This window comes from Magallana gigas, chromosome 8, assembly GCF_963853765.1.
Source record: "Magallana gigas chromosome 8, xbMagGiga1.1, whole genome shotgun sequence".
Classification (NCBI taxonomy): domain Eukaryota; kingdom Metazoa; phylum Mollusca; class Bivalvia; order Ostreida; family Ostreidae; genus Magallana; species Magallana gigas.
Genome location: NC_088860.1, coordinates 48,571,584 through 48,643,672, shown reverse-complemented (window position 1 = coordinate 48,643,672; position 72,089 = coordinate 48,571,584). Strand labels below are relative to the sequence as shown.

The window sequence follows — 72,089 nt, the reverse complement described above, 5'->3', positions numbered from 1 at the left end:
CCCCCAATCTTTTGATTTTCATAAAAAGTCATGGTTTGAAATGTTTTACCTAATTTTATGAAACATGTGGCAATTTCCTTGAGAAATTTCTCACACATATTTGAAAACAATCATCAATGATTCTAAAATTTGATCTTTATTTGTTTATTGTATGATTTGTACCATTTTAATTAACAAATAGACAGCTGTCCTGCTTGTAATTTCTTGTTTTCATGAAAAAAGTAAGCTAACCATCATATTTAGTGAATGTCTAATCTATTCTGATTTCTAGTCTCCTTCTAACCATGCTAAAACAGTAAGTTACAACCTACAAGTTAGACATCTGCCATAAATTAGAATTAAATTCAAACACACTCAGGTAGCTGAAGACAGAGTTGATTTCAATGAAAAATGTTCAAATTTGACATGTTTTTCTACTTTTTTTCTGCATATATACCTTAGAAAGGTAGAAATAGGTTGTTTCTTGTTCATTTCAAAAGTAATTATCATAGCAGATGTTATTTCAAAGTCAAATGTACATTTACATATCCTACATGTAATCTTAATGCAGACAATTAAATAGAGGGGGGGGGGGATTTTTCAATTATGTAAACACATCTAAATATCTTTATGAAATAAAAAATAAAGGAAACATAATTGCATACTTTTATTGAAAAACAAATTTTCACAGCAATTATGAATTTCTTTAAACAGCCTTAATTTTGTTTTCATAATTTCTTATCAAACACAAACCACAACATGGCATGATGCTTTCTTCAAGTTCCATTATTGTTCATGCATTATTGGATTTAATTTGAATTACCGGTAAAAAGTCTGTAAAACACAAGGAATATGCATGTGGATAGAGGTGACAGGTTAATCTCAGGAGGTGACCCACAAGAATCAACAGGTACCGGTAAAAGCCATGTGGTAACAAGAGTCTGTTTTGAGCTGAAATAAAAAAAAAAATAATTAGCTGTGTTTACATACATGTACTAGTAATAGCTGTGTTTACATTAACATATGCATAGCATTTCTGTAAAAAATATACTACACTGACCATGCAGTGTAATAAGTATGACATATCCCAATACATGATATAACATTTAGGCAGTACAAGATCAAAAATTTGCATATCAAGTCATAATATAATATTAAAAAATTTTCATAGGTATAAACACTTATCAAATTGAGAGAGAGAGAGAGAGAGTTTGAGAGAGAGAGAGTTTATTACGGTACCGTACTTGTAGTGCAACAGTCAATATTTCAATTCGTAAATTACAAACGAATATTACCCACCGAACAGCGTCAAAGTACATGTACTGTATTAGCTTCTGGTATACCATTTTTTATCAATTCTACTGTGTTTTTTTTTTTTTGGCAAATAAATTTAGCGAGGTTTTTTGTTTATTTTCTTATAAATTACATGTTTTAAAAACAATACTATGTGTAATAAGCATAAAACATGTATGAGTAAACTTAATGAAGAATTTTTAATAGATTATTTTTCACAGAATGTGTTACATTACATGTATGTCAATCTTTATAAAACTAGCGTATATTTCGTGCGCCATAAATTGCAAGTTTTTTGTAAATATCATTTACTTGCATGATAGGTATATATGGTCTAACCAAAATTTTCTTCATAAAGCTACAGCTGTATGTACCACATATATGTTTTGTCACAAGTATACATTTAAAAAAAAAATACCCAAATTCCAACAGTTGAAATAAACTCAACTCATTCTCTGATAAGTTCATTGTGTTTTGTGCGTGCATATCTTATTTGTCTGCTGCAACAGCAGCCAATCAGCGGTAAGCTGAATCCACAAAAAGAAAGTTTGTGTTTTAGGAGCGGGTAAATTGTTTATGCGACACTGTCAAGAAAACCACACCAAATAATAACAAGAAACATAAATATTCACTTAAATGTATTGTGTTGTAAAGTAAAGGTTTTTAACACTTATTGCATCTTGCAAAACATGTGATGACCCTTAATCATCTGTCATATATCTGATATACATGTATATGTAAAAGATGGGAGAAATAACGATGGAACAAACTGGGATTCGAACCTGGCCCTCTGAATCTCTAGTCAAGTGCTCTACCAACTGAGCTACATGTATCTGGCACCGGTATTCAAACCAGTCTGACCGTCACATTCCTCCCCCCTTAAATGATCTTCACCCTCGAAGATCACCCCTGGCAGGATCGAGTTAACCTGTTAGTTCCAGGGGTTGGTCACAACACCAATATTGTAACAGGATGGGAGAAATAATGAGGGACCAAACCGGGATTTGAACCTGGGCCCCCTGAATCTCTAGTCAGGTGCTCTACCAACTGAGCTATCTGGCACTGGTATTAAAACCGGTCTGATCGTCACATATATAAAGAATTATTTTAAACAATGATGTTCAATAAAAAATAACACTCGTTACCTTCAGTTTTTGTCTGTAATTAATCAATATTGGCATGCGATCAGTTCTTGCCGAGTACCATTTCTCACCAGTGCATTGTTACTTCATTTTATCAACACATAAAATTACATACGAAAATATGATGTAACAGTGCACCAGCGAGAAATGGTCCTCGGCAAGAACTGCTCGCACGCCAGTACTGCCAGTAGTCAGATTAAAAAAAGAGAATAAAAAATTACATTTAAAACATTAACAAAGACAATTTAAGTACACATCATAACTGCTAAACAAGAAAAATTATGTGAACTGGTAGAATGGTACGCATAGTTCTAACTTGTAACCTACATGTAGAAGTACATGTACCGGGTACCCGTTGGTCTGCTAAACCTCTCTAATGATACAATGATCGGCATCATAAAGATATTAAAGTCATGTTTTAACTCTGAAGTCTGAAGTATACAATTTCATTTACTTGAAGTTATGTCTACAGGGTATTCATGACTACATTTGGAGTCTTCTGCACAAGAATATATGATATGTTTCTAATTAGACCCTGCCTGCTTTGAATTTTGAGTTGAAAATTCACAATCTGTTATTTTTTTGAATAGATAAATTCAGTTACCCTTTCCAGTCCCCCATGAACCTCGAGCGAGTCTAAACATCCATGAAACATGTAAAAATTACACGTTAGTAAACAAACACCCACATCATAACAAAAACATCTAACAGTGTGCACGTACTTACATGTACATCTATACTATATACTAAATTTTAACCAGTTAACAAGATTCTTTAAAAGGAGTAAAAGCCTCACCTTCTTCAGTAACATCCACATAAATCACACACTTTAATGTCCATCTTTTCTCCTTTATTACTCGTAGCTTATCAACGGCTGATCGTCGACAGAAGTGTGGCTGTCAGAATTTCCTCGTAAACGATTCACACGAGAAAAATATCCTCCTTAAACAAATATGTAGTATTGTTCCCTGTGCATGTTCATATGTTTCACAGTAAATTGAAAATGCATGTATACACCGAAAGAATACACAACTTCTCTTCTGCATTACGGCTCTCTCTTTTCTACAATGCCGTTCGTTACTGTTTACATTCGGCGCGCGCGCGGGGGTTACATACAGGGGCGCCCCGACAAATAGTTGCACATAGAACGTTTAAATAATGTGTGTTCATTGAATTCATAAAAGATATAGGCTAGATGAAAAAAATGAAATTGAATCACAACAATTTATCTAAGACGCAACACAACGTAATGCAGTAAATGCCTGGGCCTTAAAGTGGCATTTGTTCGCTTGTGTGTCTATGTAGACATATTAACTCGTTCATGTACGATTCTCACATATTTGTTTTATGAAATTTGAAAAAAATATAGCACAGAACTTGTTTAATTTGATACCAAATGACATTATTTAATATATTAACAATAACTGAATTCATTTTTTTTCATTAAATGATAATGATTTTTGCTATCAGAAAAATACGTGTATGAGCTGCTGACCCCTAGTTATAGGGGCCAGCCCTTTTTTCTTAATTTTAAATGAAAGCTCTCGTTATTTTTAACAACTTTTGCTCTATATGTATTAACAAAATATTTTTAGTTTAAAGGTTATTATACAAAAAACAACAAAATTTCAGACCCCCCAAAACCATTTACTTTACCGGCAAATAGCTTAAAAACTAAAAAACATTTTGCCAAACTTTTCATGCCAGCAAAACTATAAAATGTTACCAACAATTCTGCTAAATTTCATGCAACTATCTTTTGTAGTTCCCAAGATTAACTCTGGACAAAAGACCCCCCAATTTTCAATTAAAGGGCAATAACTCATAACCGGAAGTGAATTTTAAAAATTTGAAAAAAACGTCTCGAGATATTAACATTGTCTACATACCCTAAAAGTTTCATCACAATCAGACAACAAATGTACGAGATATGGCCTACACAAAATTTGCGGATAAAAAAAAAAATAATAATAAGAAACAGTAGAATAACAGAAGGGTTTTCCGTTGAAAAACGGAAAACCCTAAAAAGAAACAATAGAATATAAGAGGGTCTTCCGTTGGAAACGGAAGATCCTAACAATAGAATAACAAGAGGGTCTTCCGTTGGAAACGGAAGACCCTAATAATAATAAAAAGAAACAATAGAATAACAAGAGGGTCTTCCGTTGGAAACGGAAGACCCTAATAAAAAGAAACCGAAGAATAACAAGAGGGTCTTCCGTTGGAAACGGAAGACCCTAATTATGTATGTGTGTATATAGTTTACTTTTATTACTTCTTAGAATATCCTGTTTAGAGTAGCTCTCTCTCTCTTTCTCTCTCTCTCTCTCTCTCTCTCTCTCTCTCTCTCTCTCTCTCTCTCTCTCTCTCTCTCTCTCTCTCTCTCCTGCGTGAACAAAGTGTTGGGTTGAACTAGACGTGCATACTAGCTCCACAGTAACGAACAACTACTCATAACATGACAAGCCACCAATTACAATCTAGCAGCTTTATCGTTTAGTGGCAAATAATGTGTACCTTCCTGTATCCATTTGAAACGAGTTCTATAACAGAACTCCAGCAGCTGGGTGAACTTTTCGTTTGGGAAACACAAGTATCCATAATCATTGGTACAGTTGATGGCAGACGACCTCTCGTTCCACTCTGTCTGATTTCTAGGACAGAATTCTGTTGAGTATACTGGAAACTTGTAGCCATCTAGCTCTTTCTGGAATAAATATATGTCCATTGTATTCACTATTTATATACTAAATGATACCTAATATTTTACATTATAATAAATACGTAGCATTAACTTCATATATTAACAGATTAACCTTTATATTACTTGAGTACCTGACATTCTATGTGCTAAAGGTGTAATTATTCAAAAAAAAATTGTTTTCCTTTCTTGAAGTAATAAAATTAATCAAAAGAGACCTTTAGATTTGATACACGTAAATGATTACTGAGTATGCTTTTCGTTCCACCTCTTTGGGAAAAAAAATGCTGCATTATGTTTTATAACTTAATTAAAAATGGATGATACCTATAACATATTTTAGCGGGCCCTTTTTTCAAGGTATAATACTGGTAATTGACCAATCAGAATAATCCAGTCTATACTTAGAACCTCTTTGTCTATGGAGGCACATCGACGTTATCTTTTCATTTTTTTTAAAATGTCAATTCAAAACAACCTGTGTTGAGTGTGACAGACATCTCTTTACCTGACCAAGGTTTATTTTTTCTGCTCTTGACTTATTTAAAGTACAGTTTTATACAGTTACATTTCGTTAATTAAAATGAAAAATAGAGATACGTATTTATTTAATATTCGGACAATAGCAAAGTAATGTCCCTCGAGACAACAGCTATTTCCCTGGGATTTGCCTTGAGAGTAATTGTAAAATTAAATTCCAAATAGTCAGAAACAAAACAGGTGTACAAGTATGTGCACATTATATAAATAGTGCCTTTTTGGGAGGGTAACAGTTGAAATTGACACCCCGAGAAAACCATTGTTAACCGACGCCAATTTCAACTGTTATCCCCCCAAACAGGCACTATTTATTTTATCGTACTGAATGTCTTAATCTTAGAGAAATTTTAACTGCTTTTATATAGAAATGAAATGAATTGTACGGCGAACCATACGCGCATTATTTACGCGGATATAACAATTCGTTGTGTTACTTGTTGCCAAGTGTGTTGCTAACTCTGAGGGTAATAGAACGGATTATCAACTGCGTCTAAACCAATCAGATTTCAGTATTTAACATGAAAGTATAATAAACATAAATATATACCTTTTTCAATAATGCTGCGTGTTTTAATTTTTGTGATCGGCTTCGGCCGATCACTGTTGTGTCCATATGAGGCATCCGGCAAATGCTTCCACGTTCCGTTTGCAGTCAGAAGTAGTTCTTATAAAAACTTGAAGTTTGGTTTTGTATTTATATAACATTTTACTCGGTTTTATTTCAATTCATTTACCTTAAGAGATGCAAACATGCATAAAATACAGTTCGACCTGTTAATTCAAGACTGCACATTTTGTCTCACGCGTATGAATTTCGATCGAAAGATTCGTTCAGTAATGCAGTTGACCTCGATGAACTGACCTCAATCATAAGAAGATGCTCCATGAACTGACCTCGATCTATTGATGTTGCATAAAAGTAGCCAGGAAGACGGCTTGATTATAAACAAGGTTACGTTATAATGCGACCTCAATAGCAAGTTATAATGGCATTCAATGTTTTTCAGTCGCATTTAATTATTTTAATACAACTCTTTCTTTGTATATGTGTTAATGCTCTTTGGAGAGCCCTACTCAGTATTCTGAAGAAGCAGAAGAAGAAGAAGAAGAAGAAGAAGATACATTAACATTTAATAATCACGTTTAAAAAATAAAACTAGACAAGGAGTTTACGCACGGCTTTCCCCAAATTTATTTCAAAATTAAATTTGTTGACGGTTTATAATGATGAAATTATGGTGTACAGATTCAAAATATTCTATATTTTGTAAAAATACAGTACTTTTTAAATTATTTTACATCAAACTGATCATGTTGTTTGCTTCTAGCTATCAATATATCATTATTGCCGATCATTCCTTTAAAAGGAATACTTGTATCACCTGCAACGACGCAATATTATGGACGTTAAATAGGGGACAAGCGAACGTGATATGATTCATTATCATATGAAAGTATCAAGTCAAACTTACAAAAGCACCTTTATCATTAGTCTTTGTTGAGTTTTCTGAACACTTTACGTAAAGAAAATGTTTATACTTACACACTCATATAGAAGGAGACAAAAGGACAGGAATGCTCCTAGTAAAACAGACAACAATCGTATGTGTCCATAAAGCGCCATGGTGTGCGTTTTACCACATACACATTTACTCCAAAAACATAACCTTAGTGCGACTTTTCTGGAACCAGTAAGGCCATCTAAATCAACAAACGGCACTGAATTAATTACTGAATGATTATTTCTTTGCACTGATCAATGTTCTACTAATTGTCCACGAATCACCAAAAGGTTTGTAACATTCCGTTTTATTAAGAAAAACCACTTTCGGTTTCGAACCTCTTTACCCCGGTCCTTATTTGCGCCTTTCAAACAAAAAAAAAGTAAATTTCCTATGTATATGATATATTTCAAACTTTTATTCAATCTGTACAGTAACATAAATCGATTTTTTTTTATTTGCTGCAACAATGAAACTGTAATTAGAAAGGAGCTAGTGGGGAACTACTTCTTGTTCTCATATGGGCAGGGTAGAATAAAATATGTGACCCAGTTTGCACGGTGTAATGTCATTTAGTATGTGTATGTTCACGATTTAGCTTAAGCACAAATTTTCTTATTTAAATATTTTTGATAATAACAATGATATATCTTTTCGTCTATTGCTTAACCAAAATTCAAATGTTGGGATAAAAGCAAGATAATAAAGTTGGGATAGAAACAGGTGTATAAAACTTCCAGTTAAAGTTAAATTAATTATGACCTAAACAATACTGTTATCATTGAAAAGTAAAACAATTTAATTTGTCGTTAGAGGGAAGTTGTGTTTATACGATTGAAATCTTATGAATTTTGCGATAACATATATACTTAGTAAACAATATCGAGTTGATAGCAACGCCATTTGCATATAAGCGTGTAACCTGAAGCTAGCTGGTATTCATACGCTCTGTGTAGACCGGTTAAAGAGCCTTAAAATGTATGAATGAATGACAGTGGGGAGCTAGGCAACAATTGTAATTATGTTTTATTTGTTCGAATAAACTTGTATATATATAATATGTGGTTGTTCACTGTGACGTATGTTTCCATAAACCACGTGTAGAGTGGTTGAAAATATAAACATTGGGTTGCAAAATAAAATCATAGCCATGTTTGATGCTTGTGGTGTGCAATACTATGTTTTTAAAAAAAATAATGGGTGAATGTTTTGCATAAAAACTTAGTATATTGAGCCATTTTCAAGGAACATTCTGCATAAAATACTATAGTCTCTTTCACTATTGATGTTATTACTAGGTCAGGCGCGGATCGAAAATTAATTCCTAGGGGGGATCTCTACTACGCATGTTAAGATCAATTCTATGTAAGAATTAATGATTTATAAAAGGGTCTGGCCACGCATAGTCACCAATTTTTCTTATATTTCATACATGGACACACCTAGGTGTAAAACGCAAAAAAACCACTAAAAGTTGGTTGCTGGGGGTAACCGTTGCCATGGTAATCTATGCTAAAGATGGGAAAATAGGAAAACTTACCTACTTTGAAGCCACATTAGAAGGTTTTGCCAACTAAAGTAAACTATCAAGGACATAAAACAGTCTTTGTCCTATTTTAAATTATTTAAATATATAAGAAAATTGATGGAGAAACCAATACTTTTAAAATGTTACCATGGAAACCGTTACGAATTTTTGAAATCAGTTTTTTGCGATTTTTTAATAAGCCCAAATGGGAAGCTGTTAAATTTTTACATCCATATCATAATGTCCATGCAATATATATTTTATCATGAAAATTGACATCCGTTGCTATGGCAACAAGGCCAAAAATTAAGAAAAACTGAGAAATTGAAGATTATTTTAATATGCTTTCATTCTTGATTTTAGAATTTATTTGTAATTGTTTTAGTTGGAACTTGTAAAAATAAATCTAAATTTTTATTATACACCACGAAAACCTTCGTTATGCAACAGAGAAGTGTTGTTGCTATGGAAAATTAAGTTGCGTAAAAAATTACACAGAAATTCTTACTTTTTGAAAAGTCCGTAGCAACGGCAGTTATTTTTAGAAAATTTCAGATTTTTTTCAAGTGTCATTCAAGTAAGGGACATACTTCATTTTTTCTCACCATTTAATTTTATATATTTATTCATTATAAGTGAATAATATCCATTTAAAGATGTCTAAAAATATTATAATTTTCCTTATTTTTAAGCTTGTTACCATAGCAACGGTTCTCAATTTTCATATCTAAAATTTTAATTGCACAATCATAATAGTGTTTATCAAAAAATCAAAGATTTGCACTTTTTATTCAAATTAGATGAAGAAAACAGATTTTAAAATTTCTGTTTAGTAACCATGGAAACGCTCTAAAAATATGCGTTTCATCATGAATTTTTTTCTTTCTTTTGAAAAATGACAACTATTTTTAATAATATATTCTACCCTGGAAAGTCCAAGATTTGCACATTACTCACAATATGTTCTCAAATAAGCATTAAAATGCCATTTTCACATCTTTACCCTCTGTTTCCATGGCAACGGGATCACATAGCAACAAACTAATGGTGTTAGGCTTTTTTACTCACCAAAGTCTATCAAATTGTCAAGTATGAAGAAAATCCGTGACTATGCGTGGCCACCGAATTTTGATTCTTACATAGAATTGATCTTAATTGTTGCAACAGCAGAAAAAAAATCTATTTTTTGTATTGTCACATTTATTTCTAGAACACATTTTATCCACCAATTAATGAAAATAAAGTGTAAAATCAATATACTTCTAGAATTTATATTTGACAACAAGTACCTAGATTCTATAAAATAAACACAAGGCACGATTTTTACTGCGAAACTGAAAGGGTCAAATAAAACCACGTGTTCTAAAATTTGAATGACAATAACATTCGCAGGGGTGAAAAAGTCGGAAACCATTCAACTGTACAATGTATGTGCTGCTGCGTGTTTTAATTTTATCACCCGCAACGACGCAGGATTATGGACTACAATGTTAGCTTTTTAAGAAACTAATAAAGTCAGCCAGCGGCATTTAAATTTTAGGGTAAACGTGACTACACAATCTATTCAAATACTAGATAAATAGTTTTCAGAACAACAACTACATGCGGGTGCACATCTAGTTTGCAGCCTTGTTTTTATGGCTGTACATGTAGGTGAGGAGTTAAGCGTGTAGCGGTGTACATGCAATGTATGAATGCACACCTTCTTATTACTTAAAGTTGTAATTTTGTAGACACAGCTCTCTAGCTTATTTTCATGGTCTGGTGGCAAACTACTTCCAATATATTTACTTTTCAATCTCACTAAGAGAGTTGGGAAGATATACGCGGACTCCGGACAGTGGCTGCAGACGACTCCCAGCTTCGTGGATAAAATGAAAATCACGTACAGTTTCAAGGATACGTAAATTCGTGGCCAATGACCCTATCAATACAAACTGTTAATAGATATTGCACTTCAATGAACACTTCATTTCGTGGATCAACTTAATAACGAAATCCACGAAAATTGGTGTTCAACGAATATTGATGAAAACACAGTAACTTAATATAGTCAGCCCGCGAGCTGACTAATAAACAGGGGACATGTGCACGCTATTACATAAAAGTATCAAGCCAAACATACTAATGCACCTTTATCATTAGTCTTTGTTGAGTTTTCTGAACACTTTACGTAAAGAAAATCTTTATACTTACACACTCATATAGAGGGAGACAGGAATGTTCCTAGTAAAACAGACAACAATCGTATGTGTCCATAAAGCGCCATGGTGTGCGTTTTACCACATACGCATTTACTCCAAAAACATAACCTTAGTGCGACTTTTCTGGAACCAGTAAGGCCATCTAAATCAACAAACGGCACTGAATTACTGAATTACTTAGGAAAAACCACTTTCGGTTCCGAACCTCTTTACCCCGGCCCTTTATTTGCGCATTTCAAACAAAAATTAGTTAATTTCCTATATAGATGATGTATTTCAAACTTTTATTCAATCTGTACAGTAACATAAATCGATTTTTTTTATTTGCTGCAACAATGAAACCGTAATTAGAAAGGAGCTAGTGGGGAACTACTTCTTGTTCTCAAATGGGCAGGGTAGTATAAAATATGTGACCCAGTTTGCGCGGTGTAGTGTTATTAAGTATGCACGGTGTAATGTCATTAAAATAGTATGTGCATGTTCACGGTTTAGCTTAAGCACAAATTTTCTTATTTAAATATTTTTTTGATAATAACAATGATTTATCTTTTCACCTATTATGTTTAATTTTGATATTCTTAATAGATTGAATGAAAAATTGTAATTATATTTCAAATTATGTTTGTCTAAAGGTGACCTGACCTTTAGATTATTAAACTGGTAGGGGGAGTCTCTGGACACTTATACTGATTTCCCCTACACATATCTACCAGAAAAATATTTTGCTGTTACATGTATTAGCTATATTTATGTACAAATCTAAATATTATGCGTATAGTTGAAAATTTAATTGTAAATGAATGCCATTGTGAAAAATATAACTATAAAGGTGACCAGACCTTTAAATTATAAAACTGGTAGGGGGATTCTTTGGACACTAATACTGTTATTCCCCCTACGCATCTAACAGAGAAATATACTGGTACATAAACCTGCTAAATACTTATGTACAAATCTAAATATATGTTTGATATCTATATATTTTTAATGTAACAACATGGTTATTTTTTTCCCTTCAAATCTTTGCTGTATTAATGACATACTTAGCATGAAACATTTCATGTGCGGAAATTTACTTGTAAATGAATATTTTCCTCCTTTTTTTCTTGTAAAATTGTAATACAAAAAAAAAAATTCCAAAATGTATGTTGTACTAAGCCTCTGCACAGGCCCACTACCTTCTGTTTTGTTGCATATTTATGATTGAATAAATGTGTGGAAACAAAAAAAAAAACAAACAAAAAAAATCTTTTCACCCATTGCTTAACCAAAATTCAAATGTTGGGATAAAAGCAAGATAATAAAGTTGGGATAGAAACAGGTGTATAAAACTTCTAGCTTATAAACGCTTCTGTGTAGTCACTCAAGTTAAATTGATTATGACCTAAACACTACTGTTATCATTACGTTTAGTTTACGTTGATGAAATTAAGTTTTAGCGTTCAATTTTAAACGATGGCAATTTAATAAAATAAAAGGAGGTGGATATTTTTTATTCATTCAATAAATTAATGATTTGGTTTCTGATATAGCCCATTGTTTTTAATTAAAAAGATATCGTTTTCAAAGTAAGTAATTTCCTGCATACATATTCACAAAGAAAAGCAGATCAAAATTGGTAAAACAGTTGACTGGTAAGCATGTCCTATGTTGATCAAATCAATTTCACAAGTTTTCCTTTGTGTGTAAATTGTTGAACTTCGTATGCATATCACCTTGATTGGTTTTTTCCATACTTTAGTTTAAACAATATTGATTTAGTTATTAGCATCATACATATTATAATAACAGTACATAGGAGATTGAGAAACACGCCAAAAGGCTCATGTTAATCTCGCTCTCATAAATACTTTGACCTGGTTCCAAAAATAATGTACTTTGCAAATATGAATTTCGAAAAGTGCGTATTTTTGAAGCACCATTTCACATTTTTCAATTATAAAGATCAGTTAGAATTTTTCCTCCATGGAGTACTGTACCAAGAATTGTACAGAGATTCCGAAGTAAATGCGCAAAAGGCGGGAAAGAGTATACTTGATATGAACCTGAACATGTCCAGCAATGCATGTGTCTTTAACTAATTAACAATTTTTAATTGTCAATGAGTCCATGACTACCGTAAAGTAAATTGAGACATGCCATCGGATTAAAAGAAGAATTTGGTAGCTTTACTTACATGTTATTAAATCAATATATTCAAATATATAATTTTAGTTAATTTGAAAACAACTTTTCCTCACGACACATGTTTTATTCTTGGTTGTCATTCATAAATAACACACTTACGGACATTAAGGGACATTTTCTTTGATTTGCAATATGTAAGGTTTGGTTTTTGGGGTGTTTTTTATTTATTTTTTTTTTGGTTTTTTGTAGTTGTTTTTCTTTGGTAGTGTCTTATTTCAATTTTTTATCTTATGAGAAATTAAGTAATAAATTGAATGAATAATGTTAAGACTACGAGCACTTCAATGAAAAGTAATTTTAATTTATGCAAAATCGAATCACAAGATGTGTTGATTTTTTTTTAATAAATTAGAAAATAGATATACTTCAATACATCTTGATGATAACTGATACGCCAAGGTCCCGTTCATTCAATGGTTGTCTCGATGCTGTACACTACAGCTTTCAGAGGTGCGATGAAGGGGGGAGGAGGTTTACCAGATCAAGTCCCAACCCTGACGCACTCATCTATCCGGCGTCTGTCTGTATAGCATCACAATGAATGTTCATTTCCTATCACTAATAGTTTTAGTGTTGCACTTTCCATTGCTCTTCTCGCTTCTCCCACGTGTGTGCCATTTTCGTCCCCCCCCCCCCGCCCAGACTTTCACGGACTTGCCGTCCCTAAGTGCCGGTTACTCCGACAACCGCAAGGTCCTTCACATGGATTGTCCTACGCCGTCTATAGACTTTACCAACCCCACAAAGTTTTGTACACAGTCAGTAACAAACTTAATAAGTAATATTATCAGTTCATACATTAATTAGAATTGTCTTTCATTGTATTGACAATTAAACAAGTTTTTGAAATATTGTTTTCTTAAGTGATCGAAGTTATGAGAGTTCTGAATAATAACAAATTTAACAAAGTTAAAGAGCTGTTAGTGCAACAGAGAGATTCCGCATTCAAGAAATTTGAATTAAATATTTTTTTCTCTCAGTTCTTCACTTGCACATTGAAATTTACTCTAGATTTGTTCATTTAGTATGGCTGAACAAAATTTATTTTATTTTGTACTGAATTTAGATACATTATTGTTGCATAATATTGATAGCATTTATAGATTAAATGAATTTGAATGTTTTATACTATAATTTAATAAGTATCTTAAAAACTTAGTTGATACCTGTAACCTAATCTTTTAATATGGAATAATCTAATAGTGTAAGGGTGTGGTCAGAGAGAGAGAGAGAGAGAGAGAGAGAGAGAGAGAGAGAGAGAGAGAGAGAGAGAGAGAGAGAGAGAGAGAGTCGTTCTGTTTAATCAATAGGTACCTTCTTAAAATTCTGCGAGACACATTCATTTCAGTAGATTATACTATTTTTTGGTTTTTTTTTTCATTTAAGTGAAAAATACACATACCCTTTTGATAAACATAATAATTGAAAAAATTGTTCAGGTCTCTATATTGGCCATGGTATGCATTCATCGGTAACTTAACCACGTGATTAATAAAACTGATAGTTATAATCTTGATGTATCAGATGACTATTGAGCAGAAGGTAACAATCGTTATTGTTTTCAGGTTGTCTCCCTTCAAATGCTCAAGTCACCAAAGTATACTATCTACTACTATATGTAACTCTCCTCTATAAGTAATCTGTCCATAGAAATATCAGCAAATCTTTGATGCATTCATTTGAATTCTCCAACCATCAGTAGTATAATGTTGACCTTTTCACTTTAGGTAATTTTTTTTTAATTCTCTTTTGAAAAGCAACGACTTGACCTTCATTACTTGCATATCCTCTCTTTGAAAGATTAATTTCTTTGTTAAAAACAAATTGGTATTGCAAATAAGATACCAGTATGTGTATATGTACTCTATAAACTGAATTGTTCCAATGTCAAAGCAACCGAACACAATTAGTGTTGTCTCCCTTTATATGTAACACTCTGTAACGTGTGTGTACTCTATACACTGAATTATTCCAATGTTATCTCCAAAGCAATTAGTTACTATTTTCGGGTTGTCTCCCTTTATATGTAACAATCTGTGTTCCGTTAACAACGTATCGTACTATCTCCTATTTATACGATTTCCACCGACTAGAAATCTGACTATAGTCTGTCCCGAGTTTTTTTTCCCGCACATTTCCCTAAATAAATCGATATTTATGAAAACACCAGGGTTAAAACTACATTTTTTCACTAGAAGAGAAAAATCCCAAGACATCTGCCATAAAACTGTTTCACAAAGTCAAACGTATTAACTATACGATACAAAAATAAAACCTTACGGGGAATTAACATTGGAGAAAATGGCTGCCACTTCGGCCGGGGCCAGTTATTATTTAGATATGTTCGTGGCTTTACGTGTTGTTACGTTGATGACGTATATTTCCGTTGCGCACGTTGCCGTTGTAACGCTTACTTTCGGAATATCTCTGTAATAGCCGTAATTTTTAACGCATCCGTACCGAGGATAACTCATACGATATTGTCTGCTCTTTCGTCTTTTACAATTCACACTAACTTAAGGAAGACCAGATGCCTAATACCAAAGGTGCAAAGGCTGTATAGTCCATGGAGGTATAATTGCTTATGATTTTATATCGTTGATTATACAAATACAACACAAGTTTGCAATGACTTCATTGTTTCCATAGGCTAGAGCCCGACTTTTATAATAAACTATATTTTTTTTTATACTTTAAGCCTGGCAAGAATTATACTATTTATATTATATAAATGTATCTTATATATGTATCTCTAAACTTACCTTTTGAATGCATCTTTGACACTAAAATTCCTTACATCCCAATAAACACAATGTAATCAAAGCAGACGAAATTGTCTGGAAGATAATTCACAAAACATCATATATTATCACTACTTTCTGAATCACATGTGCAATAACATCACAGATTTAATTCCACCTCAAAAGGGCACAGTTTTCTATATGCTGTCTGCTTAAACTGATGTGATGTCACAAGAAATGGCCGTGACCTTTTCAACTATAAATAAACGGGTGCCATATCATATTAGACCCAGGTTAATTGTATCCGCATTCATGCACAGAATACAGTGAAGTCACGAATTGCAAATTTTATATATAGCTGGTAATATCATGAGCCATTCACAACTTGCAATAATTCATAATCTATTCAAATATAATAAAAAGATGTCTGTACTTTTGGGGTTTTTTTTTTTTTATTTTTTTTTTATTTATTTTTTTTTGGGGGGGGGGGTACTGAATGGACAAAGTATATTTATTTAACATGTACTTAGATGTTTGATAATAAACAATATGAGCTATTCACAACTTAATGATTTATTAAACAATAAGATTTAAAATGTATGTCAAGTTGTGAATGGACAAAATTAATATTTGTTTTGATGTCTGATGATAAAACAATATGAGCTATTCACAACTCCACTTGATTACAAACATATTTTTTCATCAATGTAAAGTTGTGAATGGACAAACACTCCTATATGTTGTTTACCTCTGTATTTAATATTAATAGAATGTAAATTCAAAAGGCTCAATTGCATTAATGGTCACCTGAAGAATGAAATGACAATTCAATAATTTGTCATATATAGGATCTCTCATAATTTGCAATGGTATATGATTATATCCAAAGAGTTGTGTTTTCTATCCCCTCGCCTTACAACAAGTTGGAGAAAAATCATATACTATCACAAATCATATGAGAGATTCTTTTTATCATGTTTTAACCCTAATATTTTCTGTTAACATTTTCATTGTGAGCCGCACAACACATTTATTATAAGACGCAAATTTATGCATGAAAAAAAAAATCATTGTTGAATAATAAACAAGCAACTCATTTTCTAACATATTTGTATCAATTTATGAAAAAATGAAACAACATTAATTGCGCCACATCCATAACTCTACACTTTTCAAATAAATGTTTTTGTAAAAATTTTATTCTATGTCAATCATCCGCCTGAAGCTACGTAATATTTATTTATGACGTCACATGGTGTTAGAACACACAGTGGAATAAAAAAAAATTACATGAGTGATATCCACCGTATATTGAGCTAAACATGTGATAACTATAAATATATCATATACACTTAAGTAAAATGAAAAAGATAGTCCTAAAAAATGAAATACCTTAAGGGCTTAGATGATAGATTTGTTCATGCCTGACTGTATTATGATCACCCTATATTATCAAAAGAATGATTCCTCAATATTATTATTACTTATAGTTACATATATTTTGATTTTCAGCAATTGTATGATTAATTATTCACAGGGCGAAAAACCGTCTTTAAGCAAGTCCTTAAAGGTGGCTTAAAGGTGACTTAAAGGAGCTTAAAGGCTATACAACCTTTAAGCCGCCTTTAAGTCACCTTTAAGCAAGTGCTTATAGGTCCTTAATGTCCAAACTTCTTTAAGCTACCTTTAAGCCACCTTTAAGCCACCTTTAAGCATCTTTAAGTGGCATTTACGCTCTCTTTACACTGCCTTTACACTGTCTTTAAGTGGCCTTTAAGTCAATATTGATCAAGCTGAACAATAAAAACATATATATTAAATGCAAAAGCTCTTTTATAGAGATGGGAGGGGGTCATCCGAGTGATAATATAATTTCCAAGGAAGGGGGGGAGGGGGGGTGTTCCAGGCGGTTTTAATCGTCGCTCCATTAAACACAGATCGCTATCATCATCACCGCTCTGATGGACACAGATTGCCGTTATAAAATTCTTTATAATTTTTTGGGGGGGTTCAAAATTATTGTAGGTATGAGCGCAGTCTCTGTATCTTAATATGTGCATAAAACTAATTAAAGTATGTTTGTTTCCTATTATAAATTAATCGGTGAAAAAAAAATCTCTCTCTCTCTCTCTTTCTCTCTCTCTCTCTCTCAGTTCATCCGGTTATTAAACAAAATAAAGATATTGAACCAAAAATGCATGATTTAATTTGTTAACCGGTTTAAGGTTTGTATTTTTTTTTCAATTTTCATTATTTCTAACTCTAGATCTGCTAGATACATGTTAAAGATGAAATGACTCTCAACTGCCTTTGTTATATCGGGCAGGATATTACTGCTTTGTTTGTCTAGACATAGTTTTGTTCGTTTGTGTATATCTAATTAGAGTCTATTGTTTGTCCAACTTAAGAAAACCCCTGGAACTAACACAGAATATACAAGATATACACAGCAGTTGTGTCGTGTGCCCAGGTGCATGTTTGTGTATATCTAATTAAAGTCTATTGTTTGTCCAACTTAAGAAAACCCCTGGAACTAACACAGAATATACAAGATATACACAACAGGTGTGTCGTGTGCCCAGGTGCACGTCAGGGTTTCTAAAGGCGTTGAATCTTAGTATGTACGAGTATACGATAAGTCTATTGAATAAAAGTTAATTTACATTTGTAATTCATTTTCAAAGTATTATTTCCTAGCTCTGGGTTTCAAAGATGTTACGTCTACAAATTAACGATACATGTATGTAAGAGTAAAATCTTGAGGCTAATTAATTAATGTACCGGTGATCATAAATAGGGGTTGATTATTTAAATATATGTATAAGGGTAAATATGTCAAATATACCCGGCCTGGCACATCATACAATTGTATGTACAAGTCATTTGCAATTGCCACATGCAGTAAATACGTCACCGGTAATTGGTAATTTTGTTTGTTATAGAATTGATAGTTTAAAAATCATGTACATGTACATGTACATACAATTACATGTAAATATTTAAACATATTGGAACGGCGCCGCGATCATGAAAACCGGGAAATTGCGGGAAACTGAACAAATACCCTAATAGTATCAATGCATTTAATAAAAGAAATGATTTCATTTTCTTTCTTACATTTTTATAGCTATAAATTAGATGAACGTATATCTACTCGGTTTAAATTTATTAACTAAGAAAGCCTACTATAGTGAACCTAACGGTTTCCATTTAGGTATACTATATTTTTGTTCACTGAAGACCAAGTTCCGTATTTCATTCTAAATACATGCATGCATGTAATTTATAAATTAGATATAATTGATTGTTACAAACTGAATGGTTTGTCAAAATCTTTTCAAGTAAATACATTCAATACAGTGATTCAATATCCACTGATATATAGGATATAAAAACGCTCATTTATATATAAGTTGCCGTGGCGCAGAGGATGTGTGGTGATGCTAGTAAACTAAGGGTCCCGGGTTCAATTCTCGGTGTGGCCGGTTTTTTTTTTGGTTTTTTTTTCATTTTTCTTTCTAGAACAAAAACCGTTTTAATACCTTTTCTTTCATAAAGTTAATACATTTTGTTGAAAATTAAGCACAATATTGAATTAAATTTTTTTTAATGGCTTAAAGGTGGCTTAAAGGTAGCTTAAAGGTGGCTTAAAGGTGGCTTAAAGAAGTTTGGACATTAAGGACCTATAAGTTGTCCTTAAAGGTGGCTTAAAGGTGGCTTAAAGATAGTCTTTAAGCTGCCTTTAAGCCATCTTTACGCTTTCTTTAAGCCACCTTTAAGCAATACTTATAGCTTAAAGGTAGCTTAAAGGTGGCTTAAAGATCGTCTTTAAGCTACCTTTAAACACCTTTAAGCTATCTTTAAGGAGGACTTAAAGATGGTCATTCATCCTGTGATTAAAATAATCATTGATGAAATGTATATGGAATAAGCCCTACATTTACAGTGACCTTAAAATATTGATTTTAAATTAGATTTTTGTATTGATTGACATTCATTTATTCCATAAGTCAACGGAATTTTCAGTTTAATGAGTTAAACTTGATCAGATGTACTTGTCTTGCAAATGTTTCAGCTATATATGAGATTAAACAGTTGCATAAAATTAAAAACAAATGTCTTCTCCAGGTTGTAGACCTTTTAACAAAGATTAATAAACAGTTCTCCATAGAAAGTCAGGAGGGAAGGGTAAAATACCTGCAAAATCCTCTGAAGAGATTATCAGTTGCTACAGGTAACAATGATTTTGTTTCGAATAGACAAATTTATTTTTGTAATAAAAATATCTAACATTAAAGTAAAGTACTTATAATTTTGCAAATTATTTTGCATCTATATAGATCAACTGTATTTTGGTACACGGTACTAATGAATATATATCTACCATGATTACTGAAATCTATTTTTACATATTTAGGAATATCTGAGAAAACATTGAAGGGGAAAGTGGACCCTGATCCCGTTGAAATGGTGTGGAAGACATGCAAGTTCTAGCTCCAAAGAAGAAACGTGGTCCCAGTAGAAAGCTTGATGACTTCGATGAAGACTTGAAGAAGAGGACCATTCATGATATGCAGTTGCAGGACCAGTACGTTTCCCTTCGTCGACTGTCAGATGTTCTAGTAGAAAGGGGAGTCATGATCACTAAGACACCACTGGGGAGACTCGTGAAGGATCTTGGGTTCAAGTAAGCACTTTGCCATCATGCAAAGATGAAGATTCACATGCTCTCTGTAAAACAAAAGATTTAATTACATTAGTGATAAAAGAAGCAGATTTGCAAGTGACTCAGGTGATCTAAAACATAACATCGGGCTGTTGAAGCTTAGCAAAATTTACATGTACACTTGCAAATATTTATCTTGAACTTTATAAAGAGCAAAATGTTCTTCTTTGTCATGACATCATGTCAAGAAGGTATGTTATAATATATAATATGGATAAATTTCCAGGATAACAAGAGGCTCATGGGCCACATCACTCACCTGAGCAGCAATAAGCATGATAATACATGTATCAGCTATATGGAGTCATAATACAAAATATCTGGACAATATATTATAATACATGTAGATCCTGTTTAAATAAAAATCCATTTTCCCATTAGATATTTTTATGTTTATAATTAATTCCCTATTCTAACAGGATGATGATTTGATAGTCATATCACATGTTAAGGATCAGAGTTCTCAACAAGATCCTTGACAATTGTTAATACATGGGATATAAACCTACATCAAACTCTGCACCCCTTGTGAGGCCAAAGAATTGTTCACAACCTTGAACCTACACTACCTGAAGATGCTTCTAACTAAGTTTCAGCTTTCCTGGCTGATTAGTTTCTGAGAAGAAGATTTTTAAATATTTACTCTATATATTCCTATGCAAAAATTCGACCCCCAATTGTGGCCCGACCCTACCCATGGGGGTCATGATTTTCACAATTTTGAATCTATACTACCCTGAGAATGCTTTCACATAAGTTTCAGCTTTCCTTGCCAAATGGTTCTTGAGAAGAAGATTTTTGAAAATTTCTCAAAATTTTGCAATAATTCCCAATTATCTCCCTTTGAAAAAGGGCGTGGTCCTTAATTTTCTCAACTTTGAATCCTCATTGCCTATGGGTGCTTTGTGCCAAGTTTGGTTGAAATTAGCCCAGTGGTTCTGGAGAAGACGTTGAAGTTGAAATTGTGAAAAGTTTACAGATGGACAGACTGACAGACAGAGGGAGGACAGACAAAATGTGATCAGAAAAGCTCACTTGAGCTTTCAGCTCAGGTGAGCTAATTAAAAGCTAGTAAAATTAGAAATTACATGTACAACCAAATTTCTTTTAGATGTATGGTAAAATATGGAATGCACCTATAGTATTAAAATTGTCTGTTTTTATCTTCAGATTCTACAAAGCAGGTTCCAACCAACGTTACATCGGGGAGAGGAATGACATAGTAAGTATGCGACATACTTACCTGAGGTCCATTAGGAAGTTTAGAGAGGAGGGTCGTCCTATTTTGTATTTGGATGAGACTTGGTTGAACACCAATCATGTAGCGAGGGGTGATTGGGTGGACTGTCCAAGGACATCTACCTCTGCCTTTGAGTCACATCGTGGAGGTCATGGGCGTTTTGTCCCATCTGGGAAAGGTTCTCGTCTGATAATTGTGGATGCAGGTTCTTCGGCTGTGGGCATGATCCCGGGATCTGCTCTCATTTTCGAGTCGAACACAGGCAACCAGGATTATTACGATGAGATGAACTCGGAAAACTTCACGAAGTGGTTCACTGAGCAGTTGCTCCCTAACCTACCAGCCAATTCAGTCATCGTGATGGATAATGCTTCCTATCACAGTCATCTGGATCCTGAGTCTAGGTGTCCAACTTCCTCGGCACCGAAGGCTGAGATCCAGTCTTGGCTTGATAGAAAGGGTATCCATTACAATCCGCGAATGATCAAGGCTGAATTGGTCACATTGGTGAAGCAGCATAAGCCTCGCCCTATCATTGTGAGCTTAATCCTATTGAGTTGGTCTGGGCTGAATTAAAAAGTTTCGTCGCCAGGAGCAATGCCACATTTAAGAAAGAGAAAGTGAAGGAACTCTTTATTCAGGCTAGATCAACTTATGGGGTTGAGAAGTGGCGTAAGGTGGAGAGTCACGTGATAAGAGAGGTCGAAGAAAAACTGTGGAAACTCGACGGAGTCCAGGATGAGGAGGTTGCTCCTGTGGTCATAGACTTGACGGACTCGGATGACAGTGACAGTGACATGGACACAGATTCTGGTGATGACAAAATGACTCTGACTCTGACGAATCCATGGGCTTCGTTGAGGAGTCTGACGATGAAGTCATTTGTTGCATATGTAGTGATTACAATGCTCCTGGAAAGTCTCGAAAGATTGTTTGGGTTGAGTGTGAAGTGTGTAAGAGGTGGAGTCACCGCGTATGTACCAAGCCCTCTCTAAAGTCAGGTAAGTGTGTCCAATGTTGGAACGCTTTGTATGGATTGAACACCGTTCCTTCATGAGCCTCCCCATGGTGCCTGGAGAACTGTTTCCCTTTAAAGGTAAAAGAAAGAAAACTAATCACTGATTTTCACATAAGTTTCATATATAAAAATGTTTTTTTTAAATGATATTCTACACTATACATGTAGTCCGATTTGTGGAAATTTGTGGAAAAAACACCTCTGAAAATGTCTTAAAGTATATTTTAGGTAATGTATCATATCTTTTGTCATTTTAACAACAACAACACATCCTTTGAAATATTTAAAATGTTTTGTCAAGTTAAATTAATCCATATAGGAATCCATAAATTCCACAAAGTATTGACCTGAATACAGCGTACTCCACTTATAATGAAATCGCTTATTTTGAAATTCTGCTTATTTTGAAATAGAAATAAATCCCCAGTTTTTGCCTCGCATTTTCCTTGCATTGATTTAACGGATATACTGAAATCGGCTATTTTGAAACATCGCTCATATTGAAGCCACTGATCGGTCCCCATAGGTGATAATTAGTTGTTTTTATAACGGTTATGTTGAAGTACTCCCTGGCGGCTGTCATCACGGTTGGTGACAGTAATTATGCCAGATTGATATACAAAGGTGTGAATTGATAAGTTCTCATCATGTGTTTTTATACTTCTTTTAAAAAGTAAAGTTTATTCACGGTTGAATTTTTTGTTTTTATGCATACGGATATATTGAGGCTAGAGGTAATATGGAAACTCCACGGAAAAGAAAAAACCTTATCTTCGGACACTAAATACGAACTAGTTATGGCTATTGATAAAAGGACAAAGCCTGAATACGAAATTGCTAAGGATTTTGAGATTATCGCGAGTACACTTACGATGATATACAAGCAGTGTACAGCAGTATTTGAAGCATTTGAGTCTGGTGATTTTTCTCTAAAACGTAAGACAATGCGATCAGAGATTATGATGAGGTCTAAGATAGTAACAAAATGAAACTTACAAAACTTAGGGATATAATTTTAATCAAACTTTCAAGGACTAATATCCATGTAATCTGATCACTGTAAGAGATAAATGATGACCAAATAATTTGTTCGGGTTTGGTTATCTATGCTTACATCCAAATTGAGCTTTCAAATAATGGCGGCTTCACGTCAGTCAATTTCGCTTACATTGAAATACGGATATATTGAAATAATTTGCATGGTCCCCTGAATTTCAATACTTTCGGAGTAGGCTGTATATGTATATTTCATTAACAGTTGATAACAATTTTGTAGAAGTTTGGTATCAGTGATTAGTTTCATTTCTGAATACACGGGACTGCTACATATAACTTAGCATCTTTAATAGTTTTATGAAGGTCAATACCAATATCCAGTTTCTGAAGATGAAGAGGATGAGATAAACTCATGGGATTTTAAAAGAAATTAAGTTTATATCAATTAATCTGATTACCAAAATAACATTTCTTTGAGTTCTTAAATATATTTTACAGATTTCCCTTTAAGTGATTTATACCTTGATTTATCAATTTAGAATATTTTGATGATTTTCAACGGTGGGAGACATGCCAGTCTCTAACTGTGAAATCATCTTATTCTTTTTCATTCATTTCAATGATTGTATTATACATAAAGATGGTAAGTTATAAAAAGCAGTCCAATTACTGAACTAGTATACCTGACTTTTGATGAGTGGTGAAACTTTTACTATTCTTCTGCTGCATATTATGAATGGCTTCGCCAGCAGGCCTTTATTTATAGTATCAATCTTTCAACTGTGATCAACTTCTTCTTTGGAACCAGGACTTCCATTATTATAGTACCTGTATAAAAAAATGAATGTTATTCAAATTCAATCACAATTATGTATTAATAGCTTCCACCCCACTTCTTTGATTAATTATGTTGTTTAATATGAATTAAATTTATGAAATTTTAATTTATGGATTGTAAATTTCAATTTGATTGGTTGCTTACTTTGCTATTACAAGTGGCATCTTTGTTGTTTACTTTGAAATTATAAATTTCAATTTGATTACATGTAATAACTGTGATACAGCACATCTGTGATTGGTTGCTTACTTTACTATTACAAGTGGCATCTTTGTTGTTTAATTTGAAATTATGAATTTCAATTTGATTACATGTAATAACTGTGATACAGCACATCTGTGATTGGTTGCTTACTTTACTATTACAAGTGGCATCTTTGTTGTTTAATTTGAAATTATGAATTTCAATTTGATTACATGTAATAACTGTGATACAGCACATCTGTGATTGGTTGCTTACTTTACTATTACAAGTGGCATCTTTGTTGTTTAATTTGAAATTATAAATTTCAATTTTATTACATGAAATAACTGTGATACAGCACATCTGTGATTGGTTGCTTACTTTACTATTACAAGTGGCATCTTTGTTGTTTAATTTGAAAATTATAAATTTCAATTTTATTACATGTAATAACTGTGATACAGCACATCTGTGATTGGTTGCTTACTTTACTATTACAAGTGGCATCTTTGTTGTTTAATTTGAAATTATAAATTTCAATTTGATTTCATGTAATGACTGTGATACAGCACATCTGTGATTGGTTGCTAACTTTTCAAACACAAGTGACATCTTTGTTGTTTATTTTGAAAATTATAAATTTCAATTTTATTACATGTTATAACTGTGATACAGCACATCTGTGATTGGTTGCTTACTTTACTAATACAAGTGGCATCTTTGTTGTTAAATTTGAAATTATGAATTTCAATTTGATTACATGTAATAACTGTGATACAGCACATCTGTGATTGGTTGCTTACTTTACTATTACAAGTGGCATCTTTGTTGTTTAATTTGAAATTATGAATTTCAATGTTTGATTACATGTGTAAATAACTGTGATACAGCAAATCTGTGATTGGTTGCTTACTTTACTATTACAAGTGGCATCTTTGTTGTTTAATTTGAAATTATAAATTTCAATTTGATTTCATGTAATGACTGTGATACAGCACATCTGTGATTGGTTGCTAACTTTTCAAACACAAGTGACATCTTTGTTGTTTAATTTGAAATTATAAATTTCAATTTTATTACATGAAATAACTGTGATACAGCACATCTGTGATTGGTTGCTTACTTTACTATTACAAGTGGCATCTTTGTTGTTTAATTTGAAATTATGAATTTCAATTTGATTACATGTAATAACTGTGATACAGCACATCTGTGATTGGTTGCTTACTTTACTATTACAAGTGGCATCTTTGTTGTTTAATTTGAAATTATGAATTTCAATTTGATTTCATGTAATAACTGTGATACAGCACATCTGTGATTGGTTGCTTACTTTACTATTACAAGTGGCATCTTTGTTGTTTAATTTGAAATTATGAATTTCAATTTGATTACATTAATAACTGTGATACAGCACATCTGTGATTGGTTGCTTACTTTACCATTACAAGTGGCATCTTTGTTGTTTAATTTGAAACTATAAATTTCAATTTTATTACATGAAATAACTGTGATACAGCACATCTGTGATTGGTTGCTTACTTTACTATTACAAGTGGCATCTTTGTTGTTTAATTTGAAATTATAAATTTCAATTTGATTACATGTAATAACTGTGATACAGCACATCTGTGATTGGTTGCTTACTTTACTATTACAAGTGGCATCTTTGTTGTTTAATTTGAAATTATAAATTTCAATTTGATTTCATGTAATAACTGTGATACAGCACATCTGTGATTGGTTGCTAACTTTTCAAACACAAGTGACATCTTTGTTGTTTATTTTGAAAATTATAAATTTCAATTTTATTACATGTTATAACTGTGATACAGCAAATCTGTGATTGGTTGCTTACTTTACTAATACAAGTGGCATCTTTGTTGTTAAATTTGAAATTATAAATTTTAATTTGATTACATGTTATAACTGTGATACAGCACATCTGTGATTGGTTGCTTACTTTACTATTACAAGTGGCATCTTTGTTGTTTAATTTGAAATTATGAATTTCAATGTTTGATTACATGTGTAAATAACTGTGATACAGCAAATCTGTGATTGGTTGCTTACTTTACTATTACAAGTGGCATCTTTGTTGTTTAATTTGAAATTATAAATTTCAATGTTTGATTACATGTGTAAATAACTGTGATACAGCAAATCTGTGATTGGTTGCTTACTTTACTATTACAAGTGGCATCTTTGTTGTTTAAATTGAAATTATAAATTTCAATGTTTGATTAAATGTGTAAATAACTGTGATACAGCAAATCTGTGATTGGTTGCTTACTTTACTATTACAAGTGGCATCTTTGTTGTTTAATTTGAAATTATAAATTTCAATGTTTGATTACATGTGTAAATAACTGTGATACAGCAAATCTGTGATTGGTTGCTTACTTTACTATTACAAGTGGCATCTTTGTTGTTTAATTTGAAATTATAAATTTCAATGTTTGATTACATGTGTAAATAACTGTGATACAGCAAATCTGTGATTGGTTGCTTACTTTACTATTACAAGTGGCATCTTTGTTGTTTAATTTGAAATTATAAATTTCAATGTTTGATTACATGTGTAAATAACTGTGATACAGCACATCTGTGATTGGTTGCTTACTTTACTATTACAAGTGGCATCTTTGTTGTTTAATTTGAAATTATGAATTTCAATTTGATTACATGTAATAACTGTGATACAGCACATCTGAGATTGGTTGCTTACTTTACTATTACAAGTGGCATCTTTGTTGTTTAATTTGAAAATTATCAATTTCAATTTTATTACATGTAATAACTGTGATACAGCACATCTGTGATTGTTTGCTTACTTTACTATTACAAGTGGCATCTTTGTTGTTTAATTTGAAATTATAAATTTCAATTTGATTTCATGTAATAACTGTGATACAGCACATCTGTGATTGGTTGCTAACTTTTCAAACACAAGTGACATCTTTGTTGTTTATTTTGAAAATTATAAATTTCAATTTTATTACATGTTATAACTGTGATACAGCAAATCTGTGATTGGTTGCTTACTTTACTAATACAAGTGGCATCTTTGTTGTTTAATTTGAAATTATAAATTTTAATTTGATTACATGTTATAACTGTGATACAGCACATCTGTGATTGGTTGCTTACTTTACTATTACAAGTGGCATCTTTGTTGTTTAATTTGAAATTATGAATTTCAATGTTTGATTAAATGTGTAAATAACTGTGATACAGCAAATCTGTGATTGGTTGCTTACTTTACTATTACAAGTGGCATCTTTGTTGTTTAATTTGAAATTATAAATTTCAATGTTTGATTACATGTGTAAATAACTGTGATACAGCAAATCTGTGATTGGTTGCTTACTTTACTAATACAAGTGGCATCTTTGTTGTTTAATTTGAAATTATAAATTTCAATGTTTGATTAAATGTGTAAATAACTGTGATACAGCAAATCTGTGATTGGTTGCTTACTTTACTATTACAAGTGGCATCTTTGTTGTTTAATTTGAAATTATAAATTTCAATGTTTGATTACATGTGTAAATAACTGTGATACAGCAAATCTGTGATTGGTTGCTTACTTTACTATTACAAGTGGCATCTTTGTTGTTTAATTTGAAATTATGAATTTCAATGTTTGATTACATGTGTAAATAACTGTGATACAGCAAATCTGTGATTGGTTGCTTACTTTACTATTACAAGTGGCATCTTTGTTGTTTAATTTGAAATTATAAATTTCAATGTTTGATTACATGTGTAAATAACTGTGATACAGCAAATCTGTGATTGGTTGCTTACTTTACTATTACAAGTGGCATCTTTGTTGTTTAATTTGAAATTATAAATTTCAATTTGATTACATGTAATAACTGTGATACAGCACATCTGTGATTGGTTGCTTACTTTACTATTACAAGTAACATCTTGTCAAATTGTAGTTATATCTACTTTACTCTGTGAACATGAATTAATGAGTGTATATTTAATTAATATTATCAATTTCTGTAATACATAATAACTCAAAGGGTCCAGCTTTTCATGCCTAAAATACAATTTGTATGAACTTTATTTGAAAAATCAGACATCAATAAATGTTGACAACATAATGATGATGTTGATTGTGAAACCTTTACATGTATGATAATTATGTAATTCCTGAAATCTAAAACATATATTTTCATTGTTTTCATGCTGAAAAATTGTGGACAGGTGTAATTATTCAAAATCATGATACTGTGATTACATTTGTGTTAAATCAAACAACTCATCATAACCATAAAAATATATAAATGCTATAATGATAACAATAAATTTGATCATTAATTTTGGGGTAAAATAAACATTTCAAAAGTATAATATTATTTCTCTGTTATTTGTTTTAACACTGTTAAGGCCAACATTGATAATTAAAATTATTGGAATATTAAAAGACAGCTATATCATTATTAGAATGTCATCTGATTTCAAGCCCCAAATGGAACAGGAAACAAAATACTGCATGAATTATGTAATTGATTGATTCATACTTGGTTATTTACATAAAATGAATTCATATCATATATCAAAATAGACTATAACTGGCTTGGTTCACCAGTTCTATAAATAAAAAATAATTCAAATTTATTTCAAATTTCCAATGTAAAAATACCTGTTTAGAAATTTTACCGATTTAATGACGAACAAATAAAATTTTAAGCTGTGGATTAGAAAAACTCAAAATTAAAAAAATTATACATGTCAGTGGAATGCCCTTAAACAATCCTGCCATTCCTTGTAAAGAAATGAATGTTGCCCCCACCCCACCCCCAACTCTACTTTCATTCACATAAAACAATAACACTGGTCCATAAATTTTCATTCTCAAATGTATCAGTGTCGCATGGCAATAAAGCTATTATCAAGTTTATTAGGCTATAGAATCGATTTCTTTTTTACTTAGTCAAATAAAAAACCAAAAACAAAAACAAAAAACCACAGGGTTACCTACTTTCGCTTTTGGATAACAGATTCATTTTTAAAACGATCTGAAGTATTACGATTGATATCGTTAAATAAATCATTGTCTTGTATAAAACAAAACATAAACGTACCTTTATAACACCGTTCCAGTTGCGCTCTCAATGCAGCACTCATGGTAAGGTTTCCATCAAAGACAGTTCATGAAGTAACGCCATGGCATGTGCATTATCATACAACGTAAGTAGGTCATTGATTTAGAGTGTAGTTGTACTGCATAACAGTCGGATTTATATTTTCCTGACATCTAATTGACATGAGAGTAATTTACAACCAATTATCATTTATATTCGCAATGATCAGAAAATCTTTTTTTATTTTATTTTTTTTCGATTTATTTTGATGCGCATTAAAAAATAATAACTACTCCCTCGTACGCTTGGCAGCAATGGCCGAAATTAACATTGGAAAGTCCCGTAGACTTTCGAAATCGGCTCGTACATGACAATTAGGTAAATTATGCGACAAAATTACTGTTATTTTGCTTGGGAATTTTTGATAACTTAAAAATCTATTCAATTTACTAAAAAATTCTATAATATAAATTGACAATTGTCAATTTATCTCGGAATAAAAAACCCGTGCCTCAACGATGTAAGAGTTTCAGCATTTAGGTCACTTCTGTTCAAATTTGACGGCCATTTCAATTTTTCTAAAAAGATATTTTGTCCGGAGAAAATCTTCATAAACATTTAAGACATAGCTTTTCTAAGTTTCTCAGTACCGTCAATAAAAACGTCAGTACTTTTCTAAGTTTATCAGTAATGCCAGTACAGTGTCAGTAAATGTCTAAGTTTATCAGTAAAACATTGGAATGTCAGTACTTTTATGACTTAGTAGTGATGTAATTTGTACTATTAAGATTTATGATAATGTTTTCGAATACGGTATGCATAAAAAAATTGGAACACATACTTATGAAACACCTCCACCCCCATCCTTCACACAAATTTAGAAATACACATTGTTTTATATCCGTATGTTGAGCACCATGCAAGTGCAATGTTATAAGCAAAAATCAAAATTCACGTTCACATTGAACTGTTCAATGATAGTTAGGTCAAAGTTGCCGCAGAAATACCTGATGTCATTCCATGTTATTAACACCTAGGTCAGAACTGCACTCAGACGATGGTTTATTAACACTGTTTTATAAATATTTTGAAGTTCAATTGGTTGTATGTCTACTATATGTCTACTTTACTTCTTTGATTATTTTTTCTCAAAATTACAATTGCTATTGAAGATAATAACACCAATTTTAAAATTCGGGTGAATAAAAGTTTGTTTTGCTGCAAATGTGGCTTATTTTGATTCCAAAAAATGTTTCAACTTAAATAGGGGATGGGGATATAACCATTCTTTTTTGGCAGACAAAATCCTACTTTTAATGCCTTTATTTGAAACCATAAAATGTAAAAACAGAGTACCAATATTTTCAAAAAACGTTCAATTTTCGGTTTATATACCATATCTTCAACGAAAATGATGCTCCGATTTTACTTGGTCATAACTTATCAAAAAGTTATTTCGTGGTGTTAGTTTTGTCTAAAAATAAGATCTGAGATATTTTTAAGTAAACAAAACTGAAAATGTCTGACATCTGATCATAGGGAATTTCTGGCCAAATTGCAATTTCTTTTAGAATTTCTATGCTTCATTTTTGGCCCATGTTTACAGATTCTCCTAACTGAAACTGACATACACTTTTTTTTGTTTTTAATTCATTTCTAAGATATTGTACTTTTAAGACATCAAAAGCATCTAAAAAGTTCAATGTAGGTTTTTATTCGTGAATGAGCATAAAACACCTTTCAGGCTATTTTTAATCAATCCAGAAATAAAAGTTTAATTGACAAGTTCATTACTGATACAAAGATTCATGAACTGTTGGTGATGAGTCTCATCATAGTATATGTGTGTATAAGATGTATAAGATGTGAAAAATGTTCGCTTCTGACCGTTATTTCTATCCCAAGGTTAACGTTAACAAAATACAATGAATTTATCATTGTACACATTTTCCAACTGCATGGGGCCTGTTTGTATTATTTCAAGGACATGTTTATGCAAATTAAGAATCGTAACTGAAAAAATCCAACCTAAAGTTTTTTAAATAGACAAAAGGTGTGTTAATGTATGACATGCTGCTACCAATTATCTACAGATAAAACAAAAGGTTTTGTGTTTAGCACAACTCTTTTTAAAGGAAACATATTAAATATCTCTGCTTTTTTGTCCAGATCCCAAAAATGTATGAATAAAAGGTTTTGCCAAGGGGAATTTTGTTGGGAATTCCCACATCGATTATCCAAATTCACATTAATAGATCAACAATTTAAATTGTCAAATACATGTCTATACAATATCAAAACATCCCAGTTTACAAAACGTTCGTAATTGAACTCAATTTCAAAATATGATCTATAACCTAAACTATTTACTAGGTGATCATCGATCAGGTAAACGTATCGAATGGAGAACATGTTTATTGCGTTTTGATAATTGTTTCAACATGAGAATAAGATCAACAAAATGGAGTTTTCTGCTTTAACACGCAAGTTTTACCGCTATTGTAAACTTAAATTATAATTAATATTTTGAAACTATTGTAAACGTTTGAAATTATTTACCGGGAAACATGTCAATACCATGTATATTACTTGCCTATTTGATATATCGAATTCCGTAGTATTGTGGGGCATTATACAATAACACTTATTCAAGTTAAAACCTCGTGTGTTCCATCTGGTTAAAAATGGACTTTAAGACTTGATGAAAGTCGAATTTTAAAATTTAAAACATTTCTGGTAAGGGTTCAGAAAACTGTATAAAATATAACACACATGAATCAAATGTAGATATCGTTCTTTCATTACATTTGTATGTAGGATTTTTTCGAGACAGACTAATGTATTAAACCATTTGAAATGAGTATCTATTAGTTTTTGGGGTTTTTTAATGGCGCCTGATCATGACGTTTCATTTAAGTCAGGAGTTGTTGTATAATCAATAAATCATGGAGGGTAAGAGGACAATTGTTACGATTTTCTTATGTTTTCATGTTCGAATCAAAATATATATTTCAATAGTGAGTAGGTGAATAACTAAAGTGTTGACTAATGCCGTTATCAGTGTTTTTTTAAGTTCATTAAAAGCATAAGTAACTTCATATGTTTGAAGCTCTTGAGTAATATTTTGCATATATCAATTAAACATGAACCATGCATTCACTGGATTTATATTAAAAAACAAATATATCTAGGGGTGTCAATGTTTTAAAAAAAATCACCATAGGAATATCCTGCAGTCTGAAGTCGATAGCAGTTATGTTACATGTGAACTCGTAACGCATGGATAGCGATTAGAATGATTCCTTATGAATTGTAAATTCAAAAAAATGTTTATTCAAATACCATGTTATGTGTAAAGGTGGACATGCTAAATTTGTTTGAGAGCAATATTTTTTTAATTCAAATCTACAACCATGACAGAGAATATGCTCTTTTCTAGAACATATTGTTCTGCTATCTGAAATTTTAAACTTCATTACCAATATTTGATGTTAAATTATGAAAATAAGAATTCAGAAAGGTATCAACGCCAATCAAAAATATCTTCTGAAGAAAATAGTTTTGTGAAGGATTTACAAACAAATCATTTATTATTGCAGTTACCATAACAGTGCACACTATAGTGTTTACTTTCAAATTAATTGATATATTTTATAGATTAAATATTGCTACATCTTATTTTAGGATTTATCATTAAATTATTTTTTAATCAATCTGTATAAGATGAAATAATTACGTTGGTGATGTTTCTTTGTTTCTGTTTTTTTTTTTTGTTTTTTTTTTGTTCTGTTTTGTTTGTTTTGTTTTTGTTAAACAGTACATTTAGGTACATGTATTTTGTAAACTATTTTTTTATTGTGAAAAAATAATTAAAAGTGCATTATTGATACAGGGACTCATGCTTGGTTGATGGTGTGTCTCATCCTCCTTGTTGATATGTATATAATATCAGGAACAAAATAATCGTTTTTGACTTTTATTATTATTCCAAGGTAAACAAGTTAAAATAAAATAGTTCATTGTGCACATTTTAAATCTTAGTGTGCTTCTTTATATTATCTCACAGAATGGTGCTCAATATTTCGAAGTTCTCCACAAAAACCTTAAACTGAGTTATTTTAAAATAGATGTAAGGTATTGCCTTGTGTTCTGTAATAATTTACAAACAATAGAAAAAAGAATTTCAGAAGTTTACTTGATGCGTAAGTCTTGTTTCAGAAGACTTTTTAAATATCTCGGCTTTTTGTCAACACCAGCAAAGAACGGTAAAATTTAAAGGTCCTTTCAAAGGACATTTTGTGGGGTATTCCAACACCGATTCTCGGAATTCAAATAAATATAGCTACCTTGAACCTTTAAAGTTTCTGCAGTATTAATGGAACATGTCATTATAACTTACAATAATGGCCTCATCAGGGGTCCACTTTTTACACACGTTCAGCAGTCAAAAGGAAATAAATGAATAATGCAAGAAAAACTCCCTTTTAAGAGAACTATCATCTCAAAAAGCAAGAAAGAAATTATAATGGCAATAGCTACAAAAGTTTGCAATATCAAGTTCAGCCTATGCATTAAGGGCCTGGGAAAACTACGTATGAAATATTTGAATTACACGCAACACGACGAATTTAGTGAAGGCTTATTCATAATTATTCCCTTGGTTTCATACAATAAAAAAAAAATAAACCAGAATGTGACCAAATGTATAATCTAAAATATAAAATAACTTAGGTTTTATATATTGATTAACGTTTGAAGGCTGACCCCTGATAAGGCGGGCCCCATCCTTAAAAATAGCACATACATGTACTTATATTAACACCAACACACTGGTAAATAGATGCTATGTAAATAATCGACCAAGTACTTCATTAAAGCTGACATAAATTCATAAAAGCATTTGGTCGCCATATTACTTTCGATCGCTCCTCTTCTGCCACTGGGGTATATATACCGGTTGAGAAAGTTACGGTCGGTTGCTTTCCGATCGAGGCATTCAGGTTGCACGGACTTCTAAATGCATGAACTACACATTGTAGTAAAATGTTTGTAATAAAAGAATAAAGGAAACAACAATCAATGAAATACAAAAACTATTAATTCTTTGAAAGGATTTCGGTATTTATATTATTTTTGCACTGACAGTGCTGTCTTACTTCGAATGCACATCGAACACGTGTGTCGTTCATACAGGGTGCATAACGTCATCATCTTTTTGAAAACACCGGAGGCACTACATCCAACACAATAGCTAAATGATAGTTTATCGAAGAAAGTAACAACGTAACATCCCTTCCTACAAAAACGCTCCGTTTCTAAAAATTCATGTGATCATTGACATTGCTTGATCTGCCACAACGTGTGGTTTGCGCATGTGCGATGTTATAACATACAAATGAAAACGGTCCACAATAATTATTATCGAGGAATTTTGAAAGTATCTGCGCCTGGATTTCCGCCTGTCTTGTTTCGTCGTTTATTGGATACACTAGTATCTTGCCAATGCAGTGGTTGTCATATTATTTTTCTTCGCGTCAACATGTTCGGGTGTACCGGTGTATGAAATTCCTGAAAGCAGTGAAGCATGAATAGTCCTCTCGGCCTTATATAGGTGGTGTGTAGTGCTGAACAGAACAATAGAAATCGACAACTAATATGGCGGTAGTCGGGGATAAAAGGGAAATAATGCGTATTTATGAATTTATGTCAGCTTTAAAGATGTCGGGTTATAGTGAGTACAAGATATGTATGGTTGTTGTCGTCCTTTAAGTGCACATATGTTGTTGGACATTATCAACTTGATTCTCAGATTTTAATTAACTAAAGCTACGTCTAGTTAATTCAATGCAGTAAACCTAACACAAAAGACATTTAAAAACCAATGGACGTTTCCATCTATCAAAACTATGAAAACTGTCAAGGATAATTATACAATATCAAAGGACGACATTGATATCTTTAAATATCTGCTCCACCATTTTAATCAGTACGGTATCAAAATCAAATCTTAATAAAACATTATACAGAGGATGTATATTACATAAATCTTGATACATGTATCAGTTATCATTTTATAATAGCTGTTCATGATCATTTATGAGGTCGTTACAATGGGCTTATTCCGACTATTTCTGCAAGCAAATGAACATATTGTCATTTTTCCTTTATATTTTTGAAGAACAGAGCGCAGGTCTGCTCATGTACGATATTAACATATTCATATGTTCATAAAATCATACATATTACAGTTAAAAATGGCACTTTCTCCAATATGTAAGCGAAAAACCGTTGTTAAACACCCATATTCTGCTCAAAATATAAACCTATTGAAGTATGACAATTTTCATGACGTCATCTCTATATCATGACGTCGCTAGAGTAAAATCTTCTACAAACCTATATTAAATATGATTTCAACTATATTCAACCTTATTTTTAAAGATCTAATTTTAGGAGCAAAACATGCATGATGACTCATGTAGTCCTTTCATACATGCATGCATATAGGTATAAACAATATAAAACATGCTCACAAACTCATTCGTAATTGATCTTATTTTCTTTAAAGCATAGTATGGTATGTTACTTAAAACAATTATTATATCAAGATTGATCAAGTTAGCTGATAACCTGAAATGTACCTTTGTTATCAAATTAACATAGAAGACAGATCGTCAATGCTTTAGACACTTATCAGGTTGCAGAATGCAACATTTCGTACTAATTGTAAAAACGTTAAATTTCAATTTCATGTGACCGACCACCAGTTAGTGATACACACAAAATAGACCTCCCCCCACCCCCTCCCACTTTTTTGGGAGTAAGTAAAAACGGGAATTAAAAAAAGGAAATTAAAAATAAGTAGACACCCCCACCCCACCCCCACCCACCCCCCCCCCCCCACCCCACCACCCCCCAACACTCACACACACACAGATTAAGATTTTTTAATGATTTAAAGGAAGTTACCTTAATTATTTGCCTGTCAAGATTTTTGGATAAGTCTGCCAAACCCCTAAACCCCCCACCCCTTAAACCCACACTTTTAAAAACGATGTCACGTGCCTGCAAATGTAACGATTTTATGATTTTTGACCAGTTAGAGTTATCGTCACTGACAAGCAATACGCTTTTGGTTAGCGGTATTGTACAGTCCGTCCTGCATACGGCGTTAACACAGTGACTAGGTACGGACCCCTCAACACGTTACACAAACGATGAAACAATGCGACAAACCTATTGACATGCTTGACACTGAGACCTTGCGACGTAGGACGGATAATTCATATTTCGTTACAGATTGAGACCACGCAAGATGTCAAGGTCATTGGTACCTATGTGTACTATCATAACAGAAATTAATTCTAAAGAAACGGGTTAAAGTACATGCGTTATATAGATAGCGTATAATCAAATTCGTTCAAGGAAAAATGTGTAATTAAGTCCTATGATGAACCTGCCTACGCCAAGTCAGAAATATTAACATAATGCTGCTACTGACCACAGTGCGTTAGATCATTAGTATGCATTTGATCGCATTTACTTTTAAGGACGAGGATGTTGTAGCGCAGTGTTTGTGCGTATAAAATGAGGATGCGGGAATCACAGGTCTCCAGTAGCTCTGTAAGCTGTCTTTCTGCCTCCTCTTTTTATATATACAGGTAAGATAAATAATTACACTTGCGTGCATTCTCAAAATTAAAGTTAAAAGACTCATGGGGTTCAACTAAAAGAGATTTTTGTAATGGATATCAATGTTGATAAATTTTATTGCAATTAACATTTATATATATATATTTAAAATGTCATATTTAAATGTAATACTTTGAATAAAGAGTGGTCACCTGGAAGATGTCTTTTTGCCTCCTCTTTTTATTTCCGTTTCACTTGAATACTCTAGGATTTTCCTCTGATGGTAAAAATTGTTTTAAATTGTACGATATAATACAAATACTAATTTTTGATAAATGGATCTTCATATGATCTTCATCTTCATCGATATGGTTATATTGAGATTAAATTAAAAAAATCATTCACATTCAATAATACAGAAATACATTCATTCAATAATACAGAACATGTACTAACATGTATTTATCACAAAAAAATATTCATTATTTGGAGTCATGAAGGAAAATTAAAATTAAGATTAATCCGTAAATATAACAAAGAATGCAGAACAACGTAATAGATTATCAATAAATACAAGTATTAAAAATGAAATTCATATCAATGCAATGGCAAACGCAAAGCAATATTTTCGGTGTTTTGTTTTTCAACATTGGGATTTGATTTGTAATGGCTAAAAGAAAATACTGTAAACGTACTATATTTAGCGTGTAAGATATTTGGCGGAATGTAGTTTTACAACAAGTTAGCGTGGATTTGTTTTAGCGCATTTCTGAATGTACCTCAATATCTACTTTTATGTTTTACATTTGGCGATGTACTTGATTAAGCAGACACTGTTTTCCGTCAAAAACGCTAAATAAAATACACAGCCAAATGTAATACATTTCATCATATGGTTATATTATTTTACGCACAGTGATTTTGCGCTGGCTGTGGCGCTGTTTCGTTGCACCACACACCAACCCTACCAAACTTCCCCCATGCATAAAAAATACTGAAACGGCAACAGCGCCATGTTTAAGTGAAGCATATTTGTCATGACATTTTCGTGCCAGTTCATAGTGCGTAGGAATACAAGGTATACTGATAGTTGAGAGCATGTTGGTTTAAGTGTTTTTGTGTCTTATATCGTTGAAAGAATTTACTGTTAATGTACTATAGTATATCTTTGATAAAAGGAAGAAACAAATTGTCTCATATTGGTGTTTGAGTCTGACATATTCATAATTATTTCATGCAGTCAATAATTTTCCTTAAATCAATGGTGGTTTCAACCAATTGATAAAAGAGGCGTCTAGATTTTAATCATGTCTGTTTCGGTCACAAAGGTTCGACCAATCAATAAACAAGGCATGTTGATATAAGTCCTGTTAATTACTTTAGAGCTATGAATAAACTTTACTTTCAGTAGAACTATAAAAAAACCTAAAGTTTCCGTAAGAAATCGAGGGAATCATACTTGATACATATAAATATTGTCATATCAAACCCGTAAGCCATTATGTCCTTTCAGGCTTTTGATTTTGATATCTATTTATTTTTCAAGGTTTAAGATTTCTCTATATAATATGTATTATTCTTATACCCGTGTAAAACAGTTACTATATACCGGAAACTCCTCAGGTAGCTAAAACGTTTTCATAACATTTTATTCCGGTTGTAAGGTTGATTTCCAAGAACGTTTTCATAAAAACATTTTTAGAACGTTTCAAAAACATTTTAGTTTTGTTGTAAGGATGTTATAAGAAAATATTATCAATACAACATTTTAAAAACATTTATGTTTAGTTTTTATAATAATTTAAAAACATTATGAACAATATTATGGTTATTTAGCATAAAAAAACATTTTTAAAATATGTTATAAAAATGTTCTATTGATGATTTTTATAACACTGTCAACTAGAAATGCCTGACCAAAATTGCTTTCATTGTATTGGTATTTCAAATGTATATTTCTTTATCGTCAGAAAACTGCTTATCATACAGAATGAAATGTTATAAGACAGCATCATAAAACATTCCCCGGCAATGTTGCAGAACGTTTTTAAAACATCTAAATAATCAAATTGTTTTTCTCTTTTAAATGCTAAAGATTGGCTTACCTCAGTTATGCATGCTACGGACAGAATATTTTCTCATATACATCAGCTTGCGATAGTTTAAGTTCACGTCTTAGAATGTTGAAAGACTTAATTCTCCGCATACAACGTTCCAAATGAACTCTTGCCCTTGAGATGACTTTTGACTTTGGTAGCTCATTTGCGGTACGTTGTTGTCTGCTTGCACCCTTGAAAGAAGGAATTTACTTATTTGATATCACAGGGGAGTTCTTCTTCAATGATAAAGCCCCTGTCCACCATAACTTTTTGTCCTGGTATATTAAGGGAGTCAAGAAGGTCCAGGCTTTCCTGTGTGATCTGTTTGGCTGACGTTGTCTGACGGCTTCCTATGATAAGCTTTAAAGATGTATGTCATAGCTCATATGGGAATGATCTCGACGAGAAATTTTATTGTGGAGTGGTGTTTTTTATTGCTGTGAGTCTGTTTATTGCACTCCACAATGGAAGGCGTTTTACTGAACAGTTCTTTACAGTCCAAAATTACTCTCAGGTTTGGAAATGGTTAAAAGCAACTTGCAAGAAAAACATCTTCATCCGGCACTGCATTTTTACGTAAAGGTTTTCTTAACACCCTAGCCATCCAGATTTAATGGTCGGACATATGTTGTTCTTTTAATATGGAAGAACTGCATAAATGAAGCTTTTTGTTGTAGATATGTAAATAATGAGTTGAAAACATCAAGATCCAAGCCCGTGTAAAAAATAGATAACTGTTGGTTTTGTTTTTTTTTGCTGTATGACTTTCATATTGAAGATCTGATTTTTTTTAGCACATTTCTTAGTAAAATTTAAGAGTCTCTTTAAACTGAATTGAAAAGTTCAAAGGAATCTGGGTCTCTTGAAGTTAAATCCACGAAATTGTAAAAACTCTGCTTGTCAGAGAGTGTTCCTATATAGTCATGGCCACTCATCTCTGGTGCCTGTTAAATTAATAGAGTCAGTTATTAATTCCATAAAATACTGTGGAATCATTAGAATTCGTGGTGACTCAATTTTCGTGGTATTCGTGGTTAACCCTCTCCCATGAATTTACATCCTCAGCGAAAACTAATTATAAAAGATTTAGTTAAAAACTGTAACTCAAAACTGACGCATCTACGAAATTACATCCCCATAAATAAGCAAACAACCAACAATCCACGAAAATTGCCCCAATTGTCCTTATATTTCATACGTGGACACATCGAGGTGTAAAACGCAAAAAACACTAAAAGTTGGTTGCTAGGGGTAACTGTTGCCATAGTAACCGAGACTAAAGATGGAGAATAGCAAAACTTACCTACTTTGAAGCCATATTAGAAGGTTTTGCCCACTAATGAAAACTATCAAAGACAAAAAAAAACAGCATTATTCCTATTTTCAATTATTTAATTATATGAGAAAATTAATGGAGAAACCAATACTTTTAAAATGTTGCCATGGAAACCTTTACAAATTTTTGAAATAAGTTTTTTGCGGATTTTTAATAAGCTAAAATAGGAAACTGATTAATTTTACCACCATATCAATGTCCATGCTATATATATTTCATTATGAAAATTGACATCCGTAGCTATGGCAATAAGGCCAAAAATAGGAAAATTAAGAAATTGAAGATGATTTTGATATGCTTTAATTGCCAATTTTAGAATTTTATTGCAATTGTTTTAGTTGGAACTTGTAAAAACAAATCTCAATTTTCATTGTATACCACAATTTATGCAACACAGTAGTGTTGTTGCTATGACAAATTAAGTTGCGCAAAAAATCACACAGAAATTCTTACTTTTAAAAAAGTCCGTAGCAACGGCAGTTGTTTTTAGAAAATTTCAGATTTTTTTCAAGTGTCATTAAAGTTAAGGAGATACTTTATTTTTTCTCACCATTTGATTTTATATATTTATTCATTATAAGTGAATAATATCCATTCAAATATGCTTAAAAATATTATAATTTTTCTTATTTTTAAGCTTGTTACCATAGCAACGGTTTTAAATTTTATTTAAATTCTTATTTGCACAATCATAATAGTGTTTACCAAAAAATCCAAGATTTGCACTTTTTATTCAAATAAAATGAAGAAAACAAATTTTAAAATATCTTTTTAGTAACCACGAAAACCCTCTGAAATATGCGTTTCTCCATGAAGTTTTTACTTTCTTTTTAAAAATGACAACTATTTTTAATTATAATTTTAATTAAAATGCCATTTTTACATCTTTACTCTCGGTTACCATGGCAACGGACCACATAGCAACAAACAGATGGTGTTAGGCTTTTTTACATACCAAAGTTTATCAAATTGTCAAGTACATGTATGAAGAAAATCCGTGACTATGCGTGGCCACCGAATTTTGATTCTTACATAGAATTGATCTTAAATATATATGGCTAGAGTAACTTAATAAAATGATACAGATACTGTATATTCTGCACATACTATGAAATAATTTCATTTTGTTGGTGCCAATTTTTGGTGATTATGAGATTTTGCTTATTCGTCGAGAAGTAATTTCTTGAATGGGTCGGTTTTCAGTTTCAGTTGGAAAACTTAATCTTTTATCAACCGGTTTTGTTGAGGATGTAAATTTGTGTAGATGGCTGCTCACGAATACCACAAAAATTAAGCCACCACGAATTTTACTGATCCCACAGTATATATTTTTTTTAAAATCTAGTGTGTTCTTTCAAATCACAAATCACATTATTTTAAAATCACATTTTAAAATAAGAAAAATGAATATACCTTAACAGTTGTAGATGACTCTTGGACAGATTCATTATTGGCAGCTGTTGGACATTTTTCAGTCTCTGATGCAGTGTCGTCTGAAACTGAAAATATGTAAAGCATTTAATTTCTAATTCCCTGGAATATGTGTAGTAATCTATTATCAGTGGCTCCTTTTATCAATTACAAATGTGACAATACGATCTAACAAATAACTGACTCTTACTGCTGAATATACAAAACTGATTACCTGTGCTTTTAGAAAAGGAAAATTCAGTTGCTGATACTAGCTGATCATGTGATCTGATATGTCTATTTGGGGGCCCTCTCTTTCGTGTTTCTAATGCGAAAAAACTAACAGAAAAAAATTGCAACATAATTAGATTAAAATATTTGAGTTCTTAATAATTGCATCGCACTGACCATTAAAAGTCCATGCAGTATATCAGTTCAGAAACATATGAAAGCCGAGAAGGATCATTCGAGATTCGAGATTCGAAATACGAGATCCGAAATACGAGATCCGAGATTCGAAATTCGAGATTCAATATCTAAATTAACCAATCAAATCAAATACAATATGTATCCTAGCGACATCAAACTGTTCTAAATAAAAATCATACGTACATGCTCTTATATACAAATAAATGCTATGTTCACTTCTCCCTACCTAACTAAATAATTATTTGTATTTACTTTTACACAAAATATCTAAGTAGACTAGTACTAATGCAGTGTGCTTCGCGGATCTAAGTGATTGTGTTTGCCCTGGTGCATTTCCACCTGATGCGCTTGAACCCTAAGGTATTTCACCACCAGTAATAGTTTAAAACCCGGGTTTATTCACCCCTTTTGTGTAAAAATGCGGTTATGATAGAGAACTTCATAAGCGTAGCTAATTTTTTCTGTAGGGGGTCCTAGGCCAATTTAAAAAAAAAATATACTCTGTAAATTTAATAAGCTCCAATTTTCCCGAGAAGGGGGTCCAGATCCCCTGACCCCCTCCTTTCTAGATCCCCGCATGAAGATTAGTACATGTATCTAAATTATCTAAATATAAATAATCTGTCCTGTTTCACTAATAAATATAAGCATTACTTATCGGTTTTATGTATGCATACAGTGATACACTAGTACTATGATTATAAACAAATCATTGAGATATTATCACATCATACGGAATTATCAATAAATACATTTTTTTTCCTTTTCCTCAGTAAACAACTTATTATCAGTCTTACTTTTGGAATTGTTTTCAATATAGAAGGATACCTACTCTCTACAATTAAAGGTAGGGATGATAGGGTGCCAATTTGTTCACAATGCCGATTTCTTGTGCAGAGAACAGTAAAACCTTTTATTTGATTGTGCATGAATATTTCAAAATTAATTGTTATACATATATTTTGTTATAATTCATTCAATGATATATCAACAAGAAAGAATAAAAGCATATGTTTCACAGCCAAGTTAAGTTTCTCTGTAGTTTCCTACCCCCCTACCCCCCACCGCACCAAAAGTGACAATAATTACATATAAGTCATACAAATGTTTACTTTTTTTTGTAAGAAAATCTCTAAAGATGTAAATAAGCACTGCAAACAAAGATGTGTGTATTTAATATACTACTTCATTACACTTAGCCAGATAAAATGTAATCAGGATGAAGCTACAAGGGGTGAGTGGTGCAAATTTACCAATTTGTCGCCATACACACAGAACACCAAATAAAGAAACTGTGAGTGGTGTGTGGAATGCATAAAAGATGGCGGCAAATTATCTCAAATAATCAGTGCAAAAACCCACAAATAGGCTGTTATTTGTTACATATCCTGCAAAAACATTGATAAAAATGTTATCGTCCCATAACATAGCCGATTAAGTCAATGTGTACATATGGTCAACGTACATGTAATTCTAATATACAAGAAGGCGGACGTATCAGGCGGGGATCCAGAAAATTAAATTTCAAAAATGATCGGTTGAATTACATTAAATGCTTTGAAAATTGTTTTAAACTATCGCACGGGTCAAAATGCGTGATAGAAGCTATGTACAGTGTAATTGGAAACTTTCATTTTATATCAATATGTAGTATTACCTATTATAACAAATGAGAGTATAGCACAACTGCCACAAGCAATACATGTCCTTTACCGGCACCACCTCCCTCCCCTTAAAAAAATGAAACAATTGACGTTTTATTTGCTAAAATGTGTGTGGTTCAAGATTTTTCTAAAGGACATACCCGATTAGAATTGAAAAAGAGTCGTACGTTTAAAAATAATTTTGTCAAAATTTTTAGATTCATTTGGTTATATTTTGGTCCATTTGGGTAAATATATGCACCAGTGCAGCTCTAATTTATATATAATCAGGCCATAAATTCAAAATATTTTCAAAAATTAATAGCTTTAAATCCAGTGGATGAAAGAAAAGGAAAGCAAGTCGAACTCGATGAGTGCTAATACCTGTGTTGAATGAATGGTACAGTAGGATATGCGCAAAAAAGTCCCGTCTACTCTTTCCTACCCTATAATTATTGGAATATTAAATCCGATTATAAGAGTCAAATTAAAAATCAAGTACGGATATGTACCTATTTATCAAAAGTAAAACTACTCATAATTTATCTACAGTGCATCGTTATGGAGCTACACAGAGAGTTTTATATTAATTTGCCGAGCCAAATAAAAAAAACCTGGAAAACGAAGAGAAAACAAAGTGGGGACAGAATAGGTAACAAATTATTTAGGACTATATAGCCCCCCCCCCCCCCCCCCCTCTTGAAATGTATATACTGAAAACAGATTATTGGCGTACAACATCCGCACACAATTTAAAGAAAATTTCATGTTTTTTTTATCATAGAGAGAGAGAGAGAGAGAGAGAGAGAGAGAGAGAGAGAGAGAGAGAGAGAGAGAGAGAGTCGTTCTGTGAGTAGATGTAAATCACAGGTGCGCTAACACTGTTAAAATTAAAGCTTGCTAGTTGGTCTGCCCTACCCTAGCTACCTCCTCTCTTTTCTCGTTTTAGAGGCTTAATTATTGTCTATATATGCTTGTAACAAATCAAATCAATTTCATATTCTAAATCAAACTGAATTTGACACTACAAAACTCTCTGTCTGTCTATCTCTCTCTCTCCCCCTCTCTCTCTCTCTCTCTCTCTCTCTCTCTCTCTCTCTCTCTCTCTCTCTCTCTCTCTCTCTCTCATATCTACAATGGCATTGCCATACCCTACAATACACTAATCTTATCTGGATTTTTGTCTTTGAGGTTGTAAATCATTATATCTTCTATATAAAACTTTATCATAACCTATATTTTGACATGTCGATTATTTCATTGAGTTTCGTTTCATAGCTAAAACATTTAGATTAAACAGATCTTTCTTCGCGAGCCGATTTTTACACAGTTGGGGCGAATACACTTCGGGTTAAAATTGTTCGGGGGGGGGGGGGGGGGATACATACAGGGCAAACAAAACCACTTAGATTCGCCAAGCCAACAGTGTTATTTCTAATTTAATTGTTAATACTGTGTGGGGTTAATTCATCAATGTTAATTTAACCATTTTATAACCACTATATAAGAGCTATTAAGACATTTATTTGTAGGAAAGAGCATGTACGAATGATCTTTATTTAGAACAGTTTGATGTTGCTAGGATACAGGTTTCAGATCCATGATTTGATTGGTTAATTTAGATATTGAATCTCGAATCTCGAATCTCGTATTTCGAATCTCGAATCTCGAATGATCCTTCTCGGCTTTCGTAGAAACACATATGATTCATGCAATTTTAATGAGAACTGTAGCACCACCTATCCCATGGGCTTTGGCAATAGAGTTTTCATCGATTATTCTTATATGCATGTGACTAAAATTTTGTAAACAGTAAACATAAGTGCAAGATAACGTGTACAAAAATCATGCACAAGCCTATATCATGTTTACATTCCTTGATTGTACATGGATATGTATATAAAACTGACACATAATTACATTTTTATTAATTGTGTGATTGCATACGAAAAAGTGTAGTGATTGTGGACTTATTCCATGCACGTCACCACGCGAGAATTCCAGCACAAGATGCTTTAATCACCAGTTGGAAGTCTGCAGCCGACGATTCAAGACACAGGAGGTGTGTAGGAAGAGGCGACCGGCGAGTCCAGTGGAACAGTACCCACGGATTATTGTGTTACTGTAATAGAAGATAATAAATGCTACACTTGCGTCCAACTGGAGGCCCTGGACTTGCCGGATAATCCGATGCCGCCATATTGGAGGCCACCGCGAGGTGACTTGCCGAGAATTGTGAATAGTTGATTCGCGATTAGGTAGCAGGGGACATTTTTTAATGCATTAAATTCTGGTGTAGGGGTACACCCACTTACAGTAAGTTATCCCGCTCGATGAATATTCGGTTTTAAGATTCAATTATTCATTTTGAGTACTACATTAATTGATAAAATAATTTTATTTTTAAATTTCGTTTCATTTAACTTTCATTCCTATATTTTGAAAGTATGGGATAGGATAGGATAGGATAGAGCTTATTTGCAGGATAGGATGCAGGATACAGGATATAGGATAGGATAGGATAGTTTTGTCAACTTTCACGATAGCAGCACTGTAGCACTATGTTGCGGGAAAAATATAATTTGCACCTGGATCAAAATGACTTGTAACCACCTGTTAGACTTAGGAGGTTAAAAGTTTACCCAAAATGACACCCATAACTTTTTCTGGTCAAATCAATCATCTAATTGACCCCCCCCCTGTGTAATGTCAACATTTTACCCATTTTGGCTCATTTAGACCCCACCCCAACATATTCTCTTCAGAGGGATGACCCCCGGGACAGGGTGCGCCTGTAGTCTAACATGTCCCCGCCATGCCAGTCTGTACTGCCCCACCTCCCATCCATGTCATTTTCACACTATTTCACTTACCGTCTGCACAACTTTCTTTTTGCATAAAAAGTGTCAACAGCCGCCGTTTCGCATCTGACTTCCAAGAACCCCCTATAACACTATGAGACATACATGCTTTACATCAAAATACAGGAATGACTCCCTGCTACTATAAAATTATCACCTACAATCAATTCACTAATTTTCATAGTACATACAGGCTTTCAAATACAGTAACACTCATTTTTACTAAAATACTGAAGTTATTCTAGGTTATTCTACGTAGAAAAATGACCCCTTTGCCTGAAGAATAAGTGTCATTTTCATAAAAATGAGCACACTCCACATGAAGAAAAGTGACCCCTGTAGAATAATGAACCCCTTGTAGATTAAAGTTTTTCAGTATATTTTTTTTATTATTTGTGAAATAGTCTTTACACTATTGTAATATTTACTGCTGCAGTTTACAGAAAGTAACAGAAATTATAATTCATATTCAAATAAACTTAAAGTGAAAGAAGGGGTATATCTTACAAAATAAAAATCCTTCCGTTATAACAAGATATTGACGTATTGCATCGGGGTATGGTTGTTATCTTAACAATTACATTTACATATATCTTTGGTGTTCCGATAGGGCCACTTCGACCTAAGTTGCAAAATCGAAAGTGCGAAGGCGAAGGAGCAAAAGTGCGAAGATGCGACGATGAAGCGCGAAGATGTGATGCCTAAAGTGCGAATGTGCGAAGGCGTAGGAGCGATACTACTATCGCTCCTTCCCAACTTGCACTCTGGCCTTGCATCTTCGCACTTTCGCCTTCACCTTTTTTGATTGCATTCAGCAAGTCTCGGTCGATTACATAGATTTTAATACAGGCACCGTACTCGCCAAGGTTTTCCGATTAATCCATGCTATTATTGGTATGCATGCGCTAGTCCATCGCGCTTACTATGAATGTTTATAAATATTTTAATGTGTACATGTAACATATATGTTTACCAGCGCTGGCTATGCCTAATCATTATCTACTCCACACAAAATTTAATGTCCGCCACAATGTGTACATATGCACTTCTAGACTCCTGTCACTTACCAGCCGTCTGTTTACCGTGGACCGACACAGTAACATTCTAATTTCATTATGCGACACCCCTTGCTCATGCATGGATCTAGAGGGGGAGAGGGGGTCCGGCCCCGGAAAATTCAATATTATTAATTTTACGCAGTAAAACGGGAGAGGGAGTCCGGACCCTATCCCCCTGGATAATTTTATTTTTATTAATTCTATAAAAAAATCCAAAATATGCCTCGGAACCCTTTAAACGATGGAGAGCTCCGCAATTATAAAACATAGGTAATCACAGATTACAAACCTCATCGAGACGAGGCATCACCTTTATGAGGCATCACCTTTATGAGACCACCTTTATCATATTATATGAAAACCATCCTTTATGATCTTGGATATTCATGGATTCTGTTTTGAAACAATATCGTATATCATATGTTCATATGTTAATCAATACAATAATATAAAATTAAAATTGCATCCTATCAAGCTTACAATATATATCATATATTACCATAGAATACCGTAAAAAAATTGTGATATGATATTGTAACGTATGATATGGCATTGTAATGTTTTATACATTATAATTGTATTTGATCAAATAATAGAATATCATAAAACATAATACAATATAGTATTATATGAAACTATATCATACTGCAATAATACATCATAACATTGAAACATATGATATTATATTGTATAATATAGTATGATATAGTATTGTATGATACTGTTTCATATTTGATACATAGAGAATAATACATACCCTTTTCCATATCACAACTTGTATCAGCCCGAGACTCCAATATCAGCCCGAGGGCCGAAGGCCCGAGGGATGATATTGGTCGAGGGCTGATACAAGCTGTGATATGGAAAAGGGTATCTATTATTATATTTATTACATACTTAGTAATAAATTTTAAAAAAACCCATCAACTTGAACAAATTGATTATTCATATTATTTGAAAAAAAGTCTGCACATGTACATGTATTTAATAAAAATATGAGTTCTTCTTGTTTTAACAAACATGAAGCTACAGAACAGAATTTCATCAGGTTTTCAAAGTCGACTGCTTTAAACATTAGCTAGCATTTGAAGTTTTCAACTGCACTTAAAAATGTCGACTGTAACTGAAAATATTTTATTTTTCGTCTGTAAACATGCAAAAATGCCGAAGCGAAAAAAGGCAGAGGAGTTCCGAAAGGGATGTGATACGGATCCGTATCAGCCCTAGAGGGCTGATAACCTGTATCAGCCCCGGAGGCCGATACGGATTTTGTGATGTCATCTGTATCGCATATGCCAATAACCTGTATTTATTACTAAGTATGTAATAAATTATATGAAATTGTTTTATATAATACAACATAATTTGATACAACATTGTGTCACATAAATGATACAATATCATGGGATAAAGTAAAATATTATATGATACAATCATATTATACATATTGTATCATATGATACAATAATATATATTTGAATATCATAAAATACAATTTCATGTAATATGATAATATATCATATAAACCAAGATCATATTATACAATATCGTTTGATACGATAGTTTATAATATTTCAATATCATATATACAATTTCATGTTATATAATTCTATATTACAGAAACCAATATCATATTATACAATACTGTGTGATACAATATAAAGAATAAACAATATAATATCATAGGATGCAATATTATATATTGCAATATCATATGTTATAGTATCATGTGATTAAATAATTAATAAATAATACAATATATATAATATTATACAATATTGTATCATAATAATCAATACTATACATAACAATATCATGATACAACATCATATCATAAAATATCGTATCATATAATTTTTTATAATATAACATATCATATTATATTGTATCATATCAAACATTATTGTTTCATACCATACAATAGTATATCATAGGAATCATGTTACGTCATCTAACAACAACCACATCTATCTATCAAGCAGGTTTGAGTGAGGTAGGAGATTTCTCTAGCATCCTTGATAATGGAGATCAGGCTCTGCATCTAAAGCAACCTCTGCGTTTCATTTATAATATAGTTGAATCAATTATGCAAGCTATCATCTATAAAACATGTGACCTGTTCCAAAAAACTAAACCTCATCAAGAACCATAAACCTATGGCTCTGATTCAGCATTCAAGCCTGTCAGGTGCATTAGTATCATAAGACGCACCATCCATACAAGTTTAATGAATTTAGGACCAGTAGTAACTAAGATATAATCATTAGAGGGCACCTGCAACAAAAACTTTAACCAGCTCCAAAAACCTTAACCTCCTCCAGGATCCGAAATCTATTGGTCAGATTCAGCACCCAAGCCTGTCTGATGCATCAGTATCATAAGACACACCAACCATGCAAGTTTGGTGAACTACGGACCAGCAGTGACTTAGATATTGCTATTAAAGGGCACCTGCAACAAAAACTTTAACCTTCTCCAAAAACCTTAACCTCCTCCAGCATCTGAAAGTTAGGAACCAGATTCAGTAGGTCCAGATGCATCATCCATATAATTTTGGTGAAGAGAGGACAAGTAATAGCTTAGAAACAGGAGCTGCAACTTTAACCAGCTCCGGACACCGACACCGGGGGTATAGCATATGCTCCCATTGACTTCGTCTCGGTGAGCTAAAAAGGCGAAAGCGTGAAGATTCGAAGGCGAGAGTGCGAAGTTGCAAAGGCGAAGAAGCGATAGTAGTATCACTTCTTCGCCTTCGCAACTTAGCACTTTCGTCTTCGCATCTTCGCGCTTCGCCGTCGCATCTTCTATATTCATCATATTGTTCATGAATTATACTTGCATTGAGGATTTCCACAATACAAACTGCTGGGTATACTAGTTCATCACCCATAATTAATGATGAAACCAAAATTATGAAAAGTTTACTCCACTATTAGGCATTATAACCAAGCTGAAGTTAGTAGGCACTGACAGCAGCCATTACGCCAGTAGAGGTTAATGGTCAATGGTACAAGATCAAGTGAGGAAGAGAAGTTAAAAAGTATAGAACTATTATTATATATATCATACTAAATATTTTTCAGAATGAATTTTTTCAGTGATTCAATATTTAATCATAAGTTTCCCAAATTTAATTAAGTACATGTGTTTGATAATTTGCTTGATCTCTTTTTTCTTAAAAAATACTTATTTCCCTTCTTATTAGAAAAATTAGTGTGTCAGTTATCATTGAGTTAGATTAAAACATCACTGTTTAATTTACAAAAAAAATCAGTGTTATATAAACTATCATGCAGCCTAAAATACATAGAGCTAAAATGCATGGCTTCAAATGGGTTTTAAGTTTTTGATGCCTAACATGTCCACAGGGTGTGTTCCCTTATTGCAAACATTTGATAATGAGGTAGAGAACAACAGGTGTGAATTGTGTTTTGATAACAATTATAGTCAGCCCTCTACCTGAAATTAACCTGTAATTTGGCATTGTATTTATAAAGAAGAAAAAATAGTGTATAAAAATGCAAAGGAGAAAGTTTTCATTTAATAGTTTTGCATGCAGGAAATACTTGAGTTGACATGATAGGTGTAGGTTAGGGGATATGACTTTCAAATGTTTATTGAATATTAAGGTGGTAAGGGACACCTCCATATTGTAACTACCGGTACCTGCGTTTTGAAATAAAAAATAAAACCAAATTTATATTTTTTCTTTCCAAAAATTGTTACTTATCAGAGAAGTTAGCAAATTCTCAAACAGTGAAAGTATTTTGATTATGACAACATTTTATTCACATTATAGACATACCTCCTTAAATGTTTATGTGTTGTAGATAATTCATAGTTTTATTAAATTTTTATGAATTTCAAAATGTAATTTGTAATTTAATTAATTACATTCGTAAAGTAATTGTAATTTAATTAATTACATTTGAAAACTCTTGTAATGGTAATGGTAATTTAATTGAAGAATTGAAGCAAGTAATTGTAATTTAATTAATTACTTTCCATTGTAATTGACCCCATCCCTGTTTGCTACGGATATGAAAAACTATATACAGCGATTTATTTACAAGTTCGGTATTTATAACTTCAAAATCAGTTAAATAGAGGGAAAAATTAAGTAATTTCAAAGTCATATCTTGGATACGGGGTAACCAATTTCTATTCATGTTTACGGGGAGGGGGTCATTTTTTTATGGGGGTCATTTTTCTTCATGTTTAACATGAAGAAAAATAACCCCTGGGTCTTTTTTCTTCAGAAAAATCCAATTATTCTTCAGCTAGGGGGGTCATTATTCTACGTAGAAAAATGACCCCCGGTCATTATTCTACGGGAGTCATTATTCTTCATTACACCGGCATAGTAACTCGGAGTACCTCAACCCTACTGGTAGGCTTGGTGACGAGGATACCGTGCACTTTAACACTCCTAACCCCTCTTGGAAGGCTCTTATGTACGAAGACCCTGACAGTGATGAATAAGGTTATATCTATGTTGGTAGTAAGGGGTACCCTCAGAGTGGGACCGAGTTCCCCAGCAGTCATAAGAGGGGGTTAGCAGTGCTCATGGTAGCCGTTATATTGGAACAGCATGGTTGCAGGGCAGTCAGTCATTACACTCAAATGTTAGTCAGTGATCTGTAGTGAGATGAAGCTCGCCAGTTGAGGATCATGACTATGTTCAACCAATTGAGGATTTTGGGACCCCATAACACATGGTTCTTATGTGGTACCTTCCCATGGAAGACTCAAAACAGTTAAAAGTGCTAGTACCGCATCTAAGTCCCCCACCCCTAAAAAATAGCAGCTTTGTAATTAATAAGCATCAGATGATTTCGAACAAAAATGGGAGAAGTTCTAGAATAATTGGTGTCCTACTTTTATTACCAAAGGGAAACACTGGTGATCTTACAAGTTTGTTAATCAAGCTAGTAAAAACACAATGTATATCCCATATTAATAAGAATTCTAAAATATACAAAGCACATTCACGAATACCTTGTTATGCTATTTTTTTCATATTATACATTTTTTGAAAGATTCCGTTCTGTTCCAGTAATTACCAATATCCACACGGATAATTGTATTTTGCGGAACGGAACGGAACGGAACCAGAAAAAAATTGTTCAGAAGGAAGGTACAGTCAGTTCAAGCATATCTTTTACAACATACACCATAGCATAGCATGGCATTGAAATCTCATAGCATAGCATTGGAATCTCATACCATAGCATTGGAATCTCATACCATAGCATACAATCTCATAGAATCGCATTCGTCATATCATACCATAGCATAGCATACAACATTATTTCAACTCGGTTTATAATGTTTTTATTTGAAAAAATAAATGTTTACATGATAGATTTGTGGTATACTTTGGCTTCTTATTATTTCACTTCGAAATGTGTGGAACTCTTCTGTGTATGGAGGCGTTTTTGTTCGAATCTCATAGCATACCATAGCATAGCATAGCATACCATATCATTAAGCCTTCCAATTCAATTTCTCATAGCATACCATACAAATCTCATAGCATACCATACAATATCTTATAGCATATCATTAAAATCGCATACCATAGCATAGCATTAAATTGTAAAAGATATGCATGAAATGACTTTAAGTGATGAATATTAAACTTGTGCTCATTATATTTTAGAAATCTACGTAATATAGGATAAACATGTACATTGTGTTATTGCTAGCTTGATGAACAAACTAGTAATATTACCAGTGAAAGTAATTTAATATAATTAATGAAATAAAAGTTACCGTTGTACACAACACAGGAATGATATACACATATGCAAGATGTTTGAATTGATGAAATGGTTTGTTTGTTTGCTTCATTTGTCCTAAAAGAACATAGAAATAAACATACGGCGAGTAGCTGTTATAATATAATTATTATTTCAAAATTTTCAAAAGATTCCGTTCCGTTCCGTTAAATACCAATATCAACACGGGTATTGGTAATTTGCAGAACGGAACGGAATCCTAAGAAATTTATTCATAAGTATGCTAACAACATTTGTTATATATCATCATTCATTCTAATATATTTTAAATAAGACTATGAAGTATTTTTATCGATATTATCACTGCGCTGCGAATGAGCTTGGTATAATATGGATATAATAAGACTATCAAGTATCTTTATTGATATTTTGGATAAAATATATCTTTAACGCTGAAATTAATAATTACCACATACACAAGATGACTGAATTGATTTGATAGCTTTTTTTCATTCATCTCTAAAGAATCTAATAAAAAAAAAATTCGAGGAACGGCGAGTAGCTGTTATATTGTCCATTAAATAAATTGTGTTTTTAAAAGATTCCGTTCCGTTCCGTTAAATACCAATATCCACACGGGTAATGGTATTTTGCAGAACGGAACGGAATCAGAAGAAATCTATTCAGAAGAAAGATTACATAAGTTATTTTCATCGATGTTACACATGTATACAGATTAATTGACTTGGTTTAAATCTTAACTTTATATGTCCAGTGTCAATCTAACATCTTGAAACAACTAGTGACTTTAGGTTTTCTCGGGAAAGAAGCATGTAATGACTTATAGAGCAATGAGTTACTGTAGCATATGTCATGTAATACACGGTCCATTCAAACATCAAATTTGTAAAACAATCTTCTATTTACAATAGGTTGAATTGAAATATTGGCGTTTAAAAAAATCTGTTTCAGTACCAATAGCCCTATTATCCTTATCTTCATTCTCATCATCTGTATTAGCATGACTGCTTGAAAGTTAAATTTATTCAAACAATAACTATACATCTTTTCATGTTACATATGTACCACATGATAATGTGGTGACTAACCACTGATCAAAATATCTGGAGTATTGTTTTGTTTATGCACGTGTGCACTCAGTGTACACAAATTACATTAAAGGATAAAGTTAAAAGACACAGACTGTATGTTAATGACAGCCACATGGACAATAAGAAGAAGTGTGAAACCTTAATTCTGTGTGACATGAATTCATCCTTTTGAAATGAACAATAAATGATTAACATACTAAAATGTAATATTATAATATATTTTCTCTCATAAACTAGATCTTTAGAGGGTATTGATTTATATTTTAAACGTCTGCTTCTGATTTTGCAAGTCATGAGTTAGAAACCCGTTGACTTTTAAGAACCTTTTTTGTTAATAATGTATATAGTTGTAAAATGTTGTACTGAACTGTCCAAAAATCTACTGTAAATGTTTGCCTGTTGTCAGATATGCTTAGCATATCTTTTTTATTCTACAAGACAGGGTTCAAACAAGTAAGGCGTTTAATATAAAAGTAAAGCATTAACAGGTCCAGGCGCGCATATGCAGACAAATATGCTACGAGCAGTCTTGTTTACAAACATTTGTTTAATTGTTGCAGAAAAATAGATTGCATAATGATCCAATTTCTATGTTGACATGACACATAACATTAAATGCTTTTAAGTATAATTTTCTAGTTTTTTATTGAATGATTTTCTAATGGTTTTTTTTTACTGAATCATGCGATCAAAATGATGAAATTTTTAGCACGATATAACCTGTACAATTTCAATTATCGATAATCGACGTAATGTATGTGATCGTTTATCTTAGAACAAAAACTAATTCATAACATAAATATCTGATACACTTATAATCTCACTGCATTTGAAAAAAAAAATTATAAAACTGTTTATTATAAAATTGTTTATTTCTTGTTTAGTCCGTGTTAGTTTACAAACTTAAAAACAACAAGCATTAAAAAAAAACATCAAACTGTCGTAAACAAGTACGAATTTTCAAAGTTAGGGGTAAAAAAGAAAACACAATATAAACACAGTGATCTGTTATATTTAACTTTTGAAAAAAAATAAAAACAAATTGCGTTACCTGTTAGATCAAAAGAATGCACATATAAATATCAAAGCAAGTGGATGCCGTCGATATAAGCGCACTGTGAAAAAAAAAACGTGGATGGTTTGATGGAAATATGTTTTACTTTTAAATATTATACTTATACCTGTAACACACTTAAACATATTTAAGTGCGTATAATTTGTTGGAGATTTATGCACTTCGAATTTCATTTTTTTTTCAAAGTGCGTTAACGCTAAATGATTTTTAAGGAGACTGAATGGTCGTTGCTATTTTGAACTACATAAATCTCCCAAGAAGAGATTTAAAATATTTCGCCTAATAATTATAATCAAAGCATATACTAGTAATAATATTGAAGGAATATCAGTTGTTAGTTTGTTTACCACCCAGCCTTCCTTATTTGTAGACACGATTTAAAGAAGTATAGGTATTCTATATAGTTTATTTCATATCAACAAAGACCAACAAACGAATGTTAATTCAATTGGTCTAATTTAATGCTGACAGGTCTGTTGGTCCAACGATAGAATAAATATACTGCTACGCCTTAGCTATTTTATGTTTGTCTGATATCGGATGTTCTGAAATAACCGAAAAACAAATGATATGTTGCTCATATACCAGGTCAATTACTCTATAACATTTATTTTGGTATACGAAGAAAAATCAAGAAAGAGTATGAAAAACTCACCATAATTTATTAGCTCAGCTATAACAGAGTTCAATTTGTGCAATGCCAATAATTTCCTGAACATTCTTTGCATCAAGCGGCCAATAGTGCAATAAAGTGCGAACAGTTGAAATACAAAACAATTTAAAATGCATCATAATATTAAAATAGTGAGTACAATTGTAATACAACTAAATTTGAAATGTATCAACATACTAAAATAGTGATTACAATGAAATACGCTGTGTAGTTGAGTATAAACTGAATCATATATTACTCTTTGATTCATAAAAAAGCGAATTTGATAGCAACTAATTACATACAAGTTAATGTTTACTCACTGTCCGTGTTAGATTTAATGATTTGCTATACGCAGCATTGTTAAGGCGTCCCGATGCTAAAATACGGCTGGAAAACGATATTATTTGAATCATGGCAAAAATAATTTTACCGGGAGTATTTCTTTAAATCTATGTTACATTTATTGACATCGATGTTAAACATTATATTTGATGCATTTTTGTGACGTCATATGTACTTCGTAATCACGTGACAGGCGAATCCTAATATTGCAAATGATCTAGTTAAAACGCATCGGCGCAGGTGATTAATGACATTAAATCATACATATTTTTAAGAAAAATCCTTTGTTAAGTCATAAACTTTGAAGTTCTTGCTTGGGAAAGAAATAGATATTTCGTTTATAGAAAATATTGTTGAAACATTCCACAAAATCATCAAAATAATGCACATTTTTACTAATCAAAAGCGATTTACAAAAAAATGGGGTAAATCCGAAGGTTTCCGCAGCACGATTCACATTGGTACTTATATTCTCTACCAATTTTACGTAAAATATTCTAAAATTGTGTTGATCTTTCACCTGCGCCAAGCTTGTTTTACATGCATTAAAATTTCTTCATTCAGTTGTTTACACGTAGCAGGGAGAGTCTCCAAACCACTAGTTTATAAATAGTCTTTAACTTAAAACGAAGCTTTAAAACTGCCGATTATTTGATACTGGTTTTTAATATGAATGAATTCTGTACGTCTAGAATTAACTGCAACATCTATATAAAGGAAACATGCGGTATTATACTGGTTTGATATAATTCACTTTTAACGTTAAGATACATTCCCTGAGAACTATCGACAGGAATGCAGATCGTGACGTCAAAGTTAATTATGACGTCATATCGTATGAAGTACAGACAAGTGACTTTCTACATATCGCATCGGGAAGCCTTAACATGCCCGCGTACCCGATACACACGCCATTCTATAACGTTGTTCATTAAAATGTTCATTGTACACATCAATCAATTTCCAATACTCATAGAGAAAAATAATGTTTTAATATTTTTTTAAGCTGTGGTCTAAAAACACTGGAAACATACAGCTTTATATATTTAACTTGGTATAATGCTAGATAAAATTGATCACATTAATTAATGTCTGCTAAATAACTTTGTAAAATTTGCACAATGTCTCCATGTCTGTTTTGTTCGACTTTATGCAGATGAGTTTCTTGGAATAAATTACTTAAATTTACATTTGCTACCTTACTCAGAAAAAATTTAAAAACAGTTGATTCAGGTATCTGGTTACTGGCTTTATGAAGAGAAGTTCCTTTGTATTGATCACATAAATTAATGTCTGCGTTTTGACTTATCAAAACTTCAAAATGCTTTTACCTTTTTTTTTACTGGCTTAATATAGTGAAGCTTATCCTTCCTAAACACATCAATAAAAATTGACTCCTTTACTTAATACTTTTAATTGGTAAAGGAGTCAACTTTAATTGATGTACAGTATTTGAGAAGGATAAGCTTCACTTTACAAATGAAAATTGTCAGTGCTGTTGTGTCCCTCTCCACTGGCTATATCTAAAATAATTTGTTTTTTTATCAAGACATGACGTAAGGTTTGCTGCTTTACTTAATAACAATGATTTGATAAAATGTGTTTTCTCTTTTTTCTGGATTCTGGATCCAAGGATGGATTTCTTTCGCCGTAATCGCGTAAATTTACGTTGGCGCATTTTCTAAATAAAACATGCAAAGTGCTATCATGCCCCCCAGAACCGGCGATATATAAAGGAGTTTGTTTCTTATTGTCACAAAAATTAATATCTGCTCCTTTAGCTAATAAAAGTTGAATAATGCTTACATGTCAGCATTTATTGTCTTTATATAGAGGAATTTATTTGTTTGTGCCACATGAATTGATATCTGCTCCTTTTTCTAATAAAAGTTGTACAGTGCTTTCATGTCCCGTTCTAATGGCTTTTTGTAAAGGGGTTTCTTTGTAGTTGTCACATGAATTAATATCTGCCCCGTTTTCTAATAAAAGCTGTACAGTGCTTTCTCGTCCCCATTCACTGGCTTTATGTAGAGGAGTTTCGTTGTTTATATCACATAAATAAATATCTGCTCCTTTATTCAATAGAAGTTGTAAAGTGCTTTCACTTTGCAGTATACTTGCTTTGTGGAGAGGAGTTTCTTTGTTTAGGTCACATAAATTGATAGCTGCTCCTTTATTTAATAAAATTTGTACAGTGCTTTTATGTCCTCCTTTACTTGCTTTATGTAGAGGAGTTTCTTTGTTTGTGTCACATGAATTGATATCTGCTTCTTTTTCTAATAAAAGTTGTACCGTGCTTTTATGTCCTCCTTTACTTGCTTTATGTAGAGGAGTTTCTTTGTTTGTGTCACATGAATCAATATTTGCTCCTTTTTCTAATAAAAGTTGTACAGTGCGGTCGTGTCCCTGTTTACTTGCTTTATGCAGAGGAGTTTCATTGTTTGTGTCACATGAATCAATATTTGCTCCTTTATCTAATAAAAGTTGCACAGTGCTTTCGTGTCCCTTTTTACTTGCTTTATGTAGAGGAGTTTCTTTGTTTTTGTCACATGAATTAATATTGGCTCCTTTATCTAATAAAAGTTGTACAGTGCTTTCAAGTCCCCATTTACTGGCTTTATGAAGAGGAGTTTTTTTGTTTGTGATACACAGATTAATATCTGCTCCATTATATAATAAAAATTGTATAGTGCTTTTACGTCCACATTTAATTGCTTTATATAGAGGAGTTTCTTTGTTTTTGTCACATGAATTAATATCTGCTCCTTTTTCTAATAAAAGTTGCACAGTGCTATCATTTCCCCATTCACTGGCTTTATGTAGAGGAGTTTCTTTGTTTGTGTCAAATGAATTGATATTTGCTCCTTTTTCTAATAAAAGTTGCACAGTGCTATCATTTCCCCATTCACTAGCTTTATGTAGAGGAGTTTCTTTGTTTGTATCACATGAATTAATATCTGCTCCTTTTTCTAATAAAAGTTGTACAGTGCTTTCGTGTCCCATTTTACTTGCTTTATGAAGAGGAGTTTCTTTGTTTAGGTCCCATGAATTAATATCTGCTCCTTTTTCTAAAAAAAGTTGTACAGTGCTTTCGTGTCCATTTTCACTTGCTTTATGAAGAGGAGTTTCTTTGTTTGTGTCACATGAATTGATATCTGCTCCTTTATCTAATAAAAGTTGTACAGTGCTTTCATGTCCCCATTGACTGGCTTTATGTAGAGGAGTTTCATTGTAAGTGTCACATGAATTAATATCTGCTGCTTTTCTTAACAACAATTTTACAGTGTGATTGCGCCCTTCACAACTTGCAATATGGAGAGGACTCCCTAAGAATGGATCACATAAATTAATGTCAGCTCCATGAGTCAGTAAAAGTTCAACAGTGATATCAATTGACTGATTTCTTGTTTCCTTATTTTTTTGTTCGCTTGTGTCCGTATTTAAAACTGCCAACATCAAGGGAGTATGTTCAAATATCTCCGTTCTCAAATTCACATTATTCTTCACCTGAATCAGCTCCCGCAGTATTTCATGATTATGAAACAGGGAGGCAATGTGAATAGGACAGTACCCCCCCCCCCCACTTTTTCATCAAAAACCATCTAATTTGTTCTTTTGGAAAGACATTTAACAAATCCATCGAACCATTGCAACATACTGCAGAAAAAAGAGAAGTATCTTTAAGAGAATTTCGCATTCGCTGTAGAGTTTCTAAACAATGTTTTGATACATTTGTATGACAAAATACTATGACAGCACTAAGAATTTGCACTTTATCTTCATAATACAGAAACTCAAGTTTGGAACCAAATGATTGTTTTAATTCTTGATCATCTTCTTGCCTTCTAAACTTTTCGTGAAGCTGTTTTTTGGCAAGTAAGTTGTGCAGTTTTTCGGGGCTATCTTTTAATTTTTGTATGAAACATGTAGCCACCTTCTCATTCCTCATACATGGATTGAGAACAACATCCAACAGACGATCCCCAAATACATCATTAAAAAGTCTATCCACTAGATCGCTAACATATTTATCATTTAAATATATGGTAAAGGAAATGAAATGACTTTAAGTGATGAATATTAAACTTGTGCTTATTATATTTTAGAAATCTACGTAATATAGGATAAACATGTACATTGTGTTATTGCTAGCTTGATGAACAAACTAGTAATATTACCCGTGAAAGTAATTTAATATAATTAATGAAATAAAAGTTATCGTTGTACACAACACAGGAATGATATACACTTGAATTGATGAAATGGTTTGTTTGTTTGCTTCATTTGTCCTAAAAGAACATAGAAATAAACATACGGCGAGTAGCTGTTATAATATATTTATTATTTTTAAATTTTCAAAAGATTCCGTTCCGTTCCGTTAAATACCAATATCCACACGGGTATTGGTAATTTGCAGAACGGAACGGAATCCTAAGAAATTTATTCATAAGTATGCTAACAACATTTGTTATATATCATCATTCATTCTAATATATTTTAAATAAGACTATGAAGTATTTTTATCAATATTATCACTGCGCTGCGAATGAGCTTGGTATAATATGGATATAATAAGACTATCAAGTATTTTTATTGATATTTTCGATAAAATATATCTTTAACGCTGAAATTTATAATTACCACATACACAAGATGACTGAATTGATTTGATAGCTTTTTTTCATTCATCTCTAAAGAATCTAATAAAAAAAAAATTCGAGGAACGGCGAGTAGCTGTTATATTGTCCATTAAATAAATTGTGTTTTTAAAAGATTCCGTTCCGTTCCGTTAAATACCAATATCCACACGGGTAATGGTATTTTGCAGAACGGAACGGAATCAGAAGAAATCTATTCAGAAGAAAGATTACATAAGTTATTTTCATCGATGTTACACATGTATACAGATTAATTGACTTGGTTTAAATCTTAACTTTATATGTCCAGTGTCAATCTAACATCTTGAAACAACTAGTGACTTTAGGTTTTCTCGGGAAAGAAGCATGTAATGACTTATAGAGCAATGAGTTACTGTAGCATATGTCATGTAATACACGGTCCATTCAAACATCAAATTTGTAAAACAATCTTCTATTTACAATAGGTTGAATTGAAATATTGGCGTTTAAAAAAAAATATGTTTCCCCGTTGGGGGCCTCTTAACTGGTTCCGTTTCGTTCCGTTCCGTTCCGCAAAGTACCAATAGTCCTATTATCCTTATCTTCATTCTCATCATCTGTATTAGCATGACTGCTTGAAAGTAAAATTTATTCAAACAATAACTATACATCTTTTCATGTTACATATGTACCACATGATAATGTGGTGACTAACCACTGATCAAAATATCTGGAGGATTGTTTTGTTTATGCAAGTGTGCACTCAGTGTACACAAATTACATTAAAGGATAAAGTTAAAAGACACAGACTGTATGTTAATGACAGCCACATGGACAATAAGAAGGAGTGTGAAACCTTAATTCTGTGTGACATGAATTCACCCTTTTGAAATGAACAATAAATGATTAACATACTAAAATGTAATATTCTAATATCTTTTCTCTCATAAACTAGATCTTTAGAGGGTATTGATTTATATTTTAAACGTCTGCTTCTGATTTTGCAAGTCATGAGTTAGAAACCCGTTGACTTTTAAGAACCTTTTTTGTTAATAATGTATATAGTTGTAAAATGTTGTACTGAACTGTCCGAAAATCTAGTGTAAATGTTTGCCTGTTGTCAGATATGCTTAGCATATCTTTATTATTCTACAAGACAGGGTTCAAACAAGTAAGGCGTTTAATATAAAAGTAAAGCATTAACAGGTCCAGGCGCGAACATGCAGACAAATATGCTACGAGCGGTCTTGTTTACAAACATTTGTTTAATTGTTGCAGAAAAATAGATTGCATAATGATCCAATTTCTATGTTGACATGACACATAACATTAAATGCTTTAATTATAATTTTCTAGTTTTTTATTGAATGATTTTCTAATGGTTTTTTTTTACTGAATCATGCGATCAAAATGATGAAATTTTTAGCACGATATAACCTGTACAATTTCAATTATCGATAATCGACGTAATGTATGTGATCGTTTATCTTAGAACAAAAACTAATTCATAACATAAATATCTGATACTCTTATAATCTCACTGCATTTGAAAATTTTTTTTATAAAACTGTTTATTATAAAATTGTTTATTTCTTGTTTAGTCTGTGTTAGTTTACAAACTTAAAAACAACAAGCATTCAAAAAAAACATCAAACTGTCGTAAACAAGTACGAATTTTCAAAGTTAGGGGTAAAAAAGAAAACACAATATAAACACAGTGATCTGTTATATTTAACTTTTGAAAAAAAAACAAATTGCGTTACCTGTTAGATCAAAAGAATGCACATATAAATATCAAAGCAAGTGGATGCCGTCGATATAAGCGCACTGTGAAAAAAAAACGTGGATGGTTTGATGGAAATATGTTTTACTTTTAAATATTATACTTATACCTGTAACACACTTAAACATATTTAAGTGCGTAGAATTTGTTGGAGATTTATGCACTTCGAATTTCAATTTTTTTTCAAAGTGCGTTAACGCTAAATGATTTTTAAGGAGACTGAATGGTCGTTGCTATTTTGAACTACATAAATCTCCCAAAAAGAGATTTGAAATATTTCGCTTAATAATAATAATCGAAGCATATACTAGTAAGAATATTGAAGGAATATCAGTTGTTAGTTTGTTTACCACCCAGTCTTCCTTATTTGTAGACACGATTTAAAGAAGCATATGTATTCTTTATAGTTTATTTCATATCAACAAAGACCAACAAACGAATGTTAATTCAATTGGTCTAATTTAATGCTGACAGGTCTGTTGGTCCAACGATAGAATAAATATACTGCTACGCCTTAGCTATTTTATGTTTGTCTGATATCGGATGTTCTGAAATAACCGAAAAACAAATGATATGTTGCTCATATACCAGGTCAATTACTTTATAACATTTATTTTGGTATACGAAGAAAAATCAAGAAAGAGTATGAAAAACTCACCATAATTTATTAGCTCAGCTATAACAGAGTTCAATTTGTGCAATGCCAATAATTTCCTGAACATTCTTTGCATCAAGCGGCCAATAGTGCAATAAAGTGCGAACAGTTGAAATACAAAACAATTTAAAATGCATCATAATATCAAAATAGTGAGTACAATTGTAATACAACTAAATTTGAAATGTATCAACATACTAAAATAGTGATTACAATGAAATACGCTGTGTAGTTGAGTATAAACTGATTCATATATTACTCTTTGATTCATAAAAAAGCGAATTTGATAGCAACTAATTACATACAAGTTAATGTTTACTCACTGTCCGTGTTAGATTTAATGATTTGCTATACCCGATACACACGCCATTCTATAACGTTGTTCATTAAAATGTTCATTGTACACATCAATCAATTTCCAATACTCATAGAGAAAAATAATGTTTTAATATTTTTTTAAGCTTTGGTCTAAAAACACTGGAAACATACAGCTTTATATATTTAATTTGGTATAATGCTAGATAAAATTGATCACATTAATTAATGTCTGCTAAATAACTTTGTAAAATTTGCACAATGTCTCCATGTCTGTTTTGTTCGACTTTATGCAGATGAGTTTCTTGGAATAAATTACTTAAATTTACATTTGCTACCTTACTCAAAAAAATTGAAAAACAGTTGATTCAGGCATCTGGTTACTGGCTTTATGAAGAAAAGTTTCTTTGTATTGATCACATAAATTAATGTCTGCGTTTTGACTTATTAAAACTTCAAAATGCTTTTACCTTTTTTTTTTTACTGGCTTAATATAGTGAAGCTTATCCTTCCTAAACACATCAATAAAAATTGACTCCTTTACTTAATACTTTTAATTGGTAAAGGAGTCAACTTTTACTGATGAACAGTATTTGAGAAGGATAAGCTTCACTTTACAAATGAAAATTGTCAGTGCTGTTGTGTCCCTCTCCACTGGCTATATCTAAAATAATTTGTTTTTTTTATCAAGACATGACGTAAGGTTTGCTGCTTTACTTAATAACAATGATTTGATAAAATGTGTTTTCTCTTTTTTCTGGATTCTGGATCCAAGGATGGATTTCTTTCGCCGTAATCGCGTAAATTTACGTTGGCGCATTTTCTTATTAAAACATGCTAAGTGCTATCATGCCCCCAATAACCGGCGATATGTAAAGGAGTTTGTTTCTTATTGTCACAAAAATTAATATCTGCTCCTTTAGCTAATAAAAGTTGAATAATGCTTACATGTCAGCATTTATTGTCTTTATATAGAGGAATTTATTTGTTTGTGCCACATGAATTGATATCTGCTCCTTTTTCTAATAAAAGTTGTACAGTGCTTTCATGTCCCGTTCTAATGGCTTTTTGTAAAGGGGTTTCTTTGTAGTTGTCACATGAATTAATATCTGCCCCGTTTTCTAATAAAAGCTGTACAGTGCTTTCTCGTCCCCATTCACTGGCTTTATGTAGAGGAGTTTCGTTGTTTATATCACATAAATAAATATCTGCTCCTTTATTCAATAGAAGTTGTAAAGTGCTTTCACTTTGCAGTATACTTGCTTTGTGGAGAGGAGTTTCTTTGTTTAGGTCACATAAATTGATAGCTGCTCCTTTATTTAATAAAATTTGTACAGTGCTTTTATGTCCTCCTTTACTTGCTTTATGTAGAGGAGTTTCTTTGTTTGTGTCACATGAATTGATATCTGCTTCTTTTTCTAATAAAAGTTGTACCGTGCTTTTATGTCCTCCTTTACTTGCTTTATGTAGAGGAGTTTCTTTGTTTGTGTCACATGAATTGATATCTGCTTCTTTTTCTATTAAAAGTTGTACCGTGCTTTTATGTCCTCCTTTACTTGCTTTATGTAGAGGAGTTTCTTTGTTTGTGTCACATGAATTAATATCTGCTCCTTTTTCTAATAAAAGTTGTACCTTGCTGTTATGTCCCCTTTTAATTGCTTTATGTAGAGGAGTTTCTTTGTTTGTGTCACATGAATTTATATCTGCTCCTTTTTCTAATAAAAGTTGTACCGTGCTGTTATGTCCCCTTTTAATTGCTTTATGTAGAGGAGTTTCTTTGTTTGTGTCACATGAATTAATATCTGCTCCTTTTTCTAATAAAAGTTGTACCGTGCTTTTATGTCCCCTTTTAATTGCTTTATGTAGAGGAGTTTCTTTGTTTGTGTCACATGAATTAATATCTGCTCCTTTTTCTAATAAAAGTTGTACCGTGCTTTTATGTCCCCTTTTAATTGCTTTATGTAGAGGAGTTTCATTGTTTGTGTCACATGAATCAATATTTGCTCCTTTTTCTAATAAAAGTTGTACAGTGCGGTCGTGTCCCTGTTTACTTGCTTTATGCAGAGGAGTTTCATTGTTTGTGTCACATGAATCAATATTTGCTCCTTTATCTAATAAAAGTTGCACAGTGCTTTCGTGTCCCTTTTTACTTGCTTTATGTAGTGGAGTTTCTTTGTTTTTGTCACATGAATTAATATTGGCTCCTTTATCTAATAAAAGTTGTACAGTGCTTTCAAGTCCCCATTTACTGGCTTTATGTAGAGGAGTTTTTTCGTTTGGGATACACAGATTAATATCTGCTCCATTATCTAATAAAAATTGTATAGTGGTTTTACGTCCACATTTAATTGCTTTATATAGAGGAGTTTCTTTGTTTGTGTCACATGAAATAATATCTGCTCCTTTTTCTAATAAAAGTTGTACAGTGCTATCATTTCCCCATTCACTGGCTTTATGTAAAGGAGTTTCTTTGTTTGTGTCAAATGAATTGATATTTGCTCCTTTTTCTAATAAAAGTTGCACAGTGCTATCATTTCCCCATTCACTAGCTTTATGTAGAGGAGTTTCTTTGTTTGTGTCACATGAATTAATATCTGCTCCTTTTTCTAATAAAAGTTGTACAGTGCTTTCGTGTCCCATTTTACTTGCTTTATGAAGAGGAGTTTCTTTGTTTAGGTCCCATGAATTAATATCTGCTCCTTTTTCTAAAAAAAGTTGTACAGTGCTTTATTGTCCATTTTCACTTGCTTTATGAAGAGGAGTTTCTTTGTTTGTGTCACATGAATTGATATCTGCTCCTTTATCTAATAAAAGTTGTACAGTGTTTTCATGTCCCTCATCACTGGCTTTGTGTAGAGGAGTTTCTTTGTTTGTGTCACATGAATTAATATTTGCTCCTTTATCTAATAAAAGTTGTACAACTTGTTCATTACCCCATTCACTAGCTTTATGTAGAGGAGTTTCTTTGTTTGTGTCACATGAATTAATATCTGCTCCTTTATCTAATAAAAGTTGTACAGTGTTTTCATGTCCCTCTTCACTGGCTTTGTGTAGAAGAGTTTCTTTGTTTGTGTCACATGAATTAATATTTGCTCCTTTATCTAATAAAAGTTGTACAACTCGTTCATTACCCCATTCACTAGCTTTATGTAGAGGAGTTTCTTTGTTTGTGTCACATGAATTAATATCTGCTCCTTTTTCTAATAAAAGTTGTACAGTGCTTTCGTGTCCCATTTTACTTGCTTTATGAAGAGGAGTTTCTTTGTTTAGGTCCCATGAATTAATATCTGCTCCTTTTTCTAAAAAAAGTTGTACAGTGCTTTCGTGTCCATTTTCACTTGCTTTATGAAGAGGAGTTTCTTTGTTTGTGTCACATGAATTGATATCTGCTCCTTTATCTAATAAAAGTTGTACAGTGCTTTCATGTCCCCATTGACTGGCTTTATGTAGAGGAGTTTCATTGTAAGTGTCACATGAATTAATATCTGCTGCTTTTCTTAACAACAATTTTACAGTGTGATTGCGCCCTTCACAACTTGCAATATGGAGAGGACTCCCTAAGAATGGATCACATAAATTAATGTCAGCTCCATGAGTCAGTAAAAGTTCAACAGTGATATCAATTGACTGATTTCTTGTTTCCTTATTTTTTTGTTCGCTTGTGTCCGTATTTAAAACTGCCAACATCAAGGGAGTATGTTCAAATATCTCCGTTCTAAAATTCACATTATTCTTCACCTGAATCAGCTCCCGCAGTATTTCATGATTATGAAACAGGGAGGCAATGTGAATAGGATAGTATCCCCCCCACTTTTTCATCAAAAACCATCTAATTTGTTCTTTTGGAAAGACATTTAACAAATCCATCGAACCATTGCAACATACTGCAGAAAAAAGAGAAGTATCTTTAAGAGAATTTCGCATTCGCTGTAGAGTTTCTAAACAATGTTTTGATACATTTGTATGACAAAATACTATGACAGCACTAAGAATTTGCACTTTATCTTCATAATACAGAAACTCAAGTTTGGAACCAAATGATTGTTTTAATTCTTGATCATCTTCTTGCCTTCTAAACTTTTCGTGAAGCTGTTCTTTGGCAAGTAAGTTGTGCAGTTTTTCGGGGCTATCTTTTAATTTTTGTATGAAACATGTAGCCACCTTCTCATTCCTCATACATGGATTGAGAACAACATCCAACAGACGATCCCCAAATACATCATTAAAAAGTCTATCCACTAGATCGCTAACATATTTATCATTTAAATATATGGTAAATATATCAACTTCTTTTCTATTGTCGATACTGCTTTTTAAGTTTACGCGTCGTCTAAGGAAACCAATATCGAAATACTGTATTGTTTCTCGTGGATAATCTGTTCCAAACACATAAGTGGTAACTTCCATTACAAAATCGTGATAAAAATGATACGTGTCGTTAATCTTTTTGACAAAAAATCCCTCTAGAGTCTTCAGAGCGTCACCAATAATATGAGATGCTGTGTTTGCCATCATTCCACAGAGTTTCAAAGCAAGTTTAAATTTTTCCTTTAAGCAATCGTTTTTGTGTATATCCTCAACACAAAGCTGATTGTTACACAGAACAAGGAGAACAAGAGCACAGTATTTTTCGTTGCATTCCTTTTTGGAGTCATTTCTGAAATTTCTTATTTGTTCCTGACATACGTTAAAAGGTTCTTTTAAAAAATCGCGGTCCTATTGTCTGGTTATTTTCGTCGCTAAAATAAAGTTTGCATAATAACGGAAAATACTCCTCAGTCGTCAAAATTCCACTAATATCGTCTTTTAAAAGACCACTGTTTGATGCGTAACTCCTTAAAATGGTTTCTTTTTCTTCATTATTCAGTTTATGTTTGTCATCACTAAGATCAATGCTGCATGATTTATCGTTTAACATTCCTTTAACCCTATTATCAAGCAGAATATATTTTCTACATGATAATAACATTTTGACTTCTTTCAGACAAGCTTTTAACCTCTCTTCATATTCTCTCCATAATTTATGTGCAATTTCGTCAAACAATTCGTTGCCAATAGGATCATTGAATACAAACAGGATTTTGCTTTGTAATACATCTACTGAGGAATATGTATCAGTGATTTCCTTCACGTTATATACTGGTTTCACTGTCCAGCCTTGGACCCTATACCTCAACGCTATATGTTGAATAATGGCTGATTTTCCTGACCCAGAGTTACCGGTCACGATCACTAGATTCTGACTTTTGATAAGTGTTTCTACTTCTTTACAAGCTCTTGTTGAAACAAATTTGCTGTCGTCTTCCTCCCACAGCTGAAATATTGCTTGATCAAGTAGCGATTCTGAAAGATAAAAGTTATTCTGTTTTATATTTTTTGAAGCATTTGACAAGAAGATTAATATCATCTCATCATAATATTTAATCGTTTAAACTTTTGGTACAAAATTAATGATTTTGATTAATGACATTTAAAATCCGTACTTTAAAGGGGCATGGTCATTTATATATATATATATATATCTGCGATTTATTTTTTAGTTTTTATTATTTGCAATGCTTAAGGAATGTATTTCTAATGATCAAATGAAACTTGGGTGCCCGTCGTTGAGTTTTAAGCAAGATACAGGGATCACATTTCTTTGTGATGTAAACAAGGCTCTCGCCCTGTTTTTGTTTACATAGGTTGAATATACTAGTAAAAAATCTGTTTAAAAGCTGACTTGTCTATATTATTATTCATTTAAAGCATAAATAAACAGTTCTTAACGATCAACACATTTATTTTAGGTCTATAACTGGAATTTTCACTTCAACATTCGAAATGTAAACAAACGCTTGTTTACATAGCGAAGAATTGTAAGCTCTGTAACTCGCTTTTAACTCATCAAATGACACTCACATTTTGCTTGCCTATTAAAAATGCCTTACTAAAACATTGTAAACATTAAAATCGAAAAAATAATTTGTGACCAAAATCGTGACCATGCCCCTTTAATAAAATATTATATAATTTGAAGAAAACATTTACAGCTTTAAAGTCACAACAGCAAAACCAATGCTCGTGCATTATGGATGTCTACTGCTTTGTGACGATTTTGAATCTTTTACACTCTTGTCGAATGACATAGGATAAGAGTATGTATTCACGACATCAACAGACCGTGATCGGAGGTATATTTAAAGTTCAACATGACGCTTTGTCTCAACAATACATCAACTTTATGCATTTCAAACCCCAACATATATTTTTTAAACCTAAATGTCAAGGAATTTTTCTGCAACTGAATGTATAAAGTGATGGCTACAATATTGCAACCTAGATGTGAAAAAAAAATCATTATAGTTTTGTTACTGCATGTCTTCAAAGCGAGTTTTTGGCCGAATAAAGCTTTTGTCGATCTTATTAATTACCCCTGGTCAAATAAAAAAAAAATGTTTCATAATAAGGTTTAATTTTGGTTTTGTAACTTTTTATAGATAAATTCATTAAGATTGATTTGACAAATATTGAAAGCCATTTTTATCAAGTGGTGGGTTAAAAACAGAAGTGGTTTTTTTTTTCAAAATATTTGTTCCATGGATTGTGTATTTTTCTTTTTTGTAAGTTAGGCGCTGACTGACGTTTTTCGTACTTATTGTTAGGCCATTATTAATCACCAAAGTGTCTACAGATTATCCGTTTCCCCGATTACAACAAAGAGCACGAGGCGATTGTGACCGGTGAGCTGAGGAGACTCACTTCATGGCACCTTATCCTTCCTCTAAATTTTGTAGATGTCCGTGTTTACTTTGCTCCTGATTTGTATTTTTCCCTTAAATTTTCGAGTTTGAGCACTGCTCCTCATCACATGTCATTTGTACAAAATTTATTATCACAAATTGGATTCTCTAAAATCATTATTCGTTTGTATTGACTTCTCCCTTTACTACTTAGTAACTATTTACTGTTATCTCTCACTGGATCAAGCCCTTAATGTTAACACGAGATTTGATTTGAAAGTCACCGATAGATTAGAAAATGACCTGGTTCGAGTGCATTTTACATGAAACAGTAATATAATTATAACCTATTGTAAAACCGCTGGAAACCTGCTTCACAGTGAACATTTGTCCATTTACGTTTAATTGGACGGTAGAGTTTAGATATTGTAAAGAACAAGGGACGTTATTGGCCGAAATTTGCCGTGTTATAAATATGCAGAGCACAAAACATTTTCAAAAGCCTTGAATTTATTAAATCCAATGGTATATAACTTATATGTGTGGTTTAAACATTACATCATGAAATTCACGCTGAAAAATGTTCCGTTTTTAGCAAGACGTCGCAATTTTACCGTATATTTAAACGCAACGTCATGCATTCGAAGGTTGTCCTAAAAGTTCGTTGACACATGGCAATTGT

At 32.3% G+C, this 72,089-nt stretch overlaps 5 protein-coding genes and 1 long non-coding RNA gene across 6 annotated transcripts in view; 1 reads left to right on the top strand and 5 right to left on the bottom strand.

Annotated features, from left to right (window-relative positions):
• LOC105340291 (uncharacterized) overlaps positions 1-7,517 on the bottom strand; it is a 754,579-nt gene extending 747,062 nt beyond the window's left edge. The window contains exons 1-2 of the mRNA XM_066069388.1: positions 7,199-7,517; positions 4,932-5,121 (exon numbers count right to left, since the gene is read on the bottom strand). Of these exons, the coding sequence (XP_065925460.1) occupies positions 4,932-5,121; positions 7,199-7,279 (271 nt within the window). The 5' untranslated portion in view covers positions 7,280-7,517. The remainder of the gene's footprint in view (positions 1-4,931; positions 5,122-7,198) is intronic.
• Positions 7,518-20,298: 12,781 nt separating this feature from the next.
• LOC136270770 (uncharacterized) lies at positions 20,299-22,517 on the top strand. The gene is made up of 2 exons (XM_066069428.1): positions 20,299-20,504; positions 21,714-22,517. Exons 1-2 carry the CDS (start codon positions 20,299-20,301, stop codon positions 22,357-22,359), a joined length of 852 nt encoding a protein of 283 aa, XP_065925500.1. The 3' UTR covers positions 22,360-22,517.
• LOC136270771 (uncharacterized) lies at positions 20,409-30,050 on the bottom strand. The gene is made up of 4 exons (XR_010708635.1): positions 29,921-30,050; positions 24,481-24,625; positions 21,787-22,871; positions 20,409-20,548 (listed from the first exon to the last, which is right to left on the bottom strand). It is a non-coding gene; the product is annotated as an uncharacterized lncRNA (long non-coding RNA).
• A 27,263-nt stretch (positions 30,051-57,313) lies between these two features.
• On the bottom strand, positions 57,314-60,769 carry LOC136271035 (ankyrin repeat, PH and SEC7 domain containing protein secG-like). Its single transcript, XM_066070107.1, has one exon. It carries the CDS (start codon positions 60,767-60,769, stop codon positions 59,153-59,155), a length of 1,617 nt encoding a protein of 538 aa, XP_065926179.1. The 3' UTR covers positions 57,314-59,152.
• Positions 60,770-65,447: 4,678 nt separating this feature from the next.
• Positions 65,448-67,325, bottom strand: LOC136271034 (ankyrin repeat, PH and SEC7 domain containing protein secG-like). Its single transcript, XM_066070106.1, has 2 exons — positions 67,232-67,325; positions 65,448-66,994 (listed from the first exon to the last, which is right to left on the bottom strand). The coding sequence occupies exons 1-2, from the start codon at positions 67,323-67,325 to the stop codon at positions 65,667-65,669; spliced, it is 1,422 nt and encodes a 473-aa protein (XP_065926178.1). The 3' UTR covers positions 65,448-65,666.
• On the bottom strand, positions 67,307-68,552 carry LOC136271033 (ankyrin repeat, PH and SEC7 domain containing protein secG-like). The gene has a single exon (XM_066070104.1). The coding sequence runs from the start codon at positions 68,550-68,552 to the stop codon at positions 67,413-67,415; it is 1,140 nt and encodes a 379-aa protein (XP_065926176.1). The 3' UTR covers positions 67,307-67,412.
• Between the last annotated feature and the right edge of the window lie 3,537 nt (positions 68,553-72,089).

What these genes read in the sequence shown, in the direction of transcription:
- LOC136271034 (XM_066070106.1), bottom strand. Translation starts at nt 67,325, where the DNA reads ATGGGACACGAAAGCACTGTACAACTTTTATTAGAAAAAGGAGCAGAT. An exon ending in AACTCCTCTACATAAAGCTA is followed by an intron (nt 66,995 to 67,231) that starts GTGAATGGGGAA and finishes AATTTTTATTAG; the next exon opens with ATAATGGAGCAGATATTAAT.
- LOC136271035 (XM_066070107.1), bottom strand. Translation starts at nt 60,769, where the DNA reads ATGTTGGCAGTTTTAAATACGGACACAAGCGAACAAAAAAATAAGGAA.
- LOC136270770 (XM_066069428.1), top strand. Translation starts at nt 20,299, where the DNA reads ATGCAAGTTCTAGCTCCAAAGAAGAAACGTGGTCCCAGTAGAAAGCTT. An exon ending in GTGAAGGATCTTGGGTTCAA is followed by an intron (nt 20,505 to 21,713) that starts GTAAGCACTTTG and finishes TTTTATCTTCAG; the next exon opens with ATTCTACAAAGCAGGTTCCA.
- LOC136271033 (XM_066070104.1), bottom strand. Translation starts at nt 68,552, where the DNA reads ATGGATTTGTTAAATGTCTTTCCAAAAGAACAAATTAGATGGTTTTTG.